The sequence below is a fragment of the Nematostella vectensis genome, chromosome 11, assembly GCF_932526225.1.
Source record: "Nematostella vectensis chromosome 11, jaNemVect1.1, whole genome shotgun sequence".
Taxonomy (NCBI): domain Eukaryota; kingdom Metazoa; phylum Cnidaria; class Anthozoa; order Actiniaria; family Edwardsiidae; genus Nematostella; species Nematostella vectensis.
In genome coordinates this window covers 3,928,043-4,000,131 of record NC_064044.1, presented here as the reverse complement: position 1 = coordinate 4,000,131, position 72,089 = coordinate 3,928,043, and the positions used below count along the sequence as shown (strand labels likewise).

Below are 72,089 nucleotides of genomic sequence, written 5' to 3'. Positions count from 1 at the left end.
ACGCGCCACATCACAGTACATTAGCAAGAGTGTCCAATCAAAACGCGCCACATCACAGCAGTACATTACCACCAGGAGTTTTTCAGACAGCACGATTTAGTCGAATATGACACGCCCGAGACACCTCTACAACTCGAGCCTTGTAGATCAGCCTACGACTCCGCTACGATGTTCGAGTACAGTGTGTAATTCAGTGCTAAGACGTGACGTAGGCAGGTCGCATACGACTAAATTGTGCTATCTTAATTGGTATTATATCGCAGCTTATTTGTCCTGATCCGAGAGAAACAATTCAATTACAGAGCTTGGAATACAAGGGCTTTTGTGTTCGCTGAGGCCTCTGTTCTCCTGCGCCATATTTTGTCCTTTTTCCAAAGTGAACCCTATCCAAACGTTTTTCTTTTTCTTCTTTCTTCTTCTTTTTCCATCTTGATTGGTCTCGCGTCCCTCCCCCCCCCCCTCCCCACCCACCCCACCCCCCCTTCATGGGAGCCTAGCTTCCGCATGTATTTCCAGGGCCTTATGGGTAATTTCAGATGGTGATGTATGTCCGCTGACTTCATGTGCGCCCCCCATTCAATTCCTCTAAAATGGCGGCGAATCAAGCGTTGGATTTTTCCGATTTTCACCAAGAACCTGATATAACTGCAACGATGCGAATGCCTGAGACGATCAGAGTAGAACCTGAACATAGTGATTTCTTCTACTCGAGTCAAACGAACGCACAGGGCGAACTGAATAGAAACACAAATCCTATGAATGTGCCGGATCGAATTGTCATCAACGGTGAATTAGGAGCTTTTTCGGGAAAACGTGACGAGTTCCCGCGTGAATTAAAAGACGATTTTGTGCCAAATCCTACGATAAATACCTTCATGGGAGGGATGATAACACCACCTCGTACACTGACTGTCGATGATACAACTTCAGCGCACTACCCTCAAGGAAAACCTGCACCAGGCAAGCGAGCTGAAAAACATCAACATCATCAACATCATCATATCAAAACAGACTCCCAGGAACGATGCCAAATTGATGTTGAAAGGTATTAGCTGGTTTGTAAACTATTTGAGATTTAATAGTTATTCTGAGTCTATCGATTAAATCTAGAATAAGTTAAATGGGAATTGATCAAATCCAATTGGCTATGAACTGAAGGTCAATAACAACTTCCAAATTTTATAGTACAAAATACACTTCTGTGACCATCAAGACCATCAAGTTTTTAGAAAGTTGACCAATCAACATGGCAGAATCACAGTTTGATTGACATGAGCTCAACAACTAGAAGGACTTGAGTCAACCACTTTCTGTTATTGTTATTGGTTTACTTCACAAAACTGTCAAGGATGCCTCAGTAGCCCACACCAAACTGTAATACAGAGAACTCATCCACAAAACCCATCCACGAGCAAAAAACCCATCCACAAAACGTTCCCAATGGGACTCTATTTCTATTTAACGTATACAACACTCATAAATGGCACACTCTGATTGTCAAGGTCCATGTGTTATTAGAAGAAACTTGCAAAGTGATATTTATTTTTAAAAGGACAAGCCAGTTAAAAAATAAGGAAAATCCAAACATGTAGACAAGTATTCTTTAGTTTAGCCCAATGATTGTCTTGTCCTTAAAAAATGCGATCAACCACTCCTTTGTTATTGTTTACAACTGAAAATAAAGTGGTTTATTTGCAAGAACACTTCAAGATAACCATCCACAATTGAAGTCTACTACTTTATTAAAATTTACCGATGGAAATGGATTCTTTGAGTCACTTAATATTGTGCCCTAGCATAAAATGGCGGCGTGATTGGCATTCTTAAAAGGATACGAAGAGGAACTTTGCTAAATCCTTTTAGATATTCTATCAAAAGAAAAATAATAACAGAAGTACTCTGTTACTAGAAATTCTTTTAGATATTCTATAAACAAACTATTATTATTGTTAATTTTCAGCATCAAGACAGGCCTTGAGATAGCAGAACAAGTCAATCCGATGGACTCAGATAGTGAAGAGGAGTATGCAACTGAATATGAAGTGACTGACCTTCGCAAGTCAGTGTGCATTCTGCATCGACGAGTCTCCATGCTTGAGAAAGAAGTGGACAGAAACACAATGGGTTTCTGGTCAAAGATGTTCATCTTTACAATGACTATTGTAAATCCTCTCCTGCTTCAATGGCTTTTTGGCGGAAGGAGAAGATAAGCTTGTAGACAGAACTGGGGCGTGTCTCTAGGGGATTGCACAGGGTACTCACATACCCCCTCCTTGGCCACCAAAAAGTGTGTCATTAATTTTAAAGGATCGTCAAATGCTATCCCTTTTTTATGTAATACCCATGACTGTGCACCCCTTGAGCAAATCCTGTGTAATGCCCCTGGGACCAGCTTATCAACAGAGAGCATACTTTTGCTTACATTGGGCGGAAAATTGATATTCAGTGATATTTGGGATATTCAAGCACAGCAAATCTGTCAAAATTTGGAGAATGAGATGAAAAGCCGGGAGCTTGCTCTACTTATAACCGGCCTCCATTCAGCAAATATTCTCTGTATTATTTTCTGTTTTATTTTCTTCACAACTTTAGATTTTTTAGTAAAACTTGACATGAGGTGGAATACTTCATATAAGCTCATTTTACTTTAAGTAAGGTGGACAGTTCCTTTTTTGACTTATCAAGTAACAGTAAACAAAATGCAACTATTTTGAACCTTTTTTATGTAATTTGATGTTTATGACTTTTTATATAGTGTCATTGCAGTTGACCAACAGTATGTATGAATAACACAAAAGGCATAAACATTCTTTGTAAAAGCCAAAAACTCAGGTGTATGTATTTCTTCAGTTAGCATATTAGGACTTTAACAGGGCATACTGTAAGTTTGGAACAGATATCCAATCTCTAGGTTTACAAACTGGTCCAGTGCAAAGCACATGTACAGGGATTCCCTTTTTTTCATGGCAGAGTCTATGGAATAATGCGTCATGGAAATGAGCACCGCAAATAAACAAATAGCAGACACTTGGTATGAAGGGTGTTCTTGTTTAGATTTTCACTGCTGCCTTCCAGGGATTTTCCCTGTTTTGACTTCAAACTCCAATCCAATTTTGTGTTGAATTGAAGAACTGTTCACAGTGCTCTTAAAAAGAGTTCCAATATGGGTTTGATTTTGTAAATAGAATAGTAAATGCTTGTTTTAAGTCTTTAAGTAGAGTGGTTTTCAAAATCCCGTGCAACATAATGTAGTTGTTAAAGTGTAATAGTCAAGCCAGAACAAAAGAGAACAAAGACATTACACTGTATTAGAAGTAAATAAACTAATTAGTATTTCACAGGTTTTTTGAAAACCACTCTTCCTGCACCTTTTCAAAGCCAGGCACTAAAGCAAGCATTTCAAAACATCTAAAATTGGGTCTGTGCTTTGATTGAGTTAAGTCTTATTAAATATTGATAGATTAAATATATATATATAGTTTTTTTGGCAATTTTTGATCAGCGCTTCAAACATTTTGAGTAAAGCCATTACAAGTTGCTGACTAGATGTGAAAAAATTGTATAGTACTGTAGGTGAATGAGTTATGTAAATAAATTGTTGTAAATTTATTTTTAGAGTTTTTAATAAGTCTGCATCTGCATTTTAAAGAGATATTGGCGGACATGTAGCAAGGATTTTGAGTGGGGGTTTCGTTTACCATTTAGCAGACCATTTTCTTCATAAGAACAGACCTTCCAGTCGAGTGGGGTCCTTTCCTGGCTATAGGCCTGTATACATGTGGGCAATCAAAACTATATAATATATAGTTATAATAAAACAAAAACTGGAAATCGACTCTGCCACTGAAATCGACTCTGTCTGAGGCTCAGCTTAGGGAAAGGGAAGGCCAGTGGGCTTATCGGCTGAAGTCTATCTACCCGCGGGGTCTTAATAGTGATGACTTTTTTTGTAGTAGGAACCCACGTAGAGATGTGTAAATTCTTTTTATCCATAGCGCGCGCTATTCTAGAAAATGCGCGTTTTTGTCAGTTGTAATGTTTTTGCATCTCGCGCCACTATTCTGATGTCTGCCCTGAAGAAGTCTTATTAAAGACGAAAATTTGGCAGAGTCGAAAAAAAAAAAAGGCAGAGTCGATTTCCCGTTTTTGTTTTATTGTATTCATTGTTCTGTTCTGAAATCGCGACAGTTTGGGCTTTTTGTTTCTATATATAGTTATAATTTATAGTTTTCATAAAGGTATTTATTGACACAATTTTTTTTCTTAGGTTATTTAATGGATATATGGTATTGATATCCTTTGATTTTGTTTAATTTTTTTATCTGTTGTTGTAAGGAGAACAAGGTGTTTATTGATATAATGTTACATCATGTGACAATTTATGTGTGGGGGAGGGGACTGTATGTGTAGGGGAGGGGAGGGTAAGCCGTGTGTAAGGTAGAGCAAAGGGTAAGTAAGCAAAGGTCTGTATGTGTGGGGAGGGGAGGGTAAGAGTTAGGTATGGTATAGCGAAGGGTAGGAGAGCAAGGGTGCGTATTTTTGGGAAGAATAAGTTCCATCGAAAGGTTTTGAGACTCCCGCCCCCCTTTAGTTGTTTAGTCCGCAATAGAGAGCCAAGATGTAAAATAACCACACAGGCAGCAATACAATGCAATAATTACGTTTTATTCAGGCGTAAAAAGACGATTAGCCAAGTATGCAGAGGCTGAGTGACGTCAGCCTCTGATGTCACTCAGCTTTTCCAGATCTGCCAAGGAAAAAAAAACAAATCTAGTTTAATGATGCAGTTTTTGTAAGTGCACGAATCTTATCTGAATAGCTACTTTTTCTGCAGAAAATAAAGGAAGAAAGAATAAAAACGCTATTGAGGGATCTTTAAAATTATTCTCTCGTCCATTTAATACCTATGACCGCGCTATTGAGGGATCGTTAAAATTATTCTCTCGTCCATTTAATACCTATGACCGCGCTATTGAGGGATCGTTAAATTTATTCTTTCGTCCATTTGATACCTATGACCGCGACCTCCCCTCCCACTCTTTCCCCTCTAAATTCTGGGTACGCCTCTCTCTGTTCTTCCTTTTTTTTTTTTTTTTTTGTAAGTTGTCTTACCCTCTATTTTCTTTGGTTCTTCTTTGGTGTCTTCTTTTGGCTCTTCTTTGGCCTCTTCTTTGGGTGTGTCCTCTTTGGGAGCATCCTCTTCTTTTGGTGTGTCCTCTTCCTTCGGTGATTCCTCCTCTTTAGGTGCCTCTACTTCTTCGGGGGCATCTTCTACCTTAGGTGTTTCTTCTTTGGGGGTCTCCTCTTCCGTTACTTTCTCGTCTTCCTTGGGCTCCTACAATCCAGTTAAAGTCAAATAATCAGTGCTGAGCATGTTACACCAATTATTTTTCTTATTTTGCTAGCAAATTCAATTTTTGAGCCAAACAAAGCTGAAACATGGCACGCAATAATGTATCGGCTAGCTTTCCACGCAGTTAATTATCATTTTTAGTACAAATCATATTAATGTCTGCAAATTTTCTACATTGCATTTAACACAGACACCGTGTCACCTTTTTCTGCTGTTTTTGTACCTCATCCACTGCCCAGCCCCCACCTCCCCCCCCCCCTTACCCGCCCCCTTTACCTCTGGGGTCTTGTTAGCTTCGGGTGTGTCCTCTGTCCCGTCCTCGAGAGATGGTTTCCCCTCTTCCTCCTCTGAAGCTTCTTTCTCATCATCCTCTTCTGTGCCGCCGGTCAGCGGTTCGTCGGATGGTACGTCCGGGTTCTCTTCCTCGGTGCCCTAAAAAAAATACGAAATGGAAAGTTATTGAATAACCGAATTTGAAGCACTCGGCCCAAATGCCCCCATTTATTTAGTTCACTTCCTGGCATAAAACTATTCCTGTGCCGCCTTTTATATTTCGTACCAACGTGAAGCCAAATAAATAGATAAATAAGCAAATAAATACCCTGGGTACCAAGCCTCTCGTCCAGTGTCGCTCAGCCAAAATGCCGTGATGGCTAAGCGCCGCTGGACGATAGTCTGGAGGCTCTGGTACCCAGGGCAATAAACAGGTAGAGAAAAAAATTAATGGATAAACAATTAAAAAAGAAAGAACAAAAAAGTAAGGAAAGAAAGAAAGAAAGTAAAAATAAAGATAAAGAAATTTTTCAAAAAGAAAAACAGAAAAAAAGAAAGTAATGATTTCGAGGGTAAGTCCTCTCCACCCCCTCCCCAGCCGACACACGCACCCCCATATCGTTTTCTTCTGGCTTCTCCTCTTCATCGAATGCCTCAGGGGCATCGTCGTCTCCCTCCGTGCCCCCCTCAAGAGCATCCTCGTCTCCCTCCGTGCCTCCCTCCAGAGCATTCTCGTCTTCCTCCGTGCCTCCCTCCAGAGCATTCTCGTCTTCCTCCGTGCCTCCCTCAAGAGCATCCTCGTCTCCCTCCGTGCCTCCCTCGGGTGTAGCAGGTGCCTCTTCCATCTCAGCCTCGTCCTCGCTATACTCATCTTCGGGGAGGTCCTCAGTACCACCAGGGATCTCAGCCGCCTCTGGGTCCTCCTTGGGGTCTGGAAATGAGTGAATGACGTCATAAGAGTCAAACGTTTGCTCACCACAATGCGCATGCGTGGATGTGACGAGTGACGAGAGTAGCAATGCAGCTATTCTGTATTCATCTCGCAAACTTCTTTTCTACTGGCTTGATATCAGGGGCGGATCTAGCCTTTCGATATAGGCGGGTTTGGCTCAGTGGCAAAGAGGGAAAGGGGGTGATTTTTTTTGTTACATATGGCTTTTTGGCAGCCCAAGGGGGTCTAAACCCTTTTCCTAGATCCGCTACTGAATATTTATTTTATTTTGCAATTTAATTGCAACTCAGTATCATTTTTTAATTGATTTCTGTTTTGTTCTTATCTTCTTTCTAAAGTCATTGTAATTGTAAACAAAAAATTGCCATTAGTTATATATCACTTCCCTGATTATATTATTAATATGAGAGATGTTAACAATTACCAACACTAGACTAAATGAAAGTCAATAGAATTATTTATGCTTGCTTCTCATATTTCAACGAACCAATTAGATTTGCAATAGGCTAAAAGGGATATGAGCAATCTAAATTTGATTTGTCCATTCTAAATGCATGTTTTGTTTTCAAAATAAAAGTGCGTTGCGGAAAAACCAGCCAATCGTAAAGCTGCCAATCAAAATCCAGCAAATGATAACGCCCCTAGTCATAAACCAGCCAATCATAAAGCCGCTAGTTATAAACCAGCCAATCATAAAGCTGCCAATCAAAATCCAGCAAATGATAACGCCCCAAGTCATAAAGCCAGCCAATCGTAAAGCTGCCAATCAAAATCCACAAATGATAACGCCCCTAGTCATAAACCAGCCAATCAAAAAGCTGCTAATTATAAACCAGTTACACTGCTAATCAAAACCAGCCAACATGGCAATGCCAAGACTGATCAATAATGAAACAGGTTCAAACAAGAAAACACTGCGCCATCCCAAGAAATAAGACACACATAGATAAAAATACAGGAAACAAAACTAAATCAAAAGCATTGTTTCAAACAGAATCTTTAAATAAGATAAAACAAACAGTATAATATTCATAGCATTTAGCTGTGTTATGCACGATGAGTATCGAAAGGTTTCTATGAACCGTAACAGCGTCTATCCAAACAATTTCAGGGCGGGGTTTGTATTCGTTGGTTCTATGTCAGTTTTTTTAAGTCGATAACTTTCTGCTCATTCTGAATAAAAACATGAATCACTCATATACTTTCAGAGTGATCTTTGCGGGAAACCTCCAGGTTTTTTGCGGCTTTGCAAAGAGATAAGAATGAAGCGGAGAGCGTATTTAAGTAGCTTTAAATCTATTCAATCGTTATTAGAACCCCACCAAAACGGCCTTTCATTGGTCTAATAAAAAAAATATATATTTAATTCTGCATGAACAATAAGAATATTATTCTTGTTTGTAGTGCCTTTCGCCCTCTAGGGGGTCGGTCTCTGTTAGCATTTGAAACACGACTTCATGACATCTATCTAAAATGGGTGTTTTTATCGTCAGAACTGATCTTCGAAAACCCTTATTTTTTTTTAGTAATCTGTATCTATTGTTTAGTAAAAACAATGTAAAATGCTTCCACCCCAGCAGTCCTAACCAACACTGATATTGATCACGCACCAAAAATGCTTAACATACCTTCGGCTTCGGCTTCAGTAGCGGCCTCTTCTTTTTCCTCGTCCTTAGCTGGTTCCTCTGGTTTGTCTAAGAGAAAACAGATCATACATTATATCAAACTTTTTAAACTGGTTAACGGGCAAGAAAAGAAAGCGCTTGCAAAGTTTAAGAATTCTTTAGAAAGCGGAAAAATCACTCGACCGAAAATAACGTTTCCACCTAAAGAAACATTTCACAATTTAATTTAAGTCAGTTAACGTTAAATGGATAATCTTTTTCGAATCCAAATGATCGTGGAGTTTTCATGGATGTTTGATAATGCATACGTGCGAGAAAATAAGGAGACTTCAGTGTTCTGAAAAAAAAAACTAACCTTCGACTTTCTCAGGTTGTTTTTCGGCCTCTTTTGGGGCAGCATCTCTGACGAGTTCTTGTAGGGGTAGGCCATGTGTTAGCATGACCATAGCCAGCAAAAGACCGATGCTGTACTTAAACATTTTTGGAAAAGTTTCTTCGGGGAAGGCGCTCGAAATCTGGTAGATATTTCTTGCTGGAGAGCTTCGATGAACTGGTGTGTCTTCGATTGTGCACGAGTTGTTATGTAGAATTTACGATGCTTTGAATAACAATGGAATCACTCTACAGTAACTGCATTCATTAACATCACGAGAGTTCATTTAGACAACTTGAATTAATTTGACAATGCTAAGATTGCTTTCTGCTGTGAAGCGATGCGAGAAGTCGGAATCAAATGTTTGTTTCGTATTTTTTCTTATCCACAGGATATAATTTAATGAAAAAACTGGAAAAATAAATGAAAAAACGGCGAACATTATAGAAAGGATTTGTTAAATAGGTAATGATACATAAGAGGAAGTCATAACTGGAACCTCTTCCAACTCGAATATTCCTGTTTAAGTGCTCATGGTTGATCGCAAACTAAGTGGCTCTCAAAAAAGGGAAAGTGCATGATTAATAGTGAACATCAATGATAATGTGCTTGAATTGTATTCTAAAATATAAACTCAGGAAATAGTATGAATTAATAACATTTTTTTGGTTTTGACTTTATTTTATTATGTGGGATTATGATTGAATGAGTCAGTAGATAGATGAATATTGCATAGACAAAGATTTGCGTTGTTTGTGACATTCCGGTCGCGCAACAATTGCGCTTATGGAAAGCCATTAAAATGCCCTAATTCAAAGAAGCCACGTCACTTGTTTATTCGTGGGCCAGAAGTTTACCTCTGCGCAGCCGTATCTGCGCATACGTCTTTGAGCATGCGTCTCTGTGCATGCGTCTTTGAGTATGCTTCTCTGCGCATGCGTCTTTGCGCAGCCGTCTCCAGTGTCAATATTAACCCCTCCTCCACGAGTCCTGAAACTGAGGAAGGCTGCGTAACAGCAGACAATGATCTAACTACAATGCTAGGAGAGATTGAAGCTAGCTTTAGGTCCTTCATGCGTGGTTGTTGATCATCCGACAGACAACTGAGAATAACAGAGTTTCGATCCCTATTATAGCCGATTGATACTTTCTTGGTACTTCGCTTAGCTATGGTAGTTCTCTACGTTCTACACTAGCTTCCAAAACTTTATTCAAATACATATACGAAGGGTTTTATTTCTAGTGATCTCTATGCCTTCACTGTGGTAGTGAGGGTAGAAGCTTGTTTGTGACAGTCGTCTTGCAGCCCCCCTCGGCTCGCATTTTCTTCTCACCCCCCCCCCCCCCCCCCTCTCTCCCTTGAGCCGTAAACCTTTACTCAGTTAAAAGGGGGTTAAAATGCGGTAAATTGCTTAAAAACAATAGCAGAATCTGCAAAATGGATGAAAAACAAATTCGACAGCCAAAGCTCTTTGAAATGTGAAAACCTAATAGGTGACCTTTCTTTGGTGGCAAATTCAAGACAAAATTTTCACAGAAATGACTGCTCCCGTCGCACCAGAGAACGACGGGAAAATAAAATCTGTAAATGGAACTAAACCCTTTCTGAAAAAAGAATTCTGTTTTTTTTCCGTAAGCGCGAAATAAGTTGCTTTTTGTTGTTGTTATGTTGCCGCTAAAAGCCTGAGCGCGCGCTAGTTTGCCACCCAAACAGTCACGTGATCTCTTAGAGCAAGTCCCCCATTGTCTAAGCGCGGGAGAGAGCGTTGCGTGTTTGTAAGCGGACACGCTGTACAAGTGCGGGTTGGAGCAGCGTTTTGCGTCTTATTTCTTGAATGGATTTTGAAATTTAAATTTATATGCAACATATATAGACGAACGTGTCAGCTAGTGTCATCAGGCCAGGATAGTCAAAGCATATGACATGTACACTTGCTTTATCAATAGAAATTAACGGAAAATCGATGGAAAATAGGTGCTTTGTTTAGATGTATATTGTGTGGATGCGTGAGATACCGGCGTGATTGACCATCTTTAATACAAGGGTCAATACTACACTAATGATGCCAAAATGAGATAAAGTCAAGTGCTTAAATTCTTACCATCCTCAACTCATGATTTAGTAATGATAACAGTATATAACAAAATGAACTAGAGCAATACTCAACCTGAAATGCCCCTGGAGTGTCAAAATAATAATCATTCAGAAAGATGGCCGAAAAGCTTCAATTATTGCCATTCTCAACTCGAACCCACGATGGGAATTACTATTGTATAAAAAATGCTCTTGAGCAATCATTAGCTTATAATAGCATATTTGTTACGAGAACTTGAGTACCAAGACACAAGAGGGCGCTTTAACTTGTTAAGTCTCTGTCAAATTTTATGCCATCCCAAGTGAGAAATAGCATCCATTTCCATCGGCTGATATGAAAGGCTGTAGCAATATCTTCTATTGAATTTGGTAAATAAAGTGTTACATTTTGTTTATCGATGGTATCGATCATATTTTAAAATCTGTCTTGACATTAAAAAACATTAACAGAGGTGTGGCTGACTGGGACAATTGAAAATGACACATTGATATGAACTTATACAATTGATCAGTGATCAATCGCGATAAATAATGAGAGTAAAATGCTGTTCTAGAAAGTCGTTATCAAAACCGGGTAAGATGGGCGATGCCCGAACTCAGTGAAGCAAAACAACGGTTAAATAGTTTCCTATAGTTTATTTTGAAAATGTTTTGTGTGTGTGTAGTTCGGTTCTCAGTTCCTTAGAGTAAGACTTAGTTGCTGTCGTAGCGAGGTCGCCTGAAGCAACCGAGCGGAGGCAGCAACTCTAATCAATGAAATGCTGGCTTCGAAGGACAAACTAGGCGCGCGAGCGCTTCTGGTCACACTTTGAAGTGTGACCAGCCTGCTTTGCATTCTATCTTTGGAATGCTGTTGCATCCATCATTTGTTTCTTTGCAAGGGCAAAGCTGGTCAGAATGTAGCTTTGATACAAGTGTACATTAATGAAACTTCTATCAAGGGAAGGGTTTTTTATTAGAGCAAGGTCCGGGGGGGACTCTCCAGAAAGATAGACGGGGGTGCTCGGTCTATCTCTTACGGTATAAAATTCTTACCAACTTCTATCTCTTAGGGTGTGTTTTAGGATTTTTTTCTGCTATCTTTTAGGGGTTTTCACGCTCGGGAAGGAGAATTTTTCCGATTCTGCTATCTTTGAGGGTGTCTCACGCTAAGTGGTGGCCCAATCGCTTGAAATGTATTTTACAATAAACCACAAGTCAACTGATCAGTTAATACTTTCGACTTTATTGTCGGTAACATAACAATATAGGATCCGTCAGCAAATTAAAACCAGCGTTGTTTTTTTAATGCTATCTCTCAGGGTTAAAAATTTCTCTGACCACACCCAAGTTGCTATCTAAGGGTAACAGGGGCGTACGCAGGATTTTAACAAGTTGCAGTCAAAGCATTCAGAAGCTGAATAAAACGTGGCCCCTTATCCCGCATCCCCGTTAAGAATTCATAACTCCCGCTTTTGGGTTTGAAATTGGCGTCAATGCGTCAGACTTTTCAGAATATTACACGATCCTCTGTCATCCTCGATCTGAAATTCTGAAATAGGACTTCATTCGTCGCGTGGCACTGAACGACATAACAATGTTTTCAAATCATCTGTAGATTAACATGATTAAGAAAATTATAGTTTTTATCCTCATCATATATATAAAACTACGTACATAAAAATGAATGAGTAAGCATTTGATTTTTTCCCCTCTTAATGCAAACACCACAAAAATAGCAAAAATAGCAAGCCGCTGTAGCGGGTTGACCAACCCGTTAGAAGCCAACCCGCTGTAGCAGGTTGAGTGTCAAACCGTTACAGCGTGTTGAGGACCTTCAAGCTCCTATAGTATACTATGGTCCCCAAGCCGCTGTAGCGGGTTGACCAACCGGTTAGAAGCCAACCCGCTGTAGCAGGTTGAGTGTCAAACCGTTACAGCGTGTTGAGGACCTTCAAGCTCCTATAGTATACTATGGTCCCCAAGCCGCTGTAGCGGGTTGACCAACCGGTTAGAAGCCAACCCGCTGTAGCAGGTTGAGTGTCAACCCGTTACAGCGGGTTGAGAACCTTCAAGCTATTATATTATACTATGGTCCCCAAGCCGCTGTAGCGGGTTGACCAACCGGTTAGAAGAAAACCCGCTGTAGCAGGTTGAGTGTCAACCCGTTACAGCGGGTTGAGAACCTTCAAGCTCCTATAGTATACTATGGTCCCCAAGCTGCTGTAGCGGGTTGACCAACCGGTTAGAAGACAACCCGCTGTAGCAGGTTGAGTGTCAACCCGTTACAGCGGGTTGAGAACCTTCAAGTTCCTATAGTATACTATGTTCCCCTAACAATTGCATTATTGTTATATATTTTTTAAAGTAGAGTCACATTTTGTCAAATAGAGTCATTCATTTCTCCCTTTTTCTTCTCCTCATTGACTTTTTGTTATACTTATTTCTCTCTAACCCTAACATAGGTCAATGAACATGGTTTGGTTTGAAATTAGAAATTTGAATTAAGCACTTTCAGTAATGATTTAGGATTTGCCTCCATTGCATTCATTTTTGAGTAGCCAGTATGGGTGGATCCAGGGTTTCTAAAACCAACAGGCCAATGGGTGGGTGCACCAATATGTAATGCATGACAGGAGGTATATTTGTGGAGTTTCGTTTTAACACATTCTTCTGAATAATCAGTTGTGGTACATGAAAACTACAGTAGCGGGTCTATGGGGAGAGGGGGGGGGGGGTAGGGGTTTAAACCTCCCCTTGGGCTTTCTTTTTTATTGTTTTCAGTGTATCTTTTCATTCCAAAATCGTTACGAAGGTAAAATAATGACACAAATTTTTGGGCGAAATCCCCCCTTGGCAAAAGCTAGATCCGCCCCTGAACTACAGTATGGCATTTAAATCTTTGGAATGCTGTTAAATCCATGATATATTCTTCATAAGGTCAAAGCTTGTTAGAATGGTGTTTTGATAAATATATACTTAGTGGAACTTCTATAAAGGGAAATAAGAATTGGCCATTAGACTCTTGAAAAAAACATTCTCGTCAACTAAGACACCTTGAACTTTGACAGCCTTTTTCACACCAAGTTTTAGTATTTTGTTAACTTTCATACTGCATATTTAATATTATTGAATGAGTGCTTGCTTGATCCATTTGGAGGGGCCAATACAATTCATAATTACATGGCAGTAAAATTTGACATATTTTTAATCTCATAAAAAAATACTAGAGACACCAAGATCCCCTCTAGAACTACCCCTATCAGTCACACAGAAAGGTGTTAATTGCTGGCTCCGCTTTTAGGCAGTGCCTAAATCTATATATTAATTTGATTTTATTGTGGATGATTAGTAGACTGTTTTGATAGAACCTTTGCATTATCGAGTCGCCTTATCATTTCTGTTTTTCATTTTATTCTACAAAATATTTTTGGGTCACACATGTTTACTGCCACACTGATGAATTGCTTAATTTGAGGAATCAAATGTTTACCACAAAAGTAATACATGTGTAGGTCTTTCCAGTGAGAGTTTTGTTAAATTCACTCTGACATTGATAGCTGTCTATAACTACAATTTCTTTAATTTCTTAGCAATCATAATTACAGATAATGAATAGATGTATACAATACAATACAGGTAATAGAACATCTATAGACCATTTGCACACAAATATTCCAGATAAGTTTGTTACATGTGAGAAAAACATCTTTCTCTGATCACAAACCTATTTTTCTTAGTTGTCAATCATCAGAATAACATATATTATATATTTAAATTAATAGAGTAGTAAAATTTGTCTCTGTGTTTCCATCCTATACTACCAATTTGGGTACTACTAGTTTCCATAGTATGAAATGAAATTAGACAGTTATTTAGAGCCGATGTTGTAGTTCCCAGAGCATATTAGTAAAGATAGGTATCCTTAAGTTGTCTTTTTTTTTTCATTTTTGTTCTAATGTCTCCTCTTTTCTTTCAGGCGTTAAAGATGTGACACCCTTAATGGAAGTTTCAATTATTATAGTCTCGAAGAACAAGAGGAGCTATTAAAGAAATAAACTGCTTATGGAAATGTTGGGAACAGAGAATAGATATAATCTGTTTATGATGCATTTGAAGCATATTGAACCACTAATACACTACATGGTCATCACAAAGTGAAAATGCTGTTTTGTGACAAACTGAACACGAACAACTGAACATTGTTGTTTATGATAAATTTGATCCCCAACATGTGCATACAAAGACACAAATTCCAAATCAAATAGAGATGGCTAATTGAGCATGCAGTATCTGATGATGTTGCCCAGCATAGCATACAAAAAGCCAAAAATACTACATGGATAGCTTGCAGTACCAGAACTGTAACAGCACTGTTTCCTTTTGATGCTGCCAGACTTCAAAAAAGAACCTTTCTTCCAATACAGTTAATATTTCTGTTTCAAGATAGATTATATCAACTGCCTATATAAAACACAAGAAAAGCAAAGACCTTTCCACAAAATCTTAAATAAAGAGTAATTAATTAGTGAAAATCTAAAATGAAAAATATTGCTGTGATAAAACTACAGTATCATTACTCTTCATTCGTGAATAAGTTCACGTATCCCACACTATACAGTGCAGCTGCCTATTTTTTGTTGTTATTGTTTATTGTTTCCGGTGCTTCATGTAGTGAAAATCATTCTCCTGATGACCAGTTTCTAATGCCCGATTCTCGAGTGACATTGATAAAACTTGAAAGAGAAGGGAACCTTGCCGAAAATATATTTGATACACACATGCACATTTGATGGAACAATAACAGACAAACATTTTTTTCCAAGGAGGAAAGACTGTTTCAAAATAATGCCTCTAAGTAGCTATTGCTCGATATCCAACCGTTTCTATTTTCAACTTTTATGGGTTAACAAGAAAATTATTGAATTGAATTACAATAGACACAAGGACAATACATAAACTTGAAAATAGAGAAGTGACCATAAAAGCTCAGCTATAAATCGAGTCTACTCATCACTGACCTGTAGTGACAAATATTACGACAACACTCGTACCGTATCGGTAAGCTAGTATACACTGTTATTCACGACCAATGCGTTGGCGCGTAGCAAGATCACAACCAACACAACCCTTCATTCCTCCCGCCACCATGCAGGAATAACTAATGCTACCAAATTTAAATCTATTAATATCAGATCAGTGTGAATTTTTTTTTGTTTCTGTACAAATGTTTTTGAGCAGAAGAAAACTCGTTATTATGCAGGAGGGCAGATTGTTGACTCAATTAAATGAAGTTCAACTTGCAATATAAACATACCGTTTTAGGGTAATCTTGGCAACCTTTATAAATCTTTATAAACCTTTATGATCTAGGAAAATGCTACTTGAATAATGTCAAACAAAAATCTTGATAGTATATCTCGCTCTCCTACGGAAGAATGGGCTTATGGAGTCTTTGAATTTCCATGAATCCCCTTTTAAATGGAAAAAAAAACTAACAAGAAAATGGTAAGTAGAAGCGAATAAAAATGTTGATGATTATACAAGTTCATTTAGTTGTTTCTATGGACAAGGCTGAATTCTTTTACTAGCAGATAACTTGGAAAAATACAGGTAAAGGAATGCCCATACTAACATCATTATATCATACCAGAACATTTGGAATATGTAAGCGAATCGTTAAGGGCAAGGTACGCTCTAGCGCCGCTTGGAATTATGATTAATAGGTGGACGAATTGCCATCAGTAGCACACGTAAAGGCAAATGCTCATACCAACATCATTAGTTCTGCATTACTATGACAGTCTAAGTAATGCTCGTTATCGAGATCAACTCAAAGGACAAATAACATACAATACAGGCCCGTACCCAGGATTTTCCTTTGGGGGGGGGGGGGGGGGGGGGATGCGAAAACCGAAAACAATCTCGTTTTTCTCACTGGGGGGGGGGGGGGGGGGGGGGGGTAAGGGGGTAGGGGGGGTGGTGGTGAGCTCACCACCCCCGACAGGACAAAAAGGGATTTTTTATGCCCTTGCAGTATCTCCACAGGAATTTATGGCCGTATTTGGCTACAACAAAAAAGTCTGACTCTGGATTAATGACATACCAGAGTGATCTAGCTTTATAGTTTTTCGTCTACAAATAGCACGTCTACTAATAACCGACAGTGGACCTTCGACCGTTGTGGGGGTGGGGGGGGGGGGGGTGCGTTCGAACCCGATGCACACCCCTTGGGTACGGGCCTGCGATATAAACAAACACGGATTACTAACCCTAAGACAGCTAAATGATAAATCACAACATGTGTGCACCTGCAAGGGCGTCGCTAAGTGGTTCCAAAAGTGTGTGTGTATGGTAGGGGGAGGGGTGGGGGGGGGGGGTTAGAGATTGTGGTTTCGAGGGGAAGGGGGGAGTACCTAGGTTTGGCATCATATCGAAAACTTTTTGGTTTGGATCGGGTATTCTTACCAAGACGTAGGGGCCTAAAGTGGTGTGGTAGTGAGGTGGGTGTGATCATATGGTGTGGTGATGTTGGAGGGTGATGGTGAAGGATGGCTAATAAGGTAATGTAGAGTGGAGATGGTAGTAATGTAATTACGGTGAAAAGGTGGATAGGTTAGACTAGTAGGTGATGGAGGGTGGTGAAAAGATAAAGTGGGACTATAGAATAGGTTGTGGTAGTGTGGTGGGTAGGTGAAAAAAAAATAATAATAATATGGTGTGGTAGAGAGATGGCTAATGGCTGTGTTGGTGGGGAAAAAATTGGTACGGTGTATAGGTAAGAGTGGTGGTGAGGGGGATGTGGAGTAGATAAGGCTTATAATTTAGCGTGATGGGTCTGTGTGTGTTAAAATGGTAGTGGTGCGGAGGTCGATTTAAAATTTGTGAGGTTATGGTGTAAATGTGGGTGATAATATATCGTTATGAGAGAGTGAGTGAGTGTGGTATTGTAGTATATAGGAAGGCGGTGATAGAAGATAAAGATGGTGATAGGTTGAGATAAGTAGGTGGAGAGGTGGTTGTGTAGCGAATGGTGAAACTTAGTTTATGTTTGTGAAGTTGCAGTGTGAAGGAAGGGGAAGGGGTGATAGGGTTATCAAGTTATGTTCGGGTGGTTAAGATTATGGATTATGAGACGAAGAGTTAAGGTTGTTATAAGAGATGGGATTGATAATAAAACGACATGAGAGTTATGAATAAAGGGTTGTTTTTGGTTGAGTGGAGAAGGTAGTTAGTAAAAATGGTATTATGTGGAGATTGAAACAGTTAAAATCGGTAACTTGTGGCGAGTGTTGTGTAGCGGATGTGAAGAGGTGATGGCGGCATTAGTGAAATCTGATGAAGGGGGATAATACGAGTGTGAACAGAATGATGAGCGGGGATATTGTGACGAGACTGTGTAGTGTTTTTGAGAAAGTGTGTTGTGTGTAGGGTAGGAAAGTAATATGTAGGGTAAGAGAAAGAAAAGTGTTTAGATTGTAGAGAGGAAATGGTGAGCGGTAATGGAGAGGGTGAGGTATGTGTGGAGGTATGTATCTAATGAAGTGTGTAAGTGGTATGATTGACAGGCGAAATTAAATAATAATAGAGATTGAATGAGAGAGAAAAAATATAAAATACTGTAGCGGTGAAAGGAAGTATTGCGGACAATGGAAAATGATGCTAGTAAAACGGCGAGAAGAAGATGAAGTAGGGGCGCGGGAGGCGACAAAGGGAGCGCGGTGAGAGTGGAGATGAGGCTGAAACGTTAACAAGACAGGAAGGATAGTTTACCCCAGATGAAGCGATAATCGGTGGTAAGAGATAAGGGGAAAAGGCAAAGGCATGAAAAAAACAACCGGCATGTATATGCAAAATGGACATAACAAAATAAACCAATAAGACAAAAGTGTGTAGGTCATTTCAGAGAGCTCTGCGAAATGGAGAACTAAAGCATATAACGCCAACCAAGACTTCTCATCAGGGGGCGAGGTCTATTGGTTGGTCATATACGAACCTGGGATTAAAGCGGGGAGACTTAGGGGAAAGCTAGGGGAAAAGCGGCGATGATGGTGGGAGTAAAAAGGGGAAAAAACTAGGGAGATGATTCGTATATGAAGCGTGTTTCGAATGATAAGGCCCTCATCACCCGCCCCTACACGCTCGTTAGTAATGCCTGTAGTGAAGCGTGGTGCATGCAATGGCCAAACCTGTGTAGCGCCTGGCTCCGGCTGAGTGCATGGCTTGGTCTGAAAAGTAAAAGGTAGCGCGCCGGGGAATGAGGTAAAGAGAAAAAAGTGGATAGAGGCTAAGATAGGAGGGGGAAGTGTGTAGTGGACAAAATGGTGCATGTGATGGTCCTGGCTAGCGGCTGTATGTGGTGGACTAAATGATAAATAAGTGTGGGAACTTATGCATGTAGCAGGAAGGGGAGAGAATACGGGTGTCGTGATGTGGTGGGTAGTATATAGGATGTGTGGAAAGGAGGGTGTACATACCCGAGATGTGTATTGGCGGAGCTTAGATTGGTGTCTTGGAGGTATTCCGTATGCAGCGAAGTGAGGGGTTATAAGGGGATTGCGCTCGTGGTTATACGAGTATTAGATGAAAATAGATATCGCTGTTTCCGGTTCCGGTTATTGTACATCCGGGTATTTATTAACTAGGTTGCGGTTTGGTTTACAAAATTGGCAAAATATGGCGGATGAATACAATGAATGGCTATGTTATTGTACGGGAATATTTTGGAAGTGTTCTGTGCCAGATAGGATGACGGGGTGACATACGCTGAGAGGATAGAGTGTTGGTGAGGAGTCAGGTGAGGATATTCAGGGCAGTAGCGTGTGTTACGTAGGAGTCTCGGGGAAGTTTTCCTACGGTCATTGTTGAGGCCTGTATGTCTATATCTGGAGATGGTGGCTTGTTGTCGATGGAATAGAAGGACTGTTTTTATTCGGTGTGGTTATGCTGTGTGGTACAGGAGACTCGTAGAATTCCTTTTCGGTTTGGATCGGGTATTCGTACCAAGACGTAGGGGCCTAAAGTGGTGTGGTAGTGAGGTGGGTGTGATCATATGGTATGGTGATGTTGGAGGGTGATTGTGAAGGATGGCTAGTAAGGTAATGTAGAGTGGAGATGGTAGTAATGTAATTACGGTGAAAAGGTGGATAGGTTCGACTAGTAGGTGGTGGAGGGTGGTGAAGAGATAAAGTGGGACTATAGAATAGGTTGTGGTAGTGTGTGGTGGGTAGGTGAAAAAGCAAAAAAAAAATAATAATATGGTGTGGTATGGAGATGGCTAATGGCTGTGTTGGTGGGAAAAAAATTTGGTACGGTGTATAGGTAAGAGTGGTGGTGAGGGAGATGTGTGTATGGTGGGGGAGGGGGCTGTATGTAGGTGTTTGTAGGGGGGGGAAATTGGTTGTGGGGTAGTGTCTGGTGTAGGGTGTGGCTGGTTGGTGTGTTGTGTTTGTGCAAGATAAATTGTGACCTCATTGATGGAGTCTTTCTCAAGCAACGCAATGACATCAAACCTCTTTAAAGAAAATATGATGAGGGAATAATAGATGAATTGTTCAATTTCATCGCTCCCTCTTTTTAGACATGCCGCAAAATATGATGCGGCAAAAAACCCCTGGAAGAGATTCGTGGAAAAATGAAACCACAGGTGGATTATGAATCCGATTAGGAGAAGTGCTTTTCACGAAAAGTCCTATTTCAAGTAAGACTAGTTCGTCAGGCAGGTTGTCAACCTCATAGCGCAAATCATCAGCTTTTTAAGGCATACTCTCCTAACTTAACATACGTCTCATGGAATCTCTCTTTGATTTTATTCACTTCAACGTCATCTTCGTTGTTTTTCTTGCAATGTCGCTTTGTCAGACAGAACACCATTTTACCGAAGAGTTCCGTCTCAGTGAGAGCCTCTGTGATTCGATCTTGACTATCCTCAAATACCACACATGCCATTGCAAGAAAAAGAGGGTTGTGCAAAAAATCTTTAATTCCGCTGTCTTGTTTCATACGCTCTCTAAATTGCACGGATATTTTCGGAGAGGATGCAAAATAACTCGAAATAAACTCTTCGACTTTAGAGTCACCAAACCCTTTAATTTCTAGCTTTCTAAAGTATCCTCGCATCTCTGGCTTCATCGTGTTTGGGCGGGTAGTGACGATGACGAAGCTTTCCTGTAGTATTTCATTACTAAAGATCTTATCGAATGCTTTTTTCGCGGATGAAGAGAGCTCGTCGTATCCATCGATCACAAAGGCAACCTCATTCTTGTGCTCACAAAGATAGCAGATGATGTCATCTTTATCCAGCGCCGAGTAATCATCTTGGATGGATTGCCTTAGGACATATCTCCAGTCTTCCGAGTTTCTCAAATCACGACAGACTACCAGAAAGACAATTGCAATCTCGGGAGGAAATGGATTTTCAGTAGACACGGGATGGTCGCGGGATGATACTTCTGAAAACGGAAAGTACAGTTAACTCACATTAGAGGTAAATATCGTACTAACGGCAGAAAGAAGTCCTCCTTGTTAGCACCTTGTTAGCACAACTTTTTTTTATTAAAAACTTCTAGAGGGTCATTCTGATTAACTTAGATTATTGGCTCGACTTTTGAACATCATTTTGAAATACTGTAAATAGTTGAGCCGATAAGAGACGCTATAGCGTGTTTCAGCGGCCGATAAGTGAGGGGCCGGCACTTTAATGCAATGATTTGCTAGATAACTATGTATGTTTCATGAAGTAAATTCATCCAGCCGCCCCCGCGAACCGCACTCCTTCCGCACGCGTTTAGAATCTCATGACCAAATCCGTTCACCGATTGGCCAAAATGTCTATTGCATAATGAGTTTTTGAAGTTTTCAAGTAGAATTTGATTAGTCAACGTTTAAAAAAATGCAGTCAATTGGTGACTGAGATCGTGGAGCTGTTGACTAACACCCTGGACTTGTTGACCGAGTTGTTCACCAACACCCTGGACTCGTTGATCAACACCCTGGACTTGTTGACCGAGTTGTTCACCAACACCCTGGACTCGTTGATCAACACCCTGGACTTGTTGACCGAGTTGTTCACCAACACCCTGGACTCGTTGATCAACACCCTGGACTTGTTGACGGAGTTGTTCACCAACACCCTGGACTCGTTGACCGAGTTGTTCACCAACACCCTGGACTCGTTGACCGAGTTGTTCACCAACACCCTGGACTCGTTGATCAACACCCTGGACTCGTTGATCAACACCCTGGACTCGTTGATCAACACCCTGGACTCGTTGACCAACACCCTGGACTCGTTGATCAACACCCTGGACTCGTTGATCAACACCCTGGACTCGTTGACCGAGTTGTTCACCAACACCCTGGACTCGTTGATCAACACCCTGGACTCGTTGATCAACACCCTGGACTCGTTGATCAACACCCTGGACTCGTTGATCAACACCCTGGACTCGTTGATCAACACCCTGGACTCGTTCACCAACACCCTGGACTCGTTGACCGAGTTGTTCACCAACACCCTGGACTCGTTGACCGAGTTGTTCACCAACACCCTGGACTTGTTGACCGAGTTGTTCACCAACACCCTGGACTTGTTGACCGAGTTGTTCCCCAACACCCTGGACTCGTTGATCAACACCCTGGACTCGTTGATCAACACCCTGGACTTGTTGACCGTGTTGTTCACCAACACCCTGGACTCGTTGATCAACACCCTGGACTCGTTGACCAACACCCTGGACTCGTTGACCGAGTTGTTCACCAACACCCTTCACTTGTTGACAGATTTCCTCCAACTGATGCCATTGCGCTAGTATTTCAAAGCATTCATTTGACCCAGGCCGTCTCTTCAGTTCATCAATCTCGTCTTGATTGACACCAAGTGCAACCAATGCATCTGCGATACGGTCCCAAAACTCTTCAAAAGTGGCGTCATCGTACGCAGCCTCATGGATATGGCCATACACCTTGTTGCGATAATACTTGATTCTTGTTATATTCGCCTCCGTGGAGATGTCGGTGTCAGCTGGCAGTGCATCCCATCCCGTTACTGGTTCAGTCAGAGTTGGACAATTATTTCTCAACAGAATAGTAAGAAGGGTGATATCAAAGGGTTCTGAGGAGGGTGGGAGTAAAGGTGGTCGTGAAAAGAGCTGATACCACTGATCATCATTCAGTACTCTTCTCCAGTTGCGAGGTGGGGGAGTTGGTCGCTTCCATAGGTTGTGAAGTAATGTTTGGTTATTGTTTAAAGCAACAGCCAAGTCACCAGGTGGATGGAGACCATCCAGTACAGAGCGCAATGCCTTTGTTCCACCATCTATCAGTAACCTCCCAAGTTAAGCAAAGTTATCAGATTCCTTGGACAAAGGAAATGCCATAATCTTATTCTGCAAGATAATAACAAACATCAAACTATGAGCACAAATTCAGTGGTCAAGCTTGCTTGATCCATATGACATCACAACAAATTTTACAAAAGATGAAACACTGTACATGCTGTTAGCACCATAGGCACTCATTTAATTTTTGTAGTTGCCAGGATGCACTTGTCCGAAGTCTGGTATTTTTAATATTCGATATAGAAAGTTTTCTTAAGTAGAGGCGGACTAGAAACAAATATTTTATGCTTTAATAATTAAGTTTCTCAGAAAACTTAACACTTAAAATGGTGCTTTATATTTGGTGTTTTATTTTTTAAGACCACCCTATAAGAACACTAGAAATATAGCTCTGGATACACAGCAAGTTGAATCTGTTTTTGAATTTTTTCGGCTCAGATGTCCTATATGTTTGTCGTCTATGACACAAAGCTGTGACATTTCTATTTTGGCTACTAGGCTCAAATTTGCGCTCTCGAGTCCTTGGCTGGAATGTTGGATGGTAGACGGGTGGCTAAGCACTGTTTTTGTGCACTTTTTAGTAGATCAAGTAAGTCAAATAAATAACGAAAAAGCCAAAAATCTGGGACTCAGGGGGGGAGGAGGAATTTTATCATTAAAAAAAAGACACTGATTTCTCTCACAGTACAACATAAGAGCAACCGAAAACAGCTAAATTAAACTTAATACACGTTCATATAGTGTTACGATTACTAGTAGTTACTATCTAGTAATCGTGTAACGCGAGTCAGCGGCTACACGTAGGCTACCTATCATGTGACTTTCATCCGTCAGGATGATGACGTCACTTGTTGTTACCAGACTCTCTCGTTATACACAACAACGCAGACTTATGTTTTTTAGAACGATATTTCGGCAGGTCAATACCTGCCTTCATCATGTTATAAATGAGTTACAATGGCATGTTACAGCTAGTATATGTACAAAGTCCATTGTTACTTCTTACACTATTTTTAGTTAACTAGCAGTATCAAAAACCTTATGGATGATAATATCGCCTCTCAGCGACAGAATTTCGAGATCGAAACAAATGATCACTTATTTCCGAATTTTTTGCTTTGCATGAGCAAGAAAAAATGTCCTCGTAACAACAGAAATAAGAAGGCATATGACGACGTAGGAATACTTTGAAAAGCAAGCGTCGTTTTTCCCCTTCTCAGCCGCCATTTTAGATTCCTTGAGACAAAGTCAATTTTTCCGCCCTGTCATCTGATTGGCTAATCCGAGCGTCTAAAAATAGCCTGATCTTAGGAAACGCCGTGACAGTTATATAATACAGATGATTGCCCCTACTTATGAGCCCCTGGTCTGGCATAATCTGAGGTTCCACTCCTATTTTGCGATTGATTTTTAGTTATGTTGAGATACCGCGGGAATTCGATAAAACGGAATCGGAAGTCTGTGTCTCAATCCCAGACTCCTTACTTTCTCCCAGTGCTCGTTTCAAAATATGGCGGCCGCCACGACAAACGAGTCAAGTGCAGTGAACTACTTACATCCAGAAAGTTTACAAGGGAGCGAGAACAGAGAGGATAGACCAGTAATGTCACCAAAGAATAATGACAAACGAGTCAAGTGTAGTGAACTACTTACATCCAGAAAGTTTACAAGGAAGCGAGAACAGAGAGGATAGACCAGTAATGTCACCAAAGAATAATGACAAACGAGTCAAGTGTAGTGAACTACTTACATCCAGAAAGTTTACAAGGAAGCGAGAACAGAGAGGATAGACCAGTAATGTCACCAATGAGTAATGACAAACGAGTCAAGTGCAGTGAACTACTTACATCCAGAAAGTTTACAAGGAAGCGAGAACAGAGAGGATAGACCAGTAATGTCACCAATGAGTAATGACAAACGAGTCAAGTGCAGTGAACTACTTACATCCAGAAAGTTTACAAGGAAGCGAGAACAGAGAGGATAGACCAGTAATGTCACCAATGAGTAATGACATGAGAAATCCGAAAAAGTGGACCTATTTTTTCTGGGGGAGATAGTGAGTTTGATAATCTGACCACACCCGAAATAACAAAAAGGGATTTTTTTTATGACTTTGCAGTTTCTCAACGGGACGTTTGTCTGATTTGACTACAAATAAGGGGGGGGGGGTTCCCTTCATTCCCCACCCCCCTGAGTAAGGGCCTGTAAAGTTACCCAGGTTTTGAACAACCGGGCCCAGAACGTCAGGCCAGGGTTAATAAAATACATCTTCAATCTTGTCTTGTGAGTTGTGAAGTTTGTGCAGAGAATGTTTAAAAAAAGTAGCATAATTTTAGCAAAAAACGAGCACTGCCACAAGCATAATATGCCACTTTTACTAGAAGGGGCGTGGCCGTGTCCCCCAATATTTTCAAAATGTTTCTATATTTTGCCACCCCTCCCCCCAATCTTACGTGGCCTACTACGGCTCTGTGCAGAGATTGCTTGACAAATTTGAAAGAAGACAACCCACTAAATACTGCGGGAAAGGGACGCATCATAAAATGCTCAATACAATCAATAATAATTATCCCATAATCGATTAATTAATCGAAAGTAAATTATGGGAATGGATTCTATTAACGATTACTCAGTCGGCCTCGATTCAAATGGCATTCGGGATTAATTGTACAGTTTTTCTCTAGTCATATTCCCGAGTTTTCCATATAAGCTCAACAAAATTCGTAGCAGTTTCTAGATGTATTTTATTATTATTCTGATGCACAGTAGCCTGCAATCAATAAAATACTGTACATTTCTTTCCCCCCATTCCTACCCCCTTACCTAAAAACACATGTCTTTCGCCTAAAAGCTTTGTAAAGCCACCCTTTGCTATTCTAAGCTATAGCGATCATGGGGGATAGTTAAACACCTATTACAAATAAGGTTGCACCCAATAATCCAAGTGTCGTAACCCGCAGCATAGCCGTAGCAGGCCTCGGCATATTAGGGGTACGATAAAGAAACATTAAGAAAATATCGGGGGCACAGCCACGCCCCTACTGGTCATTTCCTTATAATATTTGGGGGCCCGTGACTTCAGTGCCTCCCCCCCTCCCCCCTACGGCCCTGCACGGTGCATGATGGATAATACTCAAAAGGAAATATATAAGCCCTCGAAAGTGTTCACAAGCACATAAATAAAAAGGCACTATCTAACCTGCATTCGTTAAATTACATTTCGTACCCATGAGGCAATGCGTGTTACGACCCACGGACTCTCCGAGTGCAAATCTAAGAAAGCGAGAGCTAAGACACGAGCAAACAGCGGTAATAGCAGCCCAGCATCCCATACACACTCTGTTGTCCACAAGACAAAGCAAATTTGGCGAACTTCTTCACAGCTCCTCCCAACAGGGCCGTAGCCGGGGGTGGGGCACAAGGGTCACGTGCCCCCAAATATTTAAAATATATATAAGGAAATGACCAGTAGGGGCGTGGCCGTGCCCCCAAATATTTTCTTACTGTTTCTGTATTGTGCCACCCCTAATATTTCGATGCCTGCTACGGCACTGGTCCCAACATGGCGTCCCAAAAGCGTCACTGCAGGGGCAACAATGTGTCGGTTGTTTTGGCCAGCATTTTCACAAATAATCTAAACACATTCCGTGGCCACTGTGATCGGTGGATGGAAGCCATAGCCCTTAATCATATCAGCTATATACTAAATGAAAGGAGAGCTTAATCAATTAGCCACTGATGTGTCTCGCTGTGTGGGTAGTGTTCACACGCTGTAGAAAGGGGCCCACATGGTCTTTCTCGCTGTCTTTCTCGCTGTGTGGGTAGTGTTCACACGCTGTAGAAAGGGGCCACATGGTCTTTCTCGCTGTCTTTCTCGCTGTGTGGCTAGTGTTCACACGCTGTAGAAAGGGGCCACATGGTCTTTCTCGCTGTCTTTCTCGCTGTGTGGCTAGTGTTCACACGCTGTAGAAAGGGGCCACATGGTCTTTCTCGCTGTCTTTCTCGCTGTGTGGGTAGTATTCATACGCTGTAGAGAGGGACCCACAAGGTCTTTCTCGCTGTGTATCTAGTGTTCATACGCTGGAGAGAGGGACCCATATGGTTTTCTTCTGTTGCTCAGCCACCGCCTCCTGGATGGCCGTGCAGATGTGAGTTGTTGAGTTGCCGTGAACAGACGCTGGGAGAAACACCCACAAATACAGTAAACTCAGAAAGAAAATTCGACATACTTTTAAGTAAAGCTAGTCCTCCACAAGCATCTCGAGTATGTTTTTTTAACTTTTTCAGTATTCATATCAATCGATGCTGTCGTTTTTCTAAATGGTCTAAAAGAGCCTGGGGCGAGCACGCGGGAGACCTGTGGTATTCTAAAACGCTAGGGACTAGGCTCCATTTCCAAGATGGCTGCCAGTAAAATCCTGTGGCGAGTTGAACCGGTGGGGAACAGTCCCTTTCTCGATCACGCCACAGGAAACCCGAAATCGATAAGAGGCCATTTTTTTCCCAATAAATGGTCCAAAACACCGGAGAGGGGTGCGGAGGAGGCTAAAGTAACTTACTTGACATGAGCGTACTTTCAAATTGCCCAAGTACAATAGGGACTTGCGCTAAGGCATCACGTGACCTTTTGGGTAGCACGCAAGAAAACGACGATAAAATAAAATGTTTCAATGAAATAAATCCTTTCCTGAAAAAAAAAATATGGCTTTATTCGTGAGCAATAGGTAAGTTGCTTTTTGTTGCTGTTATTTTGCCGCTAACCTGAGCGCGCGCTAGTTTGACACCCAAAAAGTCATGTGATCTGTTAGCGCAAGTTCCCTATTGCCTTCTTAGCTTTTATTTTGGGTTTCCCCGCCACGAATGTCTGTTTTGTTCGCCTGTTTTATGTTTTTTTAGTCTTAAAGCCCCGAAAGCTGGCGACAGACCTCAACCACATTCTAACTTTTGCTAATCTCAGTACTTTCTGCTATAGCTAGGCTGCCAAACGAAACAAGGCACCTTGGATGCTCGCACTTCCCGAGCCTAGTGGGTGCGAATGTGTGAACTTCCCACTGAATAAATGTTAAGTTTTGCTAGGATGCCAAACAAAACAAGGAGCCTTGAATGGCGCACCTACCTTGTGGGTTTGTATGCGTGGACTTACCACTGAATAAATGTTAAGTTTTGCTAGGATGCCAAACAAAACAAGGAGCCTTGAATGGCGCACCTACCTTGTGGGTGTGAATGTGTGGACTTCCCACTAAATAAATGTTAAGTTTTGCTAGGATGCCAAACGAAACAAGGAGCCTTGAATGGCGCACCTACCTTGTGGGTTTGTATGCGTGGACTTACCACTAAATAAATGTTAGGTTTTGCTAGGATGCCAAACGAAACAACGAAACCTTGAATGGCGCACCTACCTTGTGGGTGTGAATGTGTGGACTTCCCACTGAATAAATGTTAGGTTTTGCTAGGATGCCAAACAAAACAAGGAGCCTTGAATGGCGCACCTACCTTGTGGGTGTGAATGTGTGGACTTCCCACTGAATAAATGTTAGGTTTTGCTAGGATGCCAAACAAAACAAGGAGCCTTGAATGGCGCACCTACCTTGTGGGTTTGTATGCGTGGACTTACCATTGAATAAATGTTTGAAGTCTCTTTCAAGCCTCAAGGACGACTCGTGTAGATCTTTAGCGTTTCTACTTGTCATCTTTTCCGGGATGTACTTACTATCACGTAAATCCCTGCAAAAAATGTTAGATTTAGGGACTACCTAAGGGTCATGGAGAAGCTATCAGAAGATTTCACCACATTGGATTGATGCACGGGAAACAAAACAATAGAACGAAAATACAATAGAACAATGAGGTAATCCAGCCAATCCTGTTAGGCCTTGGGAGCGGGATTCTACACTGCTCCTACCTAAGAAAGGAGCTCAAATGAACCATTGTTATAATTTCAGTTTAATGCTCTGCTACTACTTTTGACGTCATCGATTAAGCCATATTCATGACCACCTTGTTGCACCCTTTCAACAGGTCATGACATTTCCCCATGATGTTTGTATAATACATGAGTATTTCTTGGAGGGAAAGGAAACGAAAACATTCTTCACCCTTCATGAGATTTTTTGAATCTCACATAATGTTTCTACCATGTGATTGAAGTATTTTCCTGGAGGGACGGCCCGACATTGGAAACCAAGCGTAACGAAAACATGACTCGACAGTTTTTCCAATATCTACTGTTACTGTCTGGTGCTAGCGAAATGTAGCGAGCCTAGCTCTGTATTTTGTACCATATACATCGCTATACTGTGTGTGCCGCTACTGCTGTGTGCAAATCATTAAAGCTTGAGAGTACCAGCCTCGCCTTCATCTTCATCTTCGTCTAAAGATCCCAAGTAGTCCCCTAACACGACTAGTTTTGATAGCATTCTCTTAGGCATTATGCTCCGCTCTTTCTGTCTCTAAACTTCTTCGACAAAGAAAGCTGTCGCCCAAGCCTTGGAAATTCGGAAAGCTTGAAAGCCTTATGTGGTTCGCAAGACAGGGTTGTTCGCCACTCACTTGATTTGCCTGAAGGACTTGAACTTCACATAGAGCACTATGGGATAGACTTGCAAGGCGTGCAACCGCTCGACCGCATGCGGGCTCACGGTAAGCAATAAATGCTGCATAAGAAGAAAACAAAAAAAACATCAGAATACCTAACATAAAATAGAACACAAGACACAATACTTGCATACCTTGTCAGTAACATTCTTAATCGCAGATAGCGTCAAACAGTGAAGCTGCCCTGCCTTCCACGTGTAGTCCACGAGCTTGCCTTCGGCGACTTTCTTCTCGATCTTTTCTTCGGATAAATTCATCAGCTCTGCAATCAATAATGGATACTCATCACAAAATTATAGCGCAATAAAGTCATATACCATAAATACTAGTTTAAGCGCCCTATGTTGACTTCCTAGAAGGCCAGTAAGTCGGTTGATATATTTGGAATAAATCCTATACCGCGGCCGACGTCTTAATCAAGGCGCTTACTTGAAAAGGGAGGTACTTTTTTCCAGATTCAAATTCCTGCTTCAAAGTATATAATAATGCAGGCATTTATTTAAATCGATAGCAATGATAACAAACCAAAGTTTTAAGGCTAAAATTTGAACCCAGAATTGCTCCTAAAATATTCTCCTATTTCGCAAGAAGAAAGGAACTCTAAATTGAAAATAACTGACATCTTGCTGGGAGCGTAAATTAGAACCGCTTGTCTCTTTGAGAATTCTACCAATAATGGTGCAAAAATCGTAGTTTGACAGACACGATAAATTTATGCTTCTATGCCTGATTGAAACGCCTGTGCTGTAGTTTGCACAAATTCTCAGGTCTTACCTGGTTTGAAGAGCGTGAACTTGTAGGGGAAGTCGGTGGCAAGTTTCTCACAAAACACCTCGGAGAAAGGACCGAAAAGGATGACGGTTCGTGGCAAGTGACCTGTACAAAAAGGCTTGTCAATAAGCTTATCCATATTATGAACAATATGATTGGCATCCACCTTACATCACTTTCATTTGACCAAGGATTATTGTCGTTTGAATTACTACCACGCGAGTAGAAGTCTCGTTGTTCAACCATCAAACCTCTTCCAACAATCGCCTGCATTGCTAAGTCACTAACTTAAATAAGGGACCTTGATCGGCACTTAGAGTTTGACTTTTATTGAACTCACTTTTTTCGCATGAAGATAGACTATTTCCACAGGATTTAACCTATCTTGAATAAGATAACCCGTTCTTAATTATAGAAAGAATTGTAAACGAGCGTTTATATGTCACCAGAGAATTTGTTTATTTCTACACGCCTAGATGTTAAATAAGTATACTTAATATCAAGCTTTTCAACTGTTTGGTACGACACCACGCCTAGATGTGTATACAAGAAACGTCTTACTCATTAAAATGTACTTACTATCAAGCTTTTCAACTGTTTGGTACGACACCACGCCTAGATCTAAAGAAGAAAAACCAAAAATATACAACCAGTAAGGCTGAGAAAGTAATGAGAAATAGGAGGAAAATGGAAAAGAGAAGAATGAAGGGGAGGGAGAGAGGAAGGGAGGGATTGGTACCTGAGCACATGGTTGTGATACTGGCCGCCGAGTCACTTCCCTCTCTTGAATGGTTGACCACAAGCCCATGTGTGCTTTTCTTGCTTCGGCGGAACAGGCTGCGACGACCAGACAACTTGTGATCGTCGCCATGTGCCAGGACGAGGCTCCGACGCAACAAGATTTCTTGCTCAGCTCTAGAAAAACAAACGAAACAAGGTCAGAAATAACAATGACAATAGACACAAGGGCAAAATAACATAATAATATATAGAAGGATAAACAACAACGTAACATATAACCACAACAATATGATAAGAACATGTTATATAACCAATCCATTCTTGTCTAGATGCACTGATGGTTTTAAAGGTTTTAGCCTCAAACACTTCTCTAGCAATCCTCCTTTTTAAAAGCCTTGTGGATTGAATAACATTCAACCCGGTATACCCGGTATCTATGGTAGCCTACAGGACAAAACAACCCTGAGCCTAATATTGTAGCCTACAGGACAAAACACCCGTGAGCCTAATATTGTAGCCTACAGGACAAAACAGCCGTGAGCCTAATATTGTAGCCTACAGGTCAAAACAACCCTGAGCCTAGTATTGTAGTCTACAGGACAACACAGCCTTGGTAAGTTTTTAAAAGACTTGTTGGTTGAATAACATTAAATCCATGCACAGCGCTAACATAAAAAACTACTGGATTTACCATGGCATTATAGTATGGTAGCGGTAAGTGGAAGTCCAATTCGTTGGGGTAGCTAACCTGACCATCTATTTTAAGCCCTAGGACTTATTATTATAGAAGAAATAAAACATTATAAAGGCATCATCCTTTCTCTCGCTTCAGCGCCTCCTCAGGATTGACAAGATACGTCCTGACCACTCCCCCTTCCTCGTGATTACTTACTCTATCTTTCGAGTTTCCTCCACCTTCCGTCACCCCGCCTCCCCCATACACACACACACAACCACCACCCTTCGTGTTTACTTCCTACAAGGCACGATGCCACTCTCGTTTCAGCGCATCCTCAGGATTGACTAGACACCCTCCTCCCCCCCCCCCAATCCCCACCCCAACCCCCACCCCCCTCGTGTTTACTTACTTCGTTCTGCTAGGCACCATGCCACTCTCTCGTTTCAGCGCATCCTCAGGACTGACTAGACACGCCCTCCAGCACCCGACGTACCCAAGGTGCATGCTATCCGTGATGTAGAGTATGTCACCTTTCTTAAAGCTAAGCTCGTCCTTGGAGTGAGCTACCCTTTGGTACAGAGCCCTACAGGACAAAACAACCGTGAGCCTAATATTGTAGTGTACAGCACAAAACACCCGTGAGCCTAATATTGTAGTCTACAGGAATAAACATCCGTGAGCCTAATATTGTAGTGTACAGGACAAAACAGCCGTGAGCCTAATATTGTAGTCTACAGGACAAAACAGCCGTGAGCCCTATACTGTAGCCTACAGGACAAAACAGCCGTGAGCCTAAATTGTAGCCTACAGGACAAAACCGCCGTGAGCCTGATATTTTAGCCTACAGGACAAAACAGCTGTGAACCTGATATTGTAGACTACAGGACAAAACAGCCAAGTATTTGATACTGGCCTGTGTGCTTAATACAGTGCCCTTAAGGATAAACAGCCGTGTGCTTAGTGTAGTAGCCTAAAAGACAAGACAGCCGTGTGCTCAGTGTAGAAGCCTCAAAGACAAAACAGCCGTGTGCTTAATACAGTGCCCTTAAGGATAAACAGCCGTGTGCTTAGTGTAGAAGCCTAAAAGACAAGACAGCCGTGTGCTCAGTGTAGAAGCCTAAAAGACAAGACAGCCGTGTGCTTAGTGTAGAAGCCTAAAGACAAAACAGCCGTGTGCTTAGTGTAGTCGCCTTAAAGACAAAAAAGCCGAGTGATTTTCGTGCATAAAAAAACTTTTGTATTTTCAAATGTTAGCAATAACGGAGTGGTTCGTTAACATTCTTTAAGCAAATTTCCAAACAACAAATTAAAAGTGACCAACTGTTCCAACACACTCATTAGATAAAGACCCATCAATATGATGTCCACAAAGTATAAACGCTATTTACCTGACATAGAAGGAGTCCCCAGGCTGGTCTTTTATCGAGTTGTACTCTAAAACGTGCAAACATGTCACGTGTCAGGCACTAGTCGTGCACGTGTCAGGCACTAGTCGCGACATGGAATCTACGACAAAGTACTGGGGCTACATAATCATTTCACCGGGAGTCCTCCATCTTGGATGAAATAAAGGCTCTTAGCCAATATCAAATGGGTGGATAAGATGTTTGGAGCGCTAGACTTCTTGTTTATGAAGATTATGGCACTCAGCGTTTGTTGTATATATGCTTAGTGATGATTGGCATGTGACAATCACTCATAGGAAGTGATACTGACTGGTTGGGTTGCACTTGACCAATACTGGTTGTGTAAATGCCTACGGATGATTGGCATGTGTCAATCACTCATAGGAAGTGATACTCACTTGTTGGGTTGTACTGGACCAATACTTGTGCGGAATCTGCAGTAGGTTTACAAAGCTCTAGCATCGCTTGTTCGGCTGTACACATGGTCATATCCATGCCGTTATACTGTGAGACAATGGAATACAAATAGTCAGTACTTCATAAATGGAGCCAAAAATTGTACAACAGCACTATGAGACTGGGGTTTTGATTGGCCGAGAAACACGATTTGAAGTCATAGCGCTTACGCAGTTCCCTATTGTTGTTTTCAGTTTTTCTTTAATCTACGCCACGACAATTCCGGTTTGTTTACAATCACAAGTTGAGCTCCGATGTACCATGGGTTCGCTCTGTATTTTGGGAACGCGACAAAGCAGTGCTGGCTCTTTTCTTCTAGATTGATCACAAGATAAAGGAAATAACCGCGAACTTCTTCCCATCACCTGCCAACACGGTTTACTAGCGCTTGCCTTACTAAGCAAAGCCATGCTCTATATATTACACAACAATGATAGCGCAGCTTGAACAAAGCTGAAACATGAACGCGCGTTAGAAAAAAAGATGTCAAGGGTAGGTCGTCAATCCTTCCTCTAGACTTGCCGAGTGCAAAGACTTGTTTAAAACAATTTCTCTGTGATTACCTCGAGTATCTGGTCGCCAACGTTGAGGCCGCTTGGCCTGTCTTTGCCCGAGTCCAGCTCGGAGACAAAGATGCCAGTCGCGTTGCCTCCAGTGATGTTAAAGCCAAGAGAAGAAGATGACCGCTTGAGGTAGACCCACCGGAGGTCCCCTGGCGGTTCTACGTCACTCACCGGTACCACCTGTAAGATCATTAATCATTATCCTTAGTAAAGTCATCATTACCACTGTGATAATCACCACTATAATCGCCTTCGCTATTATGGACGTCGTTGGTATCGTCGTCGTCATCATCACGTGGTATTGCTGACGTGACACCCTTTTTCCAATCACGTGATGTGTGACGTGACAACGACCTTTTCGTTACGTGGTATGGGTGAGGTAGCAACCATCTTTTCGTCACGTGGTATGTGAGACGTGACACGTACCTTTTCGTCACGTGGTATGTGAGACGTGACACGTACCTTTTCGTCACGTGGTATGTGAGACGTGACACGTACCTTTTCGTCACGTGGTATGTGAGACGTGACACGTACCTTTTCGTCACGTGGTATGTGAGACGTGACACGTACCTTTTCGTCACGTGGTATGCGTGACGTGACACGTACCTTTTCGTTACGTGGAATGCGTGACGTGACCTCCAGCTTTTCGTCACGTGTTTTTTCGTCACACGGTACGGGTGACGTGTTACGCACCTCTCCGTTACGTGGTATGGGTGACGTAATACGCACCTTTTCGTCACGTGGTATAGGTAACGTGTTACGCACCTTTTCGTCACGTGGTAAGAGTGGGGTGTTACGCACCTCTTCTTCACGTGGTATGGGTGACGTGTTACGCATCTTTTCGTCGCGTGGTATGGGTGGCGTGTTACACACTTTTCGGCACGTGGTATGGGTGGCGTGTTACGCACCTTTTCGTCACGTGGTATGGGTGGCGTTTTACGCACCTTTTAGTCACGTGGTATGGGTGACGTAATACGCACCTTTTCGTCGTGGTATGGGTGGCGTGTTACGCACCTTTTCGTCACGTGGTAGGGGTGCATGTTACGCACCTTTTCGTCACGTGGTATGGGTGCATGTTACGCACCTTTTCGTCACGTGGTATGGGTGCATGTTACGCACCTTTTCGTCACGTGGTATGGGTGACGTGTTACGCACCTTTTCGTCACGTGGTATGGGTGACGTGTTACGCACCTTTTCGTCACGTGGTATGGGTGGGGTGATGGTGCTGTCATCCCTCTTGACTTTCCGTCTGTTGATGGGCGTGCTGCATGCGGTACTCGACTCAGAGTTGCTCAGGTTTATATCCGCATCCCAGTTCCTCTGTGGGTTAAACTGCGCCAGGATCGTTACGCTGTTCCCGGATTCTTTCAAGATCTTCGCGGCCTGCTCGTAAGTCGCGCAACGAAGATTCACACCGTTGTACTAATGTATGGAAATAAAATAAAAATGATATTAAACAAAAGGTTAGCAATAAAACGCACAATTTATTTTTTCGCTGATCGTTATATCGAGGCTATCGCTATATCGGGGCTATCACTATATCGAGGCTATCACTATATCAAGGCTATCATTATATCGAGGCTATCACTATATCGAGGCTATCGCTACATCGAGGCTATCGCTACATCGAGGCTATCGCTACATCGAGGCTATCGCTACATCGAGGCTATCACTACATCGAGGCTATCACTACATCGAGGCTATCACTATATCGAGGCTATCGCTATATCGAGGCTATTGCTATATCGAGGCTATCACATTATCGAGGCTATCACATTATCGAGGCTATCACTATATCGAGGCTATCACTATATCAAGGCTATCACTATATCGCGGCTATCGCAATATCGAGGCTATCACTATTTCGAGGCTATCACTATACCGAGGCTATCACTATATCGAGGCTATCGCTATATCGAGGCGATCGCTATATCGAGGCTATCACTATATCGAGGCTATCACTATATTGAGGGTATCGCAATATCGAGGCTCCACTGCAGCTGGTAGCCCCACCCCAGCTTTAAGCGTCAATTATCCCTACTCCTCACCACCCCAGGAGTCTGAGTGGTCAATACCTCTAGAAGCTGGTCACCGTATCTTAGCCCGGCCTTCTGCGCAACACTCCCTTCCTTCACGTTGCACACGTAGATCCCGCCGCAGTTGCCAGGGGTGATGGAAATGCCAAGGGTGTCTTTCTTCTCGATGTGCACCTGACGTGGTTCGTGGTCTCTGCGAAACAAAGTAAAATAGATAAAATAAAATAAAATAGATAATATAAAAAAGATAAAATAAAATAAAATAGATAATATAAAAAAGATAAAATAAAATAAAATAGATACAATTTAGCATAGGCAACCCCCTGCAGCCGGGATGCTGAATAAGAGAAAGTAGTATGATTATAGATTTAATGAGAGCGCTTAAAAGGATAGATATTCCAGAAGTTTCGTTCTTTACAAATCTATCCCACTTCGTCTATTACTAAGCGCAACTAGACACCGCCAATATCTCATATTGTTTTGGCTGAATTCAGAGAAGCAAATTCTATTGTTTTTGATATTGTATCTAGCCTTTTTACTCCTATATAATGCGCTAAAAAAGTACTCCAACCAATGTGTCATAAATTTTAAGGTGACCCACTTCTGTTGGGCATTTTAAAACATAATCCATCTTCAAAGCGCTCCCATGTATGATCATTATTTGCACAATCTCCCTTGTTCTATAAGGGAAATACCGTAAATTCTGATCAAAACCGACTGCAGAATAATTGATCAATTTAGAGTCAAAGTTTGGAAGAAAACGTAGTACAAAAAAGAAAATGCTGAAAAAAAATTAATCGGGTTTCAAGGATCACGCCTGATAATTCCGTTGGGTTGATCATGTCTTAAATCGACTCTATCAATTTCAACATTTCCGAGTGGGTGCACTGGGTCCGTTCGTACCGACAACGTGGATATTAGCCTTAAGGGTGTACAATATCCTCAATTCAAGATATTACAGGCAGAGGAAATCTGGTTGCGGTAAGAACGTAACAAAAAGAACAGTCTTCAGGCCCTGAGCGCGACGTCGCACTCGCCACGACGGTCATGTTGAGGCTTTGTTAACCGACCAAAGAACTATCACAGTTATGAGCAACATAGAAAGTGACACAGTGAAAAAAGGTTACGTACCTGTTATCAGTAGCATCCGGGGGCATCGAGCCACTGAAGTCGAAAGCTAAAATCTCTCCCTCGATAACCGGCGCCACGATAGGCGTAGACGGCGCCCTGAGGGGGGTAGCCTGCCCCGAGGAGGGTGACCCCCCGGATTCCACCGAACCGTGACTACCGGCCGGGAACGCAGGCTGCGAGCTGAACTGGCCGGGCGGGGGGAGGCTGACTCGGTGATGCTTCCTACTGAGGGGGTGGCTGTGAGTGCTGGAGTCGAAGCTCTGTTGGGACGCGTGACGGCGTCTAAACTCGCGCTCATCCGCGCTGTGTGACGAGCCCTGGCGGTAGTGATACGACATCCTCGTATCCGACATGGCGTGACTGCGTGACAGCGCGGCGCGTGGTGTGCTTGACCCGGATCCGGTGGACTCCCTGTGGCAACGTACCGGCATGCAGTGCTGTGTCTCAACAGGGTGGGTGTTGTAGCGTGGTATTACGTAACTTGTCGCCGTGTAAAACGGGACGGAGCGCGATTTGAGGACGGCCACGGATACGGGGGGTCCCGTGGGGTACAGTTTGGGCGGAGCCAGAGCCAGGGGGTCGGTATGACTTGTGTAAGGTAGGTACTGCAATAAGAAATAAAAAGATTAAGTCGAATCAAACTCGGGGGCAACTTTACAATACCTGTCCCCAGTATGTCTACGAATGGGCTTCCACATCTCAATTCCCTTAAAACAAGGCAAGTTAATACGACATTCGCTACTTAGCTTTCAAAATCTTCCTGGGTGACTAACTTAAAGCGGCATTGTGACCAGTTTACTTCTGGAGGGCAGAAGGAAACCTCGACCGTTAAGAGACAATAGAATCTGTTAGAATCCACTCTATAACGGGCAATATGCTCTAAATCATCAGCCACATCCTCAAATAAACTCCCAATAGACACTTTCAAACTTTTGAAATATCTTTTGGGTTTTCCACACCTGATATTGTTACGTAAACGAACGGCAGTAAACTGGCGACAAAGCAGCTTTAAACTTTAGCCCGAAAGGGGTGTGAAATATTTTGCAGATTATAAACCTTGAAAATTTTGTTGAGCACAGCACATGCCTGTGAGGACTTGTGCGGCCAACTAAATGAAGTGTGGATCGATTGTATTTAGCCAGGGCATTGTGATGAGTACTTCAAGTGATTACACAAATGGATGGAGGGGCCATGGCTGGCTGATGGACATGGATGTTGTATTATACCTGGTATTTGGCCGATGGAGATCGATGCTTATACCAAGTATTTAGCTATGATAAAGTTTAAATGCCTCACCTGATGTCTCGTAGCTGGCGCTGATTGCGGGCGCGCACCGCCCCGCGGTTTCTGATACGTGCTCATGCGCGCGTAGAACGCGGCAGTATGAGGCTCGTCCAAGAAGTCTGGGTCGGGCAGCGAGCTAGAAGGACCATGACCGGACACCTCACCCTCGGACGGTCCCTGACCGGACAAATGTTCTAACGCAATAGTCTCCTCTTGTTCCAATGGGTGTGATCCAAAGGGGTGTAGCCTCGATGGGTGTGGCCCCGGGGGATGCGCGGCCGAGGTGACCGCTGTGATGTATGAACTGGTGCGGGTCGGTGGCAGAGGTTTCTCCTGTGTTGATCTGTCCGCGTAAGTGTACTGACAGCTGGGACTGGACCCGTTTGTCGAGACCCGAGTCGAAAAGTGCGAGGGGTGGGGGGAGGTGCTTGAGTAAGGAGGGGAGGGTTGGGAAGATATTGCGGTGTTGGTATAAGTGGTGTAAGGAAGATTCGATGTACGAGAAGGTGAAGAGTAAAGAGCACTGGAAGAGTGAGGGGAAGAGGGGTGTGGCAAGTCAACGGCACGAGGGGGAGGAGTATGGGTGGCCTGAGAAGACTGAGATGAAGTGGTATGTGGGGGGGAGGGGTATGGGATGCTTATGGTTCGATGGGGTAAGGGGTGGGTGATCTGAGATGCGGTAGCTAGGTGTGCAGGTGATGTATGAGCTAACTCGGAGAGAGGAGAAGACTGATTCGGAGTCACAGAGCGTGAACAAGAAGAGTGTCTGACGTTCTCGCTGCTCACCGAGGCAGTACTAGAGTCGGTCGGTGTTTCCTGGCACCTCTCCTCGTAAAGAGGCGTCAAGGAAGGCGAAGAGTTCAACACAGGCTCAGACACGCAATCCGGGATTAACACCCCTTCCTCCGTGGGGGAGCTTCGCCCCGAGTACCCATGGGCGTGGCGAGAGAAGCCTCCCATTTCCGAGTAGCTATCGTTCATTAGGATTCTCTTCCTGTTAGTCTGCAAGTGATGGAACAGGTCTGATTCGCAGCTCATTTTCTCGTTGACTTCCTCGAGAAGGGATTGCATGGCTTGGGTGAGGTGTGCGCTTTTGGGTTTTAGGACGGCAAGGCTTACAGTACTAGTACACAGCAGCTTCTCGGTCTCTAGTTGTGACAGGTTCTCCACCGATTGGCCATTTACCTATAGCAATTAAAGAATGTCGATTAACCACTCCTTTGTTATTGTTTACAATTGAAAATGAAAGACGGTTTATTTGTAAGAAAACTTGAGATCTAGTTTCTATTTGATTAAAAGTATTCCAGTTTTTTTCTTGAAGAAATCTTCATCTCCCATGTTCTTATCAGAAACTTGTTGTCGATTGGTTGAAAGTATCAAATGTTTTTTACACATTGAAACTGCTCCCATACTTGTTTTTCGCGTTGTTAATTGTTAAGTAGAGGAATCAGTAGCTCACCTCCACTATCTTGTCCCCGATGGCGAGCATGGGGTTTAGCGCAGCAGTACTGCCCGGGGAGATGAAGCTGATGAACTTGGAGTTGTCGATATGGATTCCAAGCTCTGCATGAAACACCACAAATGAGTCAGCACGTTATCACAACCAACCTGTGCATAGTGCCAGTAAAAAGAGGCGCGGGGCGTTCTGGAATCATAACATTCTTTCAAGAGCATTTACACGCCACCGAAAAAAACCTTCCGCACCAGAACTCGCCTGACTGTAATCGCTCCTCCCCCTGAGCTACATAAAGTGACAATATATCGTAACAATAGAAGCGCGTTGTCAAGTTTGGCGATAAAACGTGACAATATAGCGTGACGATATACATGACAAGATAACGTGAAAAACCGCGTGACAATATAATGTAACAATAATAGCGGAATGTCTAGTGTGACGATATAACGTGACAATATAGCGTGACGATACTAGACAAGATAACGTGACAATATGACATAACAATAGTAGCGCGACGTTTGACGATATAGAGTCACGATATACATTACAAAATGACGTGTCAAAAAGGCGTGTCACTATAACGTGACAATAGTAGCGAGATGTCTAGTGTGATTATATTACGTGACAATATATCATTACAATAAACAGATAAAGTGTGACGTTCTAGTTCTAGTGTGACGAAATAACAAGACAGTATGCCGTGGCGATGACGAGGTGACAAGACTGCGTGACAATACAACATGGAAGTAAACGGGACGTTCTAGCGTGACAATATGGCGTGACGATGTAAATGTATGGTATCCTGAGGTCACATAATGCGTGACACTGAGTAACGCGCACCTTTTCCATCAGAGAGTGTCAGACGCACAGGCTGCACCAGGGACTTGACGCTGGACGATCTGCGTCTGCGCACAGTCTGAAGGATAACACACAACATAAGACGTCACAGTCAAGCGAGATGTGTTACATCCGTCACGCTGCTGTTATTAAGTGACATAGCGTGAGTCACAAGATGACCTTTACCACGGTGTGGTAGGCAATGTCACGCTACCCATGTCAGTTGTAAATCTCGCGCGGAGGCTGAAATGGGCTCACTTTGATTCTTTCAATTCCCTGCTAGCAGAGGCCTCTTTTCTCTGTATTTCGCTGGGCTGGAGTTCGCGAGGAAAAGAGACCTCTGCCATGGGTCGCAAATTCTTTTGATCAAACCGCCGTCCACGATCGTGGACGGGAGATCCAGAGCGCATGCTCTGTTTATTAATTACTGGCCACTATTTGAGCCCACAATGACTAGCGCATGCGTGAAGCGTATATCCGCTGTGGGATAATAAGCCCGCATTCGAAACAGCGTCCTCCGTAGAAATATCACGTGACGAATTATAAAAGAAGCCATTCAATGCCTTGTCTTCATTCAGAATTTTCTCTCTTTTGACTAGCGAGTAAATCTACCGTTTACAGCTTTTGCATATTCTTCTGGGATTAGCTGATATAAGTTTACCAAAAAGTTTTGAAACATTTTCTTCGAGTCCAACTGTGCGATATTTACTGAAGAAACTCGCCTGCCCAAATGTCTTGAAATTTATCCCAAAGACAAGACAAAACTCGTCTTTGCTGCGTTTGCTGTTCAACCTTTTAAGTGACGTTTTTGGTGATTGAAATTGAACAGTTGTTTTTCTTTTTTCCGAAGAGGAGAACTAACCGGAGTTTGATTCATTATTTACGACAAAAATTAACATATTGACAGCTTTCACGCGATGGTACGGGTTTTGGCACGTCACGCGGTAGCCTAGAAACGCTCACGCATGCGCAACGAAAACAGTTTCGACCCATGGCAGAGGTATCTTTTCCTCGCGAACGCCAGCCCAGCGAAATACAGAGAAAAGAGGCCTCTGCTAGCAGGGAACTCTTTCAAATATTTTGCGATCAAACCTCCTGTGTTACGAAACGCATGTCATGACGTTAGCCTCGCTAATGGCCTGTACCGCGGTGTGGTACGTAATGTCACGCTACCCCTAATAGTTGTACATTACATATTGCGTGACACGGCGTGACTCACCAAGCTGATGACGTTCGCCTCGCTAATGGCCTGTACCGCGGTGTGGTACGCGACGTTTGTCAGATCCACATCATTCACCTTGAGTAGGTGATCATTGATTCTTGAACACAAACGGTTACGTAAGACATGGCAAAAAGAACAAGTGATCAATCTCGATTTTTCTAAAGATAACTGGCAATCGACAACATTTAGCTATTAGGATTTTCGTGGTTAGTTCCATACAAGGGCAGGGAGCGATTCCTTATTTTGAATGTTTACAGTACGTTTTCAAGATGGCGTCATGTAGGTCTGTAGGTTGCTGGGGAACGCATACCTTAAAATATTACGAAACACGCGAATAGTTGTTGCTATGTTACTACTTGTTGCCATGGTGCTACTTGTTGCTAGGCTACTATGGTGCTATGTTACTAGTGATCTACCAAGTACCCTACCTTAGTTTGCCGTCGGCAAGGCTACCCTTGGTGACGTCAGTAATGATGATTGACGTGTCGTGGGGTGCAACGGGCGCGTCGTGTCCTCCCCCGATAGTTATACCAACATCCTGGTGATGATCCGGCTGACAAAAAAGTTTTTTTTTAAGAGAATGGAAAAAGAACAAAAACTGCTTAGGGGCCAAAGATTTATCTTTTGGCTGGAGGGAGGGGGGAAACAAATTTTATTGTTGATAACCTCTCAGGTCTGACCACCAAATGACAAAAAATATCCTACACGCTGGTTGTCGTGAAAAAAATTCTGTTCAACAGAAACATACTTATAAATAAATACAATTAAATTTGGGAAGCAAATCGGCTAATTATCTTGGGGCTGGAATGCTGAATTACGAGAGCGCAGATACTGTCGTGGTCGAGTTGTAAGCATTGAAAGGCGCCTTAGGCAGCCGTCACACGACTCATGTCTCACCACGGAACACAGCTTAGATTAAAATTGTTGCTTTTTGTGGAGGGCGGAAAACCGAAGAACCCGGAGAAAAAACCTCGGAGCAAAGGCGAGACCAACTAACTCAATTGACCTCGGAACCTGGAAGCGAACCAGGGACCAAATGATGAGAATTGCTTGGTCTGATCTCTTTGGCGCCAATAACCGCAAAGGCAAATAAGTCTTCATCTGTCGGCTTGAAGCGCGTTGTTTCCTCAAAAATTCGAAAAATACAAGCAACGCGATGCAAAATATAAAATGCGAGTAAGGGTAAAAAATGCGTATGCATTTGAGGTAATCATTTGTGAGCCTCGTGTAGGACAGTGAAGGAGAAAAAGGAGTGGGGAAACAAGGAAGTTCTCAGGTAGAACATATTGGCATTTTTGGTAATTATAGCTGGGCGATATGCATACCTTTTCCAAAACAACTGATTCCATTTCCCATTCCTGTAAAAGAAACAAGATGACAATAAAAAAGGATAAAACAAAGAAAAATGGGAAATCAAATAAGAAAGAAATTGCAAAAAGGCCATGACCATGATTATATCACGTGTACTGCTCACGTGACCATACCGTAGAGTCAGTGTCGATGGCTGAGTCACGACTCGACACCAGTTCCCTGGACGAGCTTTTAGCGGAGAGCTGGGTCTCGATCCGGGTCCTTAGATCCATCAGCTCGATCATCATTTCGGCATGCTGCGCGCGCACGTTTTCCGAGTCTTGCACAATTTCGGTCAAGTCGGTCACAGTTCTCTCGTGCTCTTCATGCAATAAATCGTAACTTGATTGAAGTTTCTTGCATTCGGCGATAGCCCTATCGCGTTCATTAAGCGCCCAATCACACCTCTGTTTCGACACATCGGCCTCGTGGAGCGAACTCGTCAACTCCTTGGAAAGCAACTGGAACTTCTTCTTGAGCGAGTCCTTCTCGTTCGCCTCCCCCTTGTGCGCGAGATCCTGCTTTTGCTCCACTCGAAAGCACTCCTTTAAGATCTTGTCTCTATGTATCAACGCCTCACTGCGCTCTTTCCTAGCAGCGTCGCGCTCTTGCTTAAACATCTCGTACTCCTCCATCGCTTTGTCCCTTTGCGCAATTATGGAATTTTTCTCAGAGAGCAGGCCATTCACCTCACCATGAAGAGCACTGACTTCGCTGCCGAGTTTGGTTCGCTCGGCGGACGCCACGTTAAGCTCATCTTGCAGTGACTTATTCAATTGGTACAGCTGCTTATTTTCGCTCGATATTGTCTCATTTCGCTCCTGGAGTTTGTGCAAATCTTCTTGTATTTTATCGGTTTCACGATGCACATTATCTCGTTCACTCATAATCAATCTGTACTCGCCAATTACAGCATTCCGCTCCTCGGTGAGTTTCGCTAATTCTTTAGCTGTCTTTACCTGTAAGCTCATGATTTGATCGCAGTCGCGTAATGCAGCGTCCCGCTCTTTGAGTGCCTGTTGCGACGATTTAACCGCAGTGTCGCGTTCTCTCGCGGCTCTCTCAATATTTCTCAGTCCGTTATCGCACTGCTGTTTTAGCGCATTGCACTCCGTGATCAACGCATCCCGTTCCTTGATCAAGCTATCAAATTGCTCTTTCATTTGCCCATTCTCGAGCTCTAAAGATTTCAACTGATTGAATACGTGGTTGTACTCCGTTCGCAGCTCTCGATGCGTCTGCTGAATCTCGTAATCCTTATCAATATCTACTTCGGCCGCGAATCTGTCCCCAGGTGAAGACTCGTCAATAAATACATCAAATCGTTCACTCGTGTCTTTCTTTTCCCGCTCTCTTAACAATACAATCTCCTCATAATCCTGCTTCATTTTCTCCTGTTCGCGCAAACTCTCCTCGTATTTCCTTTGCAAACTTTGGGCTTCCCTCACTAGCAGGTCACATTTGTTCAGCACGGTTCTGTGCTGTTTACGGAAATAATCCGCTTCTTGGGACACTACGTCATACTTCTCATTCAAATCACTATTCCTCTGCCTCAGAATCTGCAACTCGGTTAGCACATTGACATACTCGTGCTTGAGTCTCTGATAATCCTTGCTTCGTTCACGTGTGTTGTTGTTGTTGTTGTTGTTATTCGTGTTGCTGTTAATGCTGGTTTCCATATTTTTGGCGCTTTTTTGGCCGGACACTTCGGCCAGCTCCCGACATGCCTGGTCCCTCTCACGCTCTGTCCGGTGCAACTGCACTCTCGCTTGCTCTAGTTCCCATTTGACAGCTTTGAGCTCATTTTTTAGGAGACTGTAGCGGTCCTTACATAAGTCGTGTCCGGTCATACTCGTGCTACGACCGACTGTCGTGCGTCCCGTGCCGCCTACAGGAGAAAGATTATTATTCATGGTAATGGTCAAGTAAGGGTAGCATCCGCAGGGTGATGGTGATGGTGATGATGGTGATGGTGATAGTGATGGTGATGATGATGGTGATGGTGGTGGTGATGGTGGTGGTGATGGTGATGGTGATGGTGATGGTGATGGTGATGGTGATGGTGATGATGGTGATGGTGATGGTGATGATGATGATGATGATGGTGATGGTAATGGTGGTGGTGGTGGTAATGGTGGTGATGGTGATTGTGTTGGTGATGGTAATGATGGTGGTGATGATGGTGGTGATGATGGCGGTGGTGATAGCAGTGATGGTGATGGTGGAGGTGATGACGGTTATGGTAATGATGAAGGTGATGGTGTTGATGGTGGTGATGATGATGGTGATGGTGGTGATGATGGTGATGATGATGATGATGATGATGATTGCGATGATTGAGGTGACCATTATTATTGTATATTTGCACGATGGAAATGGTGACTATGTTGGCAATTTTGAAATGCTGCTGGTGATGGTGATGATGGTAATGGTTTCAATTTTCTTTTCTGTTTGCAATTTCTATCTCTCCCTATATATGTTATTAGGTTATATATGTTATATAGGTGGAAATTTTGTATGGAAAAACAACTAGCCTTAAGTTTTCACTTATTTTATTTTATAAATAGAACGCTATATAATCAAAAAATTTTCATCTGCTTTTTATAGGCACACTTCTGTTGTTTTGTAAGTAGCTCGCTGATACACAGGTTGTTTATTATAGTTGAACCTCCATTAAGGGGTCACAGTCGGACTTGGACAAGTGAAGGCTGATTAGAGGTTTCTTATTTAGGCCAAAATGTGAAAAAAAAAACAGGAGCTCTACTCTATCTACTCTATCTCCCACAAATAGTCTATAAAGAACACATGATCACTTGATGCATCTGTGTTAAAAATGGCTGAGCTCTAAGTATAAAATATTCAAGTCATAAGAGGAAAATCTGGGTGATCTAGGCCAAGCAACTGCTTAATAGAGGCCAAATACAATGAAAGTTGGCAAACGAGATCCTCAATGTGGTGATAAGCATGCCTGGTTAATAGAGGTGATTGCTAAATAGAAGTCAAGTTTACAGTTTATATGAGAAGGATTATTTTGGACTTTAGTAAGTGACCGTTGCAAAGAGGGTACCCCCTAATAGTGGCTTGACCGTATTGGTAGATAAATATATGAATATTCAAAATCAAATTAAAGGGATTCATATTTGCTTTAAGTGGGGTTAAATAAGAGGGGCTGTGCTTTACTATTACCAACCCAAGGATAAGGGGTCAGGGGTGCATGTATTTTAAAAAGTTCCAAGGAATTGACCAGTTTGGTATGTTTTGTGTCCCCAATTCTTAAGGCTTGGTATTGACACACTCCTTGTGTATAGCTTGAATTAGGGGTGTCCTAGGACTTGTGGAATCTTCCCCGAGGTGTACAACCAGTTATTTACCATTTTGCACCCAGCAATACTGGGGTTCATTTGTTGTTTGTTGAGCATCACATATTTTGTTTGGATTCAATCCCTATCCACCCATTTTCTTCTTTTATACTCTATTTCGAATTTCCTGTGGACCTTAGATAAAAGGTTTTTAAGCAACTCAACAAATCTGTGTTCTTTGTCCAAAGACCCCTTCTTGTCTATGGTTTTATCAGATGAACAAAGGGTTATCACAGCCTGTCTTTCTTGTTTTAATCACTGATATCACACTACATCCCAGCACCCTACTAATTATTATTTCACCTCAAACGACACCTAAGATAGTTCATGTCTCGTTCTTAGTTTTTGTAAAAGTACTCTTTAACTGGAAGCTGCTACACACATAACAGCAATCTCTTACTAAACCAAGTACAGATCATTTTCTAGAACCCTTGATCATTGATTCCATATTGCCCAAGTCTTATAGGAAACCCTGTCAATCCAGTTCTAAAAGATAATGCTGCTGTGTCTTTCGGTGGTTAGTCTATCTGGTGTGACCTAGTATCAGCACGGTTTTATCGCTTTCATGGGTGATAGGGGCATGCTGAATGGCTCTGATCTTCTCGACTGTCAATAATGTTTATCAAGTCCCTTTGGTCTGAGCTGTGACTAAAAGCCGCTCTCATTTTACGCTTATAAGGTCGCAGTGTTTAGGACCTTTTAATAACGACAGCTCACAAATAAATGACCAAAAAGTTTGCCAAAAGAATCCAGAACACAACAACGAGAAAATCAGAAGTGTAGAATAACAAGAAAAAGTTCTTGATGCACATTTTAGTTTTTATTTTATAGATTCAAATTTTTTTTTTCGAGCTGAAACAAAGTAAACAATAACAGAATTGTGCGTCCGCTCACGAGTGACGTGCCAGGACTGACAAACAAAAACATCGAGATCAAAGAGCAAAATTGTACGCTTCTCTCTAATTTTTACATCTAATTCCAGCTACGAGATGCTTATTTGGTAGTAGGTCTTGTTACATAAATCAGCAGAAATAGAACAGGCACAATCGAACAAGTGATCGGGCGTGCACTTTAGTGGCTTCCAGGAATAGGGCTTAAGTTGATTACTCACATTTAATGTGCCGGGGTGAATTCGCCTCGACCTCGTTTTCCGTTTTATTCTGATTTGCTTTTTCAAGCCTGGCTGAAGCTGTGGAGACGATTAATGATATTATGTTACAATGAGAAATACAATCCTTTATGGAGGAGACTAAAATCCCACGGTCCAAAAACAGCAGCCATAATATGCATAACACAATTCATCATCGTAAGATAATTTTATACATTCAAACTCAATCCCATCGAACAACACAAAGCTATCACTCGTGATACTCTTTTAGACTTTCACCGACAGAACAAAGAAGTTCCATGCAATAAGTAGATTTTGAAGTTAAAACGCGATGGAGTGGAGTCTATATGCCTTATTTCTGCGATATAAAAGATATCGAATTTTACCGTGAGACACAACAAGGAAGAGGTGGATTTGTAGGTTCTCTATAGAACTGATACTCAGAATTCATTAAATTAGAGTAAAACAATGCTGTTTTGTAGTCTTGAGATTAACAAGAATCGAATTTATGTAGTTTTGTTGTTCTTGCGTGCGATGGAAACCATGAGCCGAGGGTTGAGTTTCGACACCCTTAAACAAGGTTTCTAGCTCGTAGTAAACCTAGTTTATTTACTTAGTTTCGTATCGTATAAACTCGTGGGAAATCATTAATTTCAAGTCACAAACACTCAAGTTTGTTTGATTGTGTACAGTAAAAAAGAAAACTTGTGCGTCAAAACATGACGAAGGAAATGTCCCATAACAATTTGTAATTATGCAGAAAATTTGAATCTTATATGCTCAACTCACAGGGAAGGAATTTGACACAAAAATATATACGAAATGGCGTTCGGCTGACTCACATAAGAGTGTTATTGCCCTTAAAAATATCAAGGAAAACATGAGTTTAGAAGGATCATTATAGAATCAGTTCAACTTACCCATAGCTGGGGGTTCGACTCCAAGAAACATACAGTTCAGCATATAAGGAAAGGTTGTTTCAAGAACTACGCAGAATCTTTTGAAAACGTGGAAGTCCTTTCTTTGTACGACATCGAGAAGCTTGCCAACTTTCTGCGACTGGGGTTCGTTCTGTATCGTTTGAAGTTCATCCGATGATATGACATGACTTACGAGTAACGGCGATAACAATCGGTCTGTCGTGACACAGGCAAGAAACTTGACCCGCAGTCTCTCTAATATTTTCTTGTATTCGTTCTCCATCATGGTTTCTGTCTTGGTTATTTCCCAATTCTCTGACTAGGGACTGATTTGAGAGGGTGTTTATTAAGTGCCCGAGCCGCCATTTTGCATTTTGTTACCTCTTTCTAATTGACATAAATGTCAGCGCTTTGTTGACTACATGCCATATATGGTAGTCACGTGACAATTAAGTTGGAAGAAAACAATCTTCGGGTCAAACGCAAGAAGCAAAACAAACATACTATTGCGAGCCACAAAAATTTAAACGATAACTCAATGTATGAGTTAAATTCTTGGCTACAATTGCTTTTCACTGTTACACGCGAACATATGTAAACATCTGTCAGATCTTTTAAAGTCTTTCAGAGTCAGAAATGGGATATTTTTATGTGGTTTAGTAATATAGGGGATGATTTCAGAACATAAAACTGTGGTAAACAGTTTCAATAACAAACAGACTTGGTAAAGTAAATCAAGATTTATTTGATAACAAATATTGCAATCTGCTTGCCGGTTGGGGTCTTCTCTGGTAGGCTTTGGGCCCGCTTAGATAAGACGCCACACCCACACATATAAATAGCACCTGATAAAGCAATACGCGAGTTACCACCCTGATAGAGAAACACGCGCGTAATGCTAACCTGATAAGCAACACACGCGTGTTATCACACGCATAACTACCCTGATATAACAACACGCGTGTAACCACCCTGATGTAGCAACACGATATAGCAACAGGCGTGTAACAACCCTGATATAGCAATACGCATGTTACCACCCTGATAGAGAAACACGCGCGTAACACGAGAACGATAAAGAAACACGCACATAATGCCAACCTGATAAGCAACAAACGCGTGTTATCACCCTGACAGAGAAACACGCGTGTAACCACCCTAATATAGCAACACGCGCGTAACCACCCTGATATAGAAACACGCGTGAAACCACCCTGATATATCAACACGCGGAAAACCACCTTGGTATAGCAACACACGTTAAACCACCCTAATATAGCAACACGCGTGTAACCACCCTGATAAAGCAACACGCGCATAATCACCCTGGTATAGCAACACGCGTGTAACCACCCTGATATAGCAACACGCGTGTAACCACCTTGATGTTGCATCACGCGTGTAACAACTCTGATATAGCAACACGCGTGTAACCGCCCTGATATAGCAACACGCGTGTAACCACCCTGATATAGCAACACGCGTGTAACCACCCTGATATAGCAACACGCGTGTAACAACCCTGATATAGCAATACGCATGTTACCACCCTGATAGTGAAACACGCGCGTAACACGAGCACGATAAAGAAACACGCGCATAATGCCACCCTGATAAGCAACAAACGCGTGTTATCACCCTGACAGAGAAACACGCGTGTAACCACCCTGATATAGCATCACGCGTGTAACCAACCTGATATAGCAACACGCGTGTAACAACCCTGATATAGCGACACGCGCGTAACCACCGATATAGCAACACGCGTTAAACCACCCTAATATAGCATCACGCGTGTAACCACCCTGATATAGCGACACGCATGAAAACACCCTGGTATAGCAACACGCGTGCAACTACCGTGATATAGCAACACGCGGATAACCACCCTGATATAGCAACACGCGTGTAACCACCCTGATATAGCAACACGCGTGTAACCACCCTGATATAGCAACACGTGTGAAACCACCCTGATATAGCGACACGCGTGTAACCACCCTGATATAGCAACACGCGTTAAACCACCCTAATATAGCATCACGCGTGTAACCACCCTGATATAGCGACACGCATGAAAACACCCTGGTATAGCAACACGCGTGCAACTACCGTGATATAGCAACACGCGGATAACCACCCTGATATAGCAACACGCGTGTAACCACCCTGATATAGCAACACGCATGTAACCACCCTGATATAGCCACACGCGTGTAACCACCCTGATATAGAAACACGCGGATAACCACCCTGATATAGCAACACGCGTGTAACCACCCTGATATAGCATCACGCGTGTAACCACCCTGATATAGCGACGCGCGTGTAACCACCCTGATATAGCGACACGCGTGTAACCACCCTGATATAGCAACAGGCGTGTAACCACCCTGATATAGCGACACGCGTGTAACCACCCTGATATAGCAACACGCGTGTAACCACCCTGATATAGCAACACGCGTGTAACCACCCTGATATAGCAACACGCGTGTAACCACCCTGATATAGCAACACGCGTGTAACCACCCTGATATAGCAACACGCGTGTAACCACCCTGATATAGCAACACGCGTGTAACCACCCTGATATAGCAACACGCGTGTAACCACCCTGATATAGCAACACGCGTGTAACCACCCTGATATAGAAACACGCGGATAACCACCCTGATATAGCAACACGCGTGTAACCACCCTGATATAGCAACACGCGTGTAACCACCCTGATATAGCATCACGCGTGTAACCACCCTGATATAGCATCACGCGTGTAACCACCCTGATATAGCAAAACGCGTGTAACCACCCTGATATAGAAACACGCGGATAACCACCCTGATATAGCATGATGCGTGTAACCACCCTGATATAGCAACACGCGCATAATTATGATGATATAGCAACACGCGCAAAATCACCGATATAGCGACGCGCGTGTAACCACCCTGATATAGCATCATCCGGATAACCACTCTGATATAGCAACAAGCGTGTAACCACCCTGATATAGCAAAACGCGTGTAACCACCCTGATATAGAAACACCCGGATAACCACCCTGATATAGCAACACGCGCGTAACCACCCTGATATAGCAACACGCGCAAAATTATCCTGATATTGCAACACGCGCAAAATCACCGATATAGCGACGCGCGTGTAACCACCCTGATATAGCATCATCCGGATAACCACTCTGATATAGCAACACGCGTGTAACCACCCTGATATAGCAACACGCGTGTAACCACCCTGATATAGCAACACGCGTGTAACCACCCTGATATAGCATCACGCGTGTAACCACCCTGATATAGCAAAACGCGTGTAACCACCCTGATATAGCATCACGCGTGTAACCACCCTGATATAGCAACACGCGGATAACCAACCTGATATAGCAACACGTGTTTAACCACCCAGATATAGCAACACGCGTGTAACCACCCTGATATAGCAAAGCGTGTAACCTCCCTGATATAGCAACACGCGTGTAACCACCCTGATATAGCAACACGCGGATAACCAACCTGATATAGCAACACGCGTGTAACCACCCTGATATAGCAACACGTGTGAAACCACCCTGATAGAGCGACACGCGTGTAACCACCCTGATATAGCGACACGTATGTAACCACCCTGATATAGCAACACGCGTGTAACCACCCTGATACAGCAACACGCGGATAACCACCCTGATATAGCAACACGCGTGTAACAACCGTGATGTTGCATCACGCGCATAATCACCCTGATATAGCAACACGCGCATAATTATCCTGATATAGCAACACGCGTGTAACCACCCTGATATAACAACACGCGCATAATTATCCTGATATAGCAACACGCGTGTAACCACCGTGATGTTGCATCACGCGTGTAACCACCCTGATATAGCAACACGCGTGTAACCACCCTGATATAGCAACACGCGTGTAACCACCCTGATATAGCAACACGCGTGTAACCACCCTGATATAGCGACAAGCGCAAAATCACCGATATAGCAACACGCGTGTAACCTCCCTGATATAGCAACACGCGTGTAACCACCCTGATATAGCAACAAGCGCATAATTATCCTGATATAGCAACACGCGCGTAACCACCCTGATATAGCAACACGCGCGTAACCACCCTGATATAGCAACACGCGCATAATTATCCTGATATAGCAACACGCGCAAAATCACCGATATAGCAACACGCGTGTAACCACCCTGATATAGAAACACGCGTGTAACCACCCTGATATAGCAACACGCGCGTAATTATTCTGATATAGCAACACGCGCGTAGCCACCCTGATATAGCAACACGCGTGTAACCACCCTGATATAGCAACAAGCGCATAATCACCCTGATACAGCAACACGCGCGTAATTATCCTGATATAGCAACACGCGTGTAACCATCCTGATATAGCAACACACGCATAATTATCCTGATATAGCAACACGCGCGTAACCACCATGATATAGCAACATGGCGTAACCACCCTGATATATCAACACGCGCATAATTATCCTGATATAGCAACACGCGCAAAATCACCATGATATAGCAACACGCGCATAACCACCCTGACATAGCAACACGCGGATAACCACTCTGATATAGCAACACGCGTGTAACCACCCTGATATAGCATCACGCGTGTAACCACCCTGATATAGCAACACGCGTGTAACCACCCTGATAGAGCAACACGCGCAAAATCACCCTGATATAGCAACACGCGCATAATTATCCTGATATAGCAACACGCGCGTAAGCACCCTGATATAGCAATGCGCGCGTAACCACCCTGATATAGCAACACGCGCGTAACCACCCTGATATAGCAACACGCGCATAATTATCCTGATATAGCAACACGCGCAAAATCACCCTGATATAGCAACACGCGTGTAACCACCCTGATATAGCATCACGCGTGTAACCACCCTGATATAGCATCACGCGTGTAACCACCCTGATATAGCAAAACGCGTGTAACCACCCTGATATAGCAACACGCGGATAACCAACCTGATATAGCAACACGTGTGTAACCACCCAGATATAGCAACACGAGTGTTACCACCCTGATATAGCAACGCGTGTAACCTCCCTGATATAGCAACACGCGTGTAACCACCCTGATATAGCAACACGCGGATAACCAACCTGATATAGCAACACCCGTGTAACCACCCTGATATAGCAACACGTGTGAAACCACCCTGATAGAGCGACACGCGTGTAACCACCCTGATATAGCGACACGTATGTAACCACCCTGATATAGCAACACGCGTTTAACCACCCTGATATAGCAACAGGCGTGTAACCACCCTGATATAGCAAAACGCGTGTAACTACCGTGAGATAGCAACACGCGTGAAACCACCCTGACATAGCAACACGCATGAAACCACCATGGTATAGCAGCACGCGTGTAACCACCCTGATATAGCAACACGCGTGTAACCACCGTGATATAGAAACACGCGGATAACCACCGTGATATAGCAACACGCGGATAACCACCCTGATATAGCAACACGCATGTAACCACCCTGATATAGCAACACGCGTGTAATCACCCTGATATAGCATCACGCAAAAAATCACCCTGATAAAGAAACACGCGTGTAACCACCCTGACATAGCAACACGCGTAAAATCACCCAGATATAGCAACACGCGTGTAACCACCCTGATATAGCAACACGCGTGTAACCACCCTGATATAGCATCACACGTGTAACCACCCTGATATAGCAACACGCGTGTAACCACCCTGATATAGCATTACGCGTGTAACCACCCTGATACAGCAACACGCGTGTAACCACCCTGATATATCAACACGTGCGTAGCCACCCTGATATAGCAACACGCGTAACTACCGTGAGATAGCAACACGCGTGAAACCACCCTGACATAGCAACACGCATGAAACCACCATGGTATAGCAACACGCGTGTAACCACCCTGATATAGCAACACGCGTGTAACCACCCTGATATAGCAACACGCGTGTAACCACCGTGATGTTGCATCACGCGTGTAACCACCCTGATATAGCAACACGCGCATAATTGCCCTGATATAGCAACACGCGCTTAATTATCCTGATATAGCAACACGCGTGTAACCACCCTGATAAAGCAACACGCGTGTAACCACCCTGATATAGCAACACGCGTAACTACCGTGAGATAGCAACACGCGTGAAACCACCCTGACATAGCAACACGCATGAAACCACCATGGTATAGCAACACGCGTGTAACCACCCTGATATAGGAACACGCGTGTAACCACCCTGATATAGCAACACGCGGATAACCACCCTGATATAGCAACACGCGTGTAACCACCGTGATGTTGCATCACGCGTGTAACCACCCTGATATAGCAACACGCGTATAATCACCCTGATATAGCAACACGCGCATAATTATCCTGATATAGCAACACGCGTGTAACCACCCTGATATAGCAACAAGCGCATAATTATCCTGATATAGCAACACGCGCATAATTATCCTGATATAGCAACTCGCGTGTAACCACCCTGATATGGCATCACGCGTGTAACCACCCTGATATGGCATCACGCGTGTAACCACCCTGATATAGCAACACGCGTGTAACCACCCTGATATAGCATCACGCGTGTAACCACCCTGAATATAGCAACACGCGTGTAACCACCCTGACATAGCAACACGCGTGTAACCACCCTGAATATAGCAACACGCGTGTAACCACCCTGATATAGCAACACGCGTGTAACCACCCTGATATAGCAACACGCGTGTAACCACCCTGATATAGCAACACGCGTGTAACCACCTTGATATAGCAACACGCGTGAACCACCCTGATATAGCGACGCGCGTGTAACCACCCTGATATAGCAACACGCGTGTAACCACCCTGATATAGCAACAGGCGTGTAACCACCCTGATATAGCGACACGCATGTAACCACCCTGATATAGCAACACGCGTGTAACCACCCTGATGTAGCAACACGCGTGAACCACCCTGATATAGCGACGCGCGTGTAACCACCCTGATATAGCGACACGCGTGTAACCACCCTGATATAGCAACAGGCGTGTAACCACCCTGATATAGCGACACGCGTGTAACCACCCTGATATAGCAACACGCGTGTAACCACCCTGATGTAGCAACACACGCATTATCACCCTGATATAGCAACACGCGCATTATCATCCTGATAAAGCAACACGCGTGAAACGACCCTGGTATGGCAATATATTGCAAATCCTCATCAGTCGGATAATAATAACGTCGTTTTACCAGTTTAATTAGATTTTAATAGATTCCAAAAGAAATTTAAGATTAATAATTCTGACATTTTTTGGACAGGGTTCATAAATATTCGAACTTTCTTCATGAGATGAAATGTTGATCAATTTACATTTTTGTTTTCTTCAGAAATTCGCCTAGCTACAGACAACTAGCGAGCGAAGTACAGATCACGGGATATTCTACAAGAACCAGAACAAAAATTAAAGGTAACTCACATGTACCAATTTTTCGGGCTATTTTTGGCCAGAGCATTTGCGGAGTTCTAAACACGCACACAAATCGACCCGAAAAGTCGGCACAAATAAACCATCTTTTAGAGTCAAAGAGTTCTGTAATAAAGTCTGGAAGAGGCAGTTAAACTTTTAAACCCTTTCAATCCAAGAAGTGATCAGCGTCACCTGATCATAGTCACCCCACAATATAGGGTGGCTTTCAAAATCCCGTGCAACAAAATGTAGTTGTTAAAATGTAATAGTCAAGCCAGAACAAAAGAGAACAAAGACATTACAGTGTATTAGTATTAGTATTAGTAAACTAAAAAGTATTTCACGGGTTTTTGAAAACCACTCTAAACTGATCAAGCTTTTAGCTGTATAGAACTTTCTCATGAAAAGGAAAAAAAAAATTTGGGTCACTTGCGACTGAAAGGACAAAAGTATCTACCTCATGTTAACATACAGATAAAATAATGTACCTAGGTTTAATCAATGAACTGGTCCTAGTATATTCTTCAATAATATAGTAACAGGGTAATCAAATATACAGGTCTGCGCAGATAGGTGTAGAAGAAAATGGTTTTTTTTTGTCTTCCTAACAGGAGTTAACCAAGGAAGGGGGGGGGGGGGGGGGTACTAAGTTACGTGTTAAGCGTACACCAAAGAAACATTGGCTACATAACAGTTATATACTGTATATAATATATACTGTACAGTACTGGAAAAACGTATATTTGAACAGTGACTACAAGTCTGTATTCCACCTCTTTGCAATATTAATTTTCCGCCATTTGTTTTCTCATTGATGCCATAATAAAAATAAACGAAATGGAACAAAGCAGTTATAAAGCACTATATAGTACTTTACATAGTTCTTTCATGGTTAACAGAGGTAGTGAGGTCAGTGATTGCAATCAAAGGATAAATGACCATAGCTACTGCAGTGTTAGTAATCCAATAAGATAAATGACCATAGCTAGACAGGGTTAGTAATCAAAGGATAAATAACCATAGCTACCGCAGTGCTATCGCAGTTTGGAGCATACTAGACTTTGCAGTGATTTGAGAGATTTTGTAACAGCTACATAAAAATAAACCAAAAGAAAGACCCCAGGACTAGTCGCTTCAAAATTTCAGTGGCAGGCTTCAAGCAGAAAGTGACCAAGGAGATCAAGTGAAGACTGTTCCTGGCCACTTCCTGGCATTATGCACCATATATAAATAGATTATATTCCTACAGCAGACGCACTTGGTGCAAACGCCAGCTTAGCGCAGCACTGCACTGCACTGCAATTATATAAGATGCCTATCGGGATAATAAGCATCTCGACCAGCAAGCCTGAACCACCCAACAGACCAGCTTCATCTCCATAACTTACAATAATAACTACATATCTATAAAACCCTAGCTTCTGCGTCCAATTTGATAGTAAAAGAGGATCCGACTAGAGTACTGCATGATTTGAATGGCTCTTATACGCACTGCCCTCAAAGCATTTGGATGGTACCCAGGTTATCTGCATCACTGGTGGCCGCAGACACCTTTATTTCGGTCGAGGCATGTCCTTTCTGGGTGGCATGCGCTCATTGACTCTATCCAGTCCTTTAGCCTCTTCAAAGCCAGATATCTTGTGGGTCGGGTCATGGCCTTGGAGAGCTGAAAGAACGAACGGGTTGTTGGTTAGAATTGGGAATCAGCATTAACACCATTTTTGTTGGTGGTGCAAACTAGTTTGCCAGCGTTTCCTTGGTATTGTTAGCACTCTAAGCCACTAAGGCTTTCTACTTTCCCATTAACAGAAAATAATTAACTCAGAGGTTTTTGTTGACATCTGAAAATGCGATGGCATCTCTGCAAGGAATGATTAAACTAGCAATCCACGATTGAAGATTGATGTATTATCTCAGTCACAAGTTTAAACCAGCTGATGGAGATGGGCATTTTTTCTGCCTTAGTATTATTCTTTTTTTGTAACATTGTGGGGTAGTTGGCATTTTATAAAGGAAAAGGTTTTTAACTTAAACACTTAAAAGTTGCGTATGTTTTTTTATTAAATACTGTATTAACCAGTGTGTAAGATGCACTGCTCTTGACCAAGATTGCCTAATGAGGTAATGTTTTATAGATTTTTGTCTAATACCTCCGTAGAAAAGATGGGGTCTTTCTATAAAAGCACAACTAAGGACTAGATTAAACAGCATGCACCGTTCTGGCTTGGCTAGAGGTTTGAACAGGGCTCGAACTCTCCGTTAATTCACTTTCTTGTGCAATAAATGGCATGCTAACATCGCACTATCCGCCAAACCTTTCTAGAGCGGCACGATAATGGGACTCTGGCACGCTGTATAATGGGACTCTGGTACGCTGTATAATGAGACTCTGGTACGCTGTATAATGAGACTCTGGCACGCTGTATAATGGGACCCTGGCACCCTGTATAATGGGACTCTGGTACGCTGCATAATGGGACTCTGGCACGCTGTATAATGGGACTCTGGCACGCTGTATAATGAGACTCTGGTACGCTGTATAATGAGACCCAGCACGCTGTATAATGGGACCCTGGCACCCTGTATAATGGGACCCTGGCACGCTGTATAATGGGACTCTGGCACGCTGTATAATGGGACTCTGGCACGCTGTATAATGGGACTCTGGCACGCTGTATAATGAGACTCTGGCACCCTGTATAATGAGACTCTGGCACGCTGTATAATGGGACCCTGGCACGCTGTATAATGGGACTCTGGTACGCTGTATAATGAGACTCTGGCACATGTATAATGGGACTCTGGCACGCTGTATAATGGGACTCTGGCACGCTGTATAATGAGACTCTGGCACGCTGTATAATGGGACTCTGGCACGCTGTATAATGGGACTCTGGTACGCTGCATAATGGGACTCTGGTACGCTGTATAATGGGACCCTGGTACGCTGTATAATGGGACCCTGGCACGCTGTATAATGGGACCCTGGCACGCTGTATAATGGGACCCTGGCACGCTGTATAATGGGACCCTGGCACGCTGTATAATGGGACCCTGGCACGCTGTATAATGGGACTCTGGTACGCTGTATAATGGGACTCTGGCACGCTGTATAATGAGACTCTGGCACGCTGTATAATGAGACTCTGGTACGCTGTATAATGAGACTCTGGCACATGTATAATGGGACTCTGGCACGCTGTATAATCTTGTACTCACCAGCTTGCACTTCCTGCTTGCCCCCGGAGAGCAGCCCAACGGGGAGGTGGCCAGTAGGCGTCAAACCCTTGAGCTGTAAGATACTCTCACTCTCCTCCCTGCAATGCAATGTAGACAATAAATGAGAGGGGGTGGGGTAAGTCTGACCAGATATGTGTGCCTTGTAGAGTGGGGTAAGGTTAAGGGACTGGTACTGTAAGGTGGGGCTAATCATGTGGAATGACAGGTGACCCCTTGAGACAGGAGATGGCGGGGCGAGGCAAGGTGATAAGGTGAAGGGGCTGATATGATAGAATGGGGTTAATCATGTGGAATGACAGGTGACCCCTTGAGACAGGAGATGGCAGGGCGGGGCAAGGTGATAAGGTGAAGGGGCTGATACAATAGAATGGGGTTAATCATGTGGAGTGAGGGGTGACCCCTTGAGACAGGAGATGGTGGGGCAGGGCAAGGTGATAAGTTGAAGGGGCTGATATGATAGAATGGGGCTAATCATGTGGAATGACAGGTGACCCCTTGAGACAGGAGATGGTGGGGCGGGGCAAAGTGATAAGGTGAAGGGGCTGATATGATAGAATGGGGTTAATCATGTGGAATGACAGGTGACCCCTTGAGACAGGAGATGGCTGGGTGAGGCAAAGTGATAAGTTGAAGGGGCTGATATGATAGAATGGGGCTAATCATGTGGAATGACAGGTGACCCCTTGAGACAGGAGATAGCTGGGTGAGGCAAAGTGATAAGTTGAAGGGGCTGATATGATAGAATGGGGCTAATCATGTGGAATGACAGGTGACCCCTTGAGACAGGAGATGGCTGGGTGAGGCAAAGTGATAAGTTGAAGGGGCTGATATGATAGAATGGGGCTAATCATGTGGAGTGAGGGGTGACCCCTTGAGACAGGAGATGGTGGGGCGAGGCAAAGTGATAAGGTGAAGGGGCTGATATGATAGAATAGGGCTAATCATGTGGAGTGAGGGGTAACTGTGTGAGATTCAAGGAGATGGTGAAGTAAACTGTAAACTTGACAAAGACTTTTTAAGATGAGTTTTTAGCTTATCCTGAAGAAAGGAAACTCATATAAGACAATGTGTAGCACATTCCAGAAAATGGGTTTCTATTTACACTCATAGAAGATCAACTTTTTGAAAACATATCATCAACATACCTCAACACTGTAAAGACGCGTGCCATCTTGCCAATTGCTCTGATCTTGCTTCTGATAATCTCTTTCCTTTTGAGTGCTTCAGTCTTTTCCTCATCCTCATCGCCATCCTCCAGCTCTTCATCTGTACATATACTGAGGATATTCACAAGCATTTCTGTAACCTTCTCGCCTACAAATGGTAGACTCCAAGTAAATACGTCCATGAAGTTTGGAAGCCAGTAAGGATGTGGCGAGCAGTTAAACTGTCTTATGTTCATGACATTATTCTCATATTTAAGCACGGCAGCTGAAAGCAAATAAAACAAAGCTGAGTACAGAAATATTTGCTAAGGTTAAGATACTTTAACTTTTTTTTAAATTATTACTGAGGCTTAAAGATAAGTAGGATAAATAGCTAGTCAAGTATGTGACTAAGTTAACAAGGTGCAATCTTGTTAGTGATTTGTTTTGTAAAAACATGGCGTGAACAGGTAGGTTTTAAAATGAAGTAAATTTCTTAAAATGAAGTAAATTTACATAATTTAACCATACCTTTGTTGTTGTAAACATCTAAGTAGTTTGGTGCAGAAAATATTGTAATAAGTGATGGGAACCCTGTGGCTTGACTTTTTCTGTACATACGATACCTAGTGAAAAAATAATCATTAAGTAAACTGTCAATTATTAGTAAACTGCCAGTTAACCCTTTCACTCCTAAGAGTGCCATTTGGCACTCTCTTGATTATGCGGTCATTTCCTAAGTGCCGTTTGGCACTCAGTGACTGTGGTGCATTCAACCAATCAGAATACGTAGGAAACAACAGCAAATATCTCTTTTGTCTTAACCAATCAGAGGACAGAATAAGCTTTCGCTTATTTGTTATAATACAAAACAAGCGAGGTATTCAGCTTTGAAGTTTTATGTTGACAATTTGCATAATGGCGAATCTGTTTGAAAGCGATGATGAAGAATTTTTTTGGTTTTACCAATAATCTATAGCCTTATAGACCGGAAAATGATGGGGAGTCTGATATTTCTAAAGACGATGAGAGTGGGGAAAGCGATTCTGAGAACGAAGATGTGAGTTTTCAGAGAGAATCGAGAGAAATTTGGTCAAGTACCGAGGGAGACGTGACAGTTTCTGTGTTTCGCGAGCGGACTGGTGCCACTTTTATGCTACCAGCACTGTTTTGCGGTGGATTTCTTCCTGATGCTGTTTCTAGAAGAACTGATTGAACATATCGTCCTGGAAACAAATAGATATGCCCGCCAGAGCCAACAAACGAAGCCTGACGAGAAATGGTACGAAACCACCATTGCCGAAATGCGTGCGTTCCTTGGGATCAACATTCTCTTTGGCTTCAAAGAGCTTCCAGAAACAAGACTGTATTGGTCTTCCGAGCCACTTCTTGGCGTTGCAGAGGTAAAGAAGGTAATGCCAAGAGACAGATTTGAGAAGATAAGACAGTATCTTCATCTGAACAATGGAGAAACCATGATTCCACGTGGCAGCCCGGGGCATGACAAACTGCACAAAGTGCGGCCGTTCCTAGACGCGTTTGAGAAGTTATTCAGCGAACATTACCTGCCTTCTTAAAATGTAAGCATTGATGAGGCAATGGTAAAATACAAAGGCAGCCTTGGTTTTAAACAATATATGCTGATGAAGCCAATAAAGCGAGGAATAAAGATATGGGTGCGCGTGCTGATGCAGAAAACAGCGTTCGTTTCTGAAATGCAAGTATACACGGGTCATATTGTACCCACAAAACAAAAGTTTTCCCTTTTATAGCATTTACATTTGCAACTATTCTAAATCCATGTGATATGTGATTCAATTGTTCAATGTACTGTAATCAAAATCTAATGGCAATAACCTTTGATATACATGGTAACATAATATAAAGGAATGTTACTTGTAGTCCAAACCATGTCAGAAAAAAACCATGATTATTGTTTATAAAACAAACAGATACTTTTCAAAATTAATATCACATTGGGCATGAGAATGTATATTAGAACACTATCCCAGATGTTAAAACTCACCCTGCATCTTGCGCCTCATGGGCTCTAATGATTGACAGCAAATTGTTGTTCTGTAAAAATTCACATGTTGCTGGATAACTGTAAAAGTCAAAAACGGGGTTTCAAATACTGTCAAAGTAATAGAAGACAGGAAGATGCAAATACACAAAGATACAACCAAAACAATCACATGGCTGTCAAAGTAATAGAAGACAGGAAGGTGCAAATACACAAAGATACAACCAAAACAATCAAATGGCTATGAAATATAACAGGGCTTCTGGAATTACGCGCTTGTGCGGAAGCGCATAATTAGGCTTTCTCCGCTTAATCCGCGTAATCAACAAATTTCCGCGTAATCCCGCGTAATTTGGCTAAATTTTGAAAGACAAAACATTTAAGTGCACAGCTGATGTGTTCTTTTAGGGTTCTTACCTCTATTTCTCGTAAAAAAGGACAGATATTCTTCATAAGAGTGCGATATTTCGAAAAGGGATGTCGAAAACTAATAAAATGACTAGGCGTTTCCTGCTAAACCGCAAAGGCCTAGGACTAATAATAAAATACCTTTTTTAATTGGCTGGTGGCTAGGATCCAATGAAAACTCGCCTAAGATATTTTCGCGCAAAAAAATAAACCTTTTCGAGTTATTTCGTGCTTTCCTTCGGTACAAAATGTAGTTTGGGCGTAACAGTTGATATTCTGTGTAATTTAGCGCTTAATTCAGTAAAGAATCCCGCATAATTTTGATTTTTAAAGAAAAATGTATTGCAAAATCCTGCGTAATTTAGCGCGTAATGATTGATTTTCCGCGTAATTCCAGAAGGATGTAGATCTAGGGGGGTATATGTGCACACCTATTTCAATATTTTTAGAGTTATCTTATCTAGAATAAATAGGCAAGGAAGTCGAGAGGGCTTTAAACAGAAGAACACACATAGTAAAAACCCATGTGTAAGAACTTGGAAAAATGTTTTTTTTTTAGTTGCTTTATCAACAGTAGGATGCATAATTACAGAAGTGACACTGAATACATAGCCCTTTTTGCTTATAGAGATATCCTGCAGAATGTATGCTATATCTGTAATCTTACTGTATCTTTATGGAAGACCAAAATGTTTAGCAATTTTATATTTTGTTATTTGTCTCATTTATATTTCATAATTTGTCTCATTTTTCATGGAGTAACACAATATAATAACCTTTTGAATTTGTTTTTGGCTTAGTACGTTCTTATATTTTGGTGTATTAAAAACTAAAATTTCTGGCTATAAGTTCTTAAATCACTTGGTTCTTACACACAGGTTTTTAACATAATGACTACCAGGCAAAATATAATGTAGCATAATTAAATTAAGATTAAAAAGAAACATCAGGGTTGAGTAGCAAAAAAAAAGAAAAAAAAAGAACAAAAACAAAACAAAAAGATAACAGAAAAAAAACAGAAAACAGAAAAAAAGAAACGAAAGAAAGAAACAATATCTAATAAAAATATCATTATATATATATATATATATATATATATATATATATATATATATATATATATATATATATATATATATATATATATATATATATATATATATATGCTCGCCCATATATGTAAATTTTGAACAAAGAAAATAAAAAGTGTTGTTGTTGTTGTTGATCCACAACCTAGGCAAGTTTCCACAACTTCTGAATCATGGCCTGAAAAAGCAAAAATCTTGGTATGGGATTGGCCTCATACAGTATTATAAGTGTTTTGAAAAGGGAGAATTAGTCTGGAATGCAATAAATGAACAGCCATTTTAAGAAATTGTGGCTTCTTTAGTATCTCTTACAGTGCACATGTGCAAGGTTTTTCCATCATGTCCAATTGGGCCACATCTAAGCCTAAATTAAAGAGCAAGCATGAGAATTACATACCTGTAAAAATAGGAGCACCCTCTAACTGTGTTGTGACTGAAGTGCTCCGAGGTTTTCTCGTTACCGTAATCTTCCAAGGGGTCAGACCATAGGAGGTCACACATTGGACCAAACGCCGGAGGTTCTTTGAACCGGTCAAGCTGAAAGAAACCAGAAAGGAGAAAAGATGGAAAATCTCTACATGAAAGCCAGCTCTGTGGAAGTCTTGTATTCAGCTTTAGTTTTTTTGTATTATTTAAAAGTAAGATGTACTAGCAAAAATCAATCATACATCCCAGTCAAGACAGTATAGACACATTGGCAACCATAACAAATAGTTGGTTTCAATTCTTCTTGGGCCGGTTCCTAGAAAACAGCTTAGTGCAAACCCACAGATAAATATGGCTCAGATATATAAATATGGCTCAGATATATAAATATGGCTCAGATATATAAATATGGCTCAGATACATAAATATGGCTCAGATACATAAATATGGCCCAGATATATAAATATGGCTCAGATACATAAATACAGTATGGCTCAGATATATAAATATGGCTCAGATATATAAATATGGCTCAGATACATAAATATGGCTCAGATACATAAATATGGCTCAGATACATAAATATGGCTCAGATATATAAATATGGCTCAGATATATAAATATGGCTCAGATATCAAAACTTTATTTGATAAAAAGGGCATTCATTTCTAGGTTAGCGTTAATCTGCTTTCTAGAAACCTGGCCCTGGTCGCAAACTTAATATTATTGTTTCTTGATGTCTAAGAGCATTTGGTTACGATATCATTTAGCTCAATAAACCCCTCATTAGAGCCAGAAAAATATGCCATGATGCCCAGAAAAATGATGATAATATCAAAATTAATAGTGAATGAATTAATGTAAACTAATAACATATACAGCAGGGAAATTAAGCCCAAATATAATTAATAAGAATGATGCAATACCTATTATAGTGTGTATTTTGATTATGATTAAAATTAAGGATAAGTCTCGTGTAAAAAAAGGTGACGTCTTTAAGTTATGAAAAATAATCTGAATAACTGTGCCAGCTAAAAATCTAGTTTATATAGTTCCCCTTATTTTGAAGTATTCACCACTGAACATTGTCTTTGTAAATACAAAAAAAGAAATTCTGCAGCTATAAAAACATCAATAATATAGATCTGTGATTCTAGATTAAATAATTTCTCCTTTATTTTACCACACTTATCAATAAACTTTGTCTTTCTGGTGGGAGGAAAATGGATCACTTCAGAAGATCACACTATCATGCTTGATTGTCTCACTCAGATAAGGGTAAATTCAATGGTTTAGTAGCAATTCTTCATTTTAAATAACAGCTGTTCAGCATTTCAGCAGCTGCTGCAACATGATTAAACACCCTGTTAGATAATTATACAAGGCTCAGTTTTATTTTTGAACTTTGCTGAGCGGTAAATAATAGATTATTAGTTGAAAAATCAAACCTTCTCAAGTCTTTTCAAGTCAAGTTTTTAGTCCTAATAATAGAGCCAGCAAGATGGTGCCTTAGTAGCCATATCAATAAAAAGAAAATGGGAATACAATTTTATAATTAATTTCCTAGCAAAATTGCCCTAAAATCTGACACGTTGGCAAATTACCATCTGACATCTTGAATTGGTCCAAAAATATATATACAAAAAAAACATTGTTCAAACCCTTCTTCCATTGCAAACTACCATTACACACAATGAAAGGAACATGTTTAATGTGGAATGAAAATTTGAAGATATACAGACAGATATTAAGAACAGCATCTGTGTCTATAGGATTCATTTGTTAGTAGAAAAGAAGCCCAAGGATTTAGATAAATAGCAAATTTTACTATGTTTCAGTATTTATCCAAGATGGCAAATCTATGCCTGGCTCATTTTTAACCATGTCAATTGGTTAAAACATTAAAATCAATGTTCAAGCAAAAACAATTCACAGGTTTCCATATGTCTCGAAGGAAAGCATAAAATTAAACATTTATTAGTTGTTGGTAACTGTAACTTCATAAAGCAATACACTCATATTAGCGAGAAGCTTATCAATATCATCACTGTGGCAACCAAGAAATTGATTTAAAATAATGGCAAACTGGGTCCTTCACTGTAATATATCTGGATAAAAAAAAAGTCATCCATCGAATTTCAGGAAAAAAAATGAAAGACAAAAAGAATTTACAAAGAGTATAAAAAGCACTCACACAAGAGCAAGCTTTCTGAGAAGAGCTCAGTTCTTACTGAATCATCTTATTTAGACTGAACAAGACATTGTCTTATAATAAAAATACAAATCCACAGAGGGAAACTAATTCAGTGCAACCAGTTTTTGGCTAAATGTTAAGTTGGACATACAGTCAAACTATATAATCACAACATGCAAAAAAAAACAACAACATAATTTTAGTAAAAAAGGGTAAAGTCTAAACAACAACCAGTGATGCTAAGGTCATAATATAATAATACAATAATAACTTAAATAAAAATAATAATTAAAGCATAAATAATAATATATATTATAATTATATTGTTTGTCCTTCTTGCCTTACTTGAAATCGGTGTATATTACAGAACAACTGACCTTTTTCACATCATCTAATGTGTGGATTTCTGGCGACAGGCCTCCATGAACACACAGGAATTGTTGATTCATGAGGGCCGCAAGTGGGAGACAATCAAAGGATTCCATGCATGCATCATACACCGCTTCTGAATACTTTATTTTACCTGTAATATAAACAAAATAATACAATTAGGAGAAAGGGATTACAATGCTATCCCGAGTACGAGGCTCCACTTCTAACACTTTTCTCAAATCTTAAACTTGAACAAACATAACCTGCCATAAGAAAATAATTTTAAAAGAACTAAAATTGCTATATAAGAAGCTATCTCTACCCATGCATGCATGTTTCTTGATCACAGATAAAATAGCAATTTAAAAAAGACATCCAAGGTCCCAAATGCTTAGTATGATCCCTACGACATGCCTGCAGCGCTTAGTTTTTTATTGTAACACAGACAAAATAGCATTATAAGACATCCAATAGATTAACTCCTACCAAAAAACTTATTTCTACCCCAAAACCTCAGCCAACATACCATTTAAAAGTCCAAAAACGATAGTCTAAACAGAATCCCAAACCAAAATGTCTAAACCAAAAGAGTTTATCTATACAACCAGGGGGTATTTTGTGTTATCTGACATAACATAACATTTCAAGTTTCTTTTGGGTGAGTTAAATGAGACAGTTTCATTTGCATCCATATCCCCCAAAAAAATTAAAACAAGATACTAAAAGAGGTACAAAAGAGAACATAAAATAGGCAATACATTTTGTCATTTTTCCCCCTATTGTTGTTGCTAAATGAGCTATATTTGAATATATAATTATATATACATGATTCAAGTCTTGCTTTAATCATGGTCTGACTAATCAATGTTTTACTGTATTTGTCACTTTATCAAGTTGTAATGTATTATGAGATGAATTGCTCGGTTTGGATATTCACAGTGGAGATATGTAGCAAGGTTGATTCTTTCTAGCTTGATATTCCGGACTCTAGTAATATGGGCCTACACTTAAAAAAAGGAATTAAAAAGGATACAAAAAATTACCTCTAGGGAAAGATACATGCTAGCACATGTAGTATCAAAAACCTAATCTTGCGGGCATGGCTGACTCGAATTGAAACAAAATGGAGACAATTTGTTGTGGTTACTCTTTTAGTGTAACTGTCTAAAAATGCATTTTACAATACAAGCACTGATTAATAAATAAAGAAATAGAAAGAAATTATGTACCACATACCCCCTACAGAGACGAACTTTTAAGGTAAACAAAACTTTTGAAGCACAAATAACTCATACAGCCCAGTGTAGTGTATTTCGACAGATTGCTTTATCTTATATCATTGTTTAAAGAAACACAGATAACCACTATCGTTTTACAATTTCTGGCAACCAATGTGACTGTTTTGGCTAGCCTATAACCAACTTCGGCGTACCGGACTTTAGTGTGTAATGGGTAACTCTTGCACAGTTAATATATTGTTTTGGTGACATTTTCTCTCGGGCCGTTATATAATCGAGGAAATTCGCAGCTGAGAAAAGAACGAGACGGAATCGCTTTGTTGAGATATTCAATTTCATAGACCTTATTGATAGTCTTTGAAGTGGAACAAGAAAAACGGTAGAAAAGCGTAACTTATTGAAGTTTAGATATTGGATATTAGAGCTTTGAATATTAGATTAAATGAGAGGGGAAGAGGGAAGTTTTAGTTGAAGAATATCTAGTGAAATGCAAAGAAGGAGAAATGTAAATGCCATATGAAACACACGACCCATTGATGGTTTTGATCTCAATGCATATTAATCAACTAACAGCGAAGAAGTAAATAGCTTAGCGTTGAAGCAATCGGCGAACCGTTTAACTGCAAAATGGATTTACAAGCTTGCACGCTCGAATGGCCTGAAAAGAATACCATCTTTGGAAGCACTGATTTCTAGAGAATCCAAATTCGCATGGTGGTACTAGACATGTAAATACAGAGTAAAGCTTAAATAATTTATGCAAAACAGAGCGGGAAGTTTCGGCCTGAAATGGGCGAGGTAAAATAAAGCAGCAGACAAGGGGATAGCTGGAGAATGAATCTCGCTTCTTGCATAAGAAAAGTCGGAAACAAAGCTTTCTGCACGAGCGCAAAGAAAGACAAGGCGTTCCCCATTTCCTAACTACTGTTAGATGCGACACGGTTGAAAGCAGCCCGCTTCGTACAATATAATAAATTCAGTGAAATAACTTACACTCCGTCTTGAAGGTGAAATACTCTGTAAGATGTCGGCATTCGTGGTTTCCTCGAAGGAGAAATAGTGTGTTCGTATATAAACACTTTAGAGTCCACAAATACAACACACACTGAAATGTAAGGGTACACAATTTAGACTAGGAATTGGATAGCAAAAGCTGCTTTTCCAGTTAACAAAAGCAATCGCCCATAACACAATATAAATAGAAGAAATAAAATAAGCATAAAAAGCAATTTGATTTTTATTCGCTAAAGTTACTTCTTTCGGTCTTGAAAATTGTGGCTTAGACAAGGTAATTTTTAAAGCGACGAAAAGAAACTTAGATAATTTTGTTCGACGTTATTTTTGCTTACCTCGATTGAAAAATATCCCCGATCTACGTAGTCTCCGAGAAAAAGATATCTCGTCGTTGCTGGAGAGCCTCCAACTTCAAACAGTTTGACTAGATCATAAAACTGCCCATGGATATCTCCACAAACTAGAAAATGCAAAGAACAAACATACACTCAACGGCTTTGCACGAACTAGAGTTCAGAGGAATACAGTATTACTTGTAGCCTATATTTTAGAGATAACACTACAAGAAACTCAAGCTTACCTGTAATAGGAGCATCCACTTCCAACATTGTCTTTTCTTTCCGTAAAATAGCTGTTCCATCGTTGATAATTTTTAGCGCAACTTCGTCTTCGACGCGGCCTTCCAGAATAAAATGCGCCTTGAGTACATCTGCCCTCGGTTTTCCATTTGAATCATACACATCGGCCATAGTAAGTCGGTTAACGGGTGGCATTGGAACATCTTGAGTATAGAAATAGAAAATACCGATTAATATTCGACCTGCGAGAGTTGAACATAACAAAACTTCTTGCAAATGTAGCACCGGTTTAACCATAAATAGCTCTGGTTGCCAAGTTGGTCGCTTTTTTTACTAACGTTTGAGAATTCTGTCCGAAGTCGGTAAAGGCTTGCCATCTTGTGCCGCCATTGCTGTTGTGCTAGGTAAAAAACGATACGAACAACAGCTAGGCCGTCGATCTTCAATCGACCTCGATGGAAACGGATTTCCCTGTTATAACCTTCGTCTCTTCGCCGTTTCTTCCTCTGCTCCCAACAACATAAACAACAACCAAGCCAAGAATCGAACAGTGGCGGTCTGGCGCATGCGCGAGCCTCTCTTCGGTGTCGTTAAGATAAACCAAGTAAGTCTTTCGGCTTATATCGTATATATATATATATAAATTGTTTTTAAATATATTGTAGGAGAATTTAAAATGATTTTTTTTATTTGGAACTCAATACACAGAAATGTTCCTTTTTTCGGGCAACATTTTGAAAAAAAAAGGCCTTCAAATAAAATATCAAATAAATGTAAACTTAGGGTAAGCTTAAATCAATCATAGACATGCAATACATACATAAGAATAATTAAAGAGGCTATATCATATATTCTATCATAGCTTTATATTCCATTGAACTCGGGAAGTTTGTATGGAAATTGTTAATACCAAATGAGCAGTAGAAAATGAATTTTGGTTTATTGTTTATTTTCAAAAAGGAAGTCTTAAGATCCCGAACTTATGATTTATTACCTTTCTGTGCGTTGTTTAGAAATGTTCACTTTTATATGGCACCACAGGGGACCCGTCCTCTACTTGGCAAGCGTCGAGCATTATCTTTCATGGCCCCGGCTAATTAAAAAGGCTTAAACGTTAACTTACGCCACCTTATCTTCGATATGATAAAACAGGTATCCATAGTTTCAAATGCAAATTTTCAAGCTTTATTGCGAATAGTTCTTTAGGCCTAATTTACAGTTATATAACTTTTCAATTGCGAAACAAAAGGCTTACTTATCAGACCAACTTGAAAGTGAAATTCAATTATTCCATTACTGTTACTTCCTTGTGATGCGATAAAAATAAATTTTATCAAGTAAAACGCGTTGGTTTAATTAAAACAACCCATTCTCGATAATGATTGCAGAATACTTCGCGAGGTTCACTTTTCGAAGTCGAGATCAAAACCTTCATCGAAACCATTGTGCTGAGTGGTATAACTAGAAAGACTACAGGCAAGCTGTAGGAAAACTAGATGGTCTGTGTAGGCGTGGTGTAGACAAGGTATGAATGAATACAAGGTTGAAAAGGTATGTCGAACGCCTGTGAAACAGAGTGGTTGCGCTGACGTTTCGAGCATTAGCCCTTCGTCGGAGCAAAAGAAGACGAAGGGCTAACGCTCGAAACGTCAGCGCAACCACTCTGTTTCACAGGCGTTCAACATACCTTTTCAACCTTGTGTTGTTGATTCATACATTGTGCTGAGTGGCTTCCTCTGCCTTTCAACCTTCAAGTGTGTTCTTAAAAACCCGTGGAGAAGAAAGGATGCGTCCATCGGATGTCTAAAAGACAAACCACTGTGATGAGACACTGAACGGGCGCAAAACTTCTGTCGCAATTTCATTTATTTCTCCAGTGTTGAGACGCAAGAGAAGCAGCCATCAGTGGC

General features: G+C 41.7%; 4 protein-coding genes and 1 long non-coding RNA gene across 6 annotated transcripts; 1 reads left to right on the top strand and 4 right to left on the bottom strand.

Annotated features, from left to right (window-relative positions):
• Positions 1-554: 554 nt before the first annotated feature.
• Positions 555-3,609, top strand: LOC5507728 (mitochondrial fission factor). Its single transcript, XM_001628305.3, has 2 exons — positions 555-1,045; positions 1,961-3,609. Exons 1-2 carry the CDS (start codon positions 591-593, stop codon positions 2,208-2,210), a joined length of 705 nt encoding a protein of 234 aa, XP_001628355.1. The 5' UTR covers positions 555-590; the 3' UTR covers positions 2,211-3,609.
• Positions 3,610-4,644: 1,035 nt separating this feature from the next.
• On the bottom strand, positions 4,645-8,776 carry LOC5507707 (high mobility group nucleosome-binding domain-containing protein 5). The gene is made up of 6 exons (XM_001628289.3): positions 8,559-8,776; positions 8,207-8,272; positions 6,238-6,557; positions 5,630-5,785; positions 5,113-5,335; positions 4,645-4,747 (listed from the first exon to the last, which is right to left on the bottom strand). Exons 1-6 carry the CDS (start codon positions 8,680-8,682, stop codon positions 4,716-4,718), a joined length of 921 nt encoding a protein of 306 aa, XP_001628339.1. The 5' UTR covers positions 8,683-8,776; the 3' UTR covers positions 4,645-4,715.
• Positions 8,777-17,478: 8,702 nt separating this feature from the next.
• On the bottom strand, positions 17,479-19,735 carry LOC125573851. The gene is made up of 2 exons (XR_007314230.1): positions 19,128-19,735; positions 17,479-18,878 (listed from the first exon to the last, which is right to left on the bottom strand). It is a non-coding gene; the product is annotated as an uncharacterized LOC125573851 (long non-coding RNA).
• Positions 19,736-20,153: 418 nt separating this feature from the next.
• LOC5507706 (disks large homolog 5) lies at positions 20,154-49,310 on the bottom strand. Of its 2 annotated transcripts, none has more exons than XM_032376461.2 (23): positions 48,902-49,310; positions 47,985-48,062; positions 43,649-45,402; positions 43,490-43,522; positions 42,593-42,717; positions 42,162-42,261; positions 40,946-41,021; positions 40,109-40,212; positions 38,662-39,834; positions 37,366-37,970; positions 36,274-36,427; positions 35,390-35,620; positions 34,199-34,378; positions 33,578-33,683; positions 33,162-33,207; positions 32,183-32,356; positions 31,093-31,268; positions 30,933-30,974; positions 30,357-30,458; positions 29,717-29,844; positions 29,538-29,641; positions 28,603-28,712; positions 20,154-21,101 (listed from the first exon to the last, which is right to left on the bottom strand). In XM_032376461.2, the coding sequence occupies exons 1-23, from the start codon at positions 49,185-49,187 to the stop codon at positions 20,398-20,400; spliced, it is 6,591 nt and encodes a 2,196-aa protein (XP_032232352.1). In that variant the 5' UTR covers positions 49,188-49,310; the 3' UTR covers positions 20,154-20,397. The 2 variants fall into 2 exon arrangements, with proteins under 2 accessions (XP_032232352.1, XP_032232353.1); XM_032376462.2 differs by lacking the exon at positions 20,154-21,101 and adding an exon at positions 25,713-27,165.
• Positions 49,311-56,229: 6,919 nt separating this feature from the next.
• Positions 56,230-70,713, bottom strand: LOC5507715 (serine/threonine-protein phosphatase 2B catalytic subunit beta isoform). The gene is made up of 11 exons (XM_001628285.3): positions 70,518-70,713; positions 70,182-70,382; positions 69,937-70,061; positions 69,581-69,692; positions 67,355-67,500; positions 64,755-64,894; positions 62,865-62,942; positions 61,370-61,464; positions 60,839-61,124; positions 59,673-59,770; positions 56,230-58,119 (listed from the first exon to the last, which is right to left on the bottom strand). Exons 1-11 carry the CDS (start codon positions 70,567-70,569, stop codon positions 58,007-58,009), a joined length of 1,446 nt encoding a protein of 481 aa, XP_001628335.2. The 5' UTR covers positions 70,570-70,713; the 3' UTR covers positions 56,230-58,006.
• Positions 70,714-72,089: the final 1,376 nt, after the last annotated feature.

Coding starts and splice junctions, on each gene's coding strand:
- LOC5507728 (XM_001628305.3), top strand. CDS start 591: ATGGCGGCGAATCAAGCGTTGGATTTTTCCGATTTTCACCAAGAACCT. Junction 1,046..1,960: donor TGCCAAATTGATGTTGAAAG/GTATTAGCTGGT, acceptor GTTAATTTTCAG/CATCAAGACAGGCCTTGAGA.
- LOC5507707 (XM_001628289.3), bottom strand. CDS start 8,682: ATGTTTAAGTACAGCATCGGTCTTTTGCTGGCTATGGTCATGCTAACA. Junction 5,336..5,629: donor AAGCTAACAAGACCCCAGAG/GTAAAGGGGGCG, acceptor ACTGGATTGTAG/GAGCCCAAGGAAGACGAGAA. Junction 4,748..5,112: donor AGAACCAAAGAAAATAGAGG/GTAAGACAACTT, acceptor TTTCCTTGGCAG/ATCTGGAAAAGCTGAGTGAC.
- LOC5507706 (XM_032376461.2), bottom strand. CDS start 49,187: ATGATGGAGAACGAATACAAGAAAATATTAGAGAGACTGCGGGTCAAG. Junction 33,208..33,577: donor GGTCCAGTACAACCCAACAA/GTGAGTATCACT, acceptor TGCACGTTTTAG/AGTACAACTCGATAAAAGAC. Junction 29,845..30,356: donor GTTCACGCTCTTCAAACCAG/GTAAGACCTGAG, acceptor TATTGATTGCAG/AGCTGATGAATTTATCCGAA.
- LOC5507715 (XM_001628285.3), bottom strand. CDS start 70,569: ATGGCGGCACAAGATGGCAAGCCTTTACCGACTTCGGACAGAATTCTC. Junction 70,383..70,517: donor TTCGGACAGAATTCTCAAAC/GTTAGTAAAAAA, acceptor TCTATACTCAAG/ATGTTCCAATGCCACCCGTT. Junction 61,465..62,864: donor CATGAGGCGCAAGATGCAGG/GTGAGTTTTAAC, acceptor TTTTTTCACTAG/GTATCGTATGTACAGAAAAA.